The 72,089-nt window shown below is 38.4% G+C and overlaps 1 protein-coding gene across 1 annotated transcript; it reads left to right on the top strand.

Annotated features, from left to right (window-relative positions):
• The first annotated feature begins 2,766 nt into the window (after positions 1–2,766).
• TDRD15 (tudor domain containing 15) lies at positions 2,767–10,105 on the top strand. The gene is given in 2 exon segments (XM_033053809.2): positions 2,767–8,631; positions 8,633–10,105. Coding segments are annotated over 2 exon segments (6,006 nt in total). The 5' UTR covers positions 2,767–2,778; the 3' UTR covers positions 8,786–10,105.
• Positions 10,106–72,089: the final 61,984 nt, after the last annotated feature.

Raw genomic sequence — 72,089 nt, forward strand, 5'->3', positions numbered from 1 at the left:
GGCCGTGCTCGCCTGCCCATGCCCGGCTCCTCTCAGGTGAGTGCGGTGTCACACAGCGCCGCTCAGAGCGCCTGCTTTGGAGTGCGGGCAGCTCAGCCTCTGTCTTGTGTCCTGCATTTACTTGCATTTAAAAGTCCTTTTGTTGGGGCGTGAGTTTGCTGCAAGTTAGTGGTGCATGGTAGAAGTATGCATTCTGGAAGCAGGTATATGTGACCACTGCTGCTTAGAAAGTAGATGGTACATGCTTTTGTGGTGTTCTCTGACTGCTTTGGTTGTTTGGCTTCAGTGGAGAAGGAATAGCCAGGAGGATGGCTTCGGTTTTGTAGGTTTTTTTTTTCTTTGTAATTTTAAGGTTGTAATTTGGCTAAGTATGAGGAACCTTCTGGGGTGTGTTTATCAGGCAGGAGGAGGATTTAGAGAATCACAGAATGGGTTGTGTTGGAAGGAACTTTAAAGTTCATCCAGTTTCAATCCCCCACCTACTGCACCGGGTGCTCGGAATCCCGTCCAGCCTGGCCTTGAACACTGCCAGGGGTGGGGTGTCCACAGCTTCTCTGAGCAACCTTCACCACCTTCACAATAAAATATTCCTTTGTAATATCTAATGTGAACCTACTCCCTCTCAGTTTAAAGACATTCCCCCTTTTCCTGTTCCTTACCCCTGCAGGTATTGTAAGGTGCTGGAAGGTCTCTATGGAACTGTCCCTTTTTCAGGCTGAACAACCCTGCTCCCTTAGCCTGTCTTTATAGGAGAGCTGCTCTGGCCCTTCCAGCACTTTTGTGGGCTCTTCTGAACTCACTCCAACAGGTCCATGTTTTTCCTGTGCTGGATGCAGCCCTGCAGCTGGGGTCGCAGAGGGGCAGGATCCCCTCCCTCACCTGCTGCCCCAGCTGCTTTTGATGCAGCCCTGGTTGTGTTTGGTTTCCTGGACTGTGAATGGGCAGTGCTGGCTCATGTTGAGCTTCTTGTCAACAAACACACCAAAGATTTTTATCCCCTGTGCTGCTCTCAGTAAGAGAAATAGTACAAGAATTTAGTTTGTTTCTTTTTCTAATGATTTTTCTACCATCTTTCCTCACACAGATTTACCGAGTTACTAATTACTGAGCTGTATTTCCTTTGGAAGACGTGCTGCGAATGAAGGTGGAAAGGTGAGCAAACAGCAAAAGGCCATTTTGTAAACTGTAGAAACGTGGCTGTGTCAGTGAGATGCTGTTACTCAGGCTGTGATAGCAGACAGGTGTTAATGCACAAATTGTTATAGTTTACTATGTCTTGGTGCAAATAGGGCATAGTTTCAGTGAAGAAGGAAAAAAAGGGAGCAGAGTTTCAGTCAGGCCCCTTATGAAGTTTAAGTCTCTGTAGTGATTAAATGTTTTTTCCAGGCAGACAGAACCCATTCCTTAAGGCTGTTTTCTTTCATTAGAAGCACCTAGATTTTCACTTTCTGTCACAAGGGAAGGTGGAAAAAAGAGACCTTGTTCAAGAAGGAATTTGTTAGATCTGAGTTGGATACTGCTTTTACTGGAGGGGGGTTTGTTGTTTTGTTCTTTTGGGTTTTTTGAGGTTTTTTTTGTGTCCAGTGTTTTGGTTTTTTGTTGATTTTCAAAATTACGTATCCTTCATCGTTCTGCCCTACTGCTTTACAGTAGAGGTGCTCATTTATTTATTAGAGGTTGAGGGTTTTTTTTGGTTGGTTGGTTTTTTGTTTGACTTTTTAATTTTTTTTTAAATTTTATTTTTGGGAACTAAAATGATAGGGATCAATATTTTTTCTGAAGACAGGTTTTGTATTCACTAGCTGCATCATGTATGCTTGTGATGGAAACTATCATGACAATTTCACTGAAGATTTTTTGCAGGCTAAGTGGGATCTTGCGCTATAACTTTGTAGTTGTAACTGAAAGTTTAAATTCCAGCTTTACATAAAAATTCATAAATCTAAGTTACCTTTGTCCAGACTATCCTTGAGTATTTTTCCAGTGTCTTTGCATTTGGTGTTGTCTACCTCTAATTATTTTGTTAGAACTGCAGTTCATTTAATGGAATTGCTTGATTAAATTATGGTCATAAACAGCCTTTTTAAACAATGTGAAGTCACAGCTTCACTGAACTGAAGCTTCAAGACTGGATTATAGATCAGAAAAGTACCTGAATGTTTTGAAGATATTTAAATTGTCAGAATTGGACTGTTGAGACCATACAAAACATAGCTGGCATGGTTGTTACTTGATGAGCAGTGCAGAAATGTTGTACATACATGATAATCTCAGTATTTTGTTGCAATTATGAGAGCCTTATATGTGCTGTTGGTACAATTGGTATGGACAGCCGGAGTAAACAAACAGAGTGTGGAGCTATAAATTGTCAGTGATTTGGAGAAGTGATGTAGACAGAAGAAGCAGGGTGAGTAGGGGATGAGTTCTTGGGGCCCTTCATATTAAAAGGAAAGGGAAACAGACTGGAATACCTTGGTATTATTGTGGGAGCAACATTTTGCTTAAAAATTAATCTCAAGTGATAAAACCAATAGTCACCTGAGTGAATCCAGAGGTACTTTTTTCGTGTTACCTGAGCATGTCTTTGCTAAGAGAATTGTTTGGAGTGTATCCCGGTTGCCTAAAATGTGGCATTCTTAAGTGTTTAGTGTATGTTTTAGCCAGAATTTTAACATGCTGTTAAACCATTTAAAAACAAATGTCATGTAAGGAATTAGTTGTAAAGAAAAAGTACAGAAAATTATCAAGATGATTGTACTCCTTTTCTTTGCAGACAGGATGGAATCTCTGACTCCTTCACTGGACTCAGTAGATAAGAAATTGAAGATAACTCATGTAGAATGTCATCCTGAGTGCTTGGTTATAGTGTTCCAGGCTCAATGCAACGTAGGATGTGAGCTTGACTATTTCATACTACAAAATGAAATACAGCGTGTGTTCAAAGTAAAAGATGATGTCTGTGTTGGTGGATCTTGCTTGGTGGAAGACACAGAAGGAGAATGGCACAGAGGAAGAGTTCTAAGAAAAAATGGGAATATCTTTGAGGCTTTTCTTATAGACACTGGACACGTTTTGGCTGTTGAGGAAACGCATCTTGCTGCTGCTTGTGATAAATTGTTTCAGCTGCCTCCAAAGGTGGTTTTGGGTGTTTTTGCAAGCATACTTCCTCTTGGAGAAAAATGGGATCCAAAAGCCATTAACTATTTTTCATCTCTGGTGGGATTACAGATCACAGGTCATGTAAAAGCTGTTACACCATATCAACTGTTTATTCTAGAAGTGCCTAAGATTATTACTGATGTTCTTGAACTGCAGCTAGGTAAATTTATTGATGGAGATTCATTTTGTCTTGTTGTAGAAACTTTAAGAGCGTTGCCCCAAGGAATGCTTTGTAAGAGAATGCCACAACTGTTGAAACAGAAGTATCCATTCAGGGAGTTACTTACCTTAAATAACTCTGAGAAACCAACAGATTTTTGTAATGTTCCAGATCAACTCTTTCCACGTCTACCTGTTGGCAGTAAAGAAAATGTAAAAATAACTGGTGCGGTAAGCCCAAGTAAATTTTATTGTCAGATACAGAAATGTCAGAAAGAGCTGGAATGTTTGACAGAAGCTATGTGTTTGTACTATGAAGCTCTTGTTGGAGAAAATACCACATCTTGTGATAGTTTAGGACTGCTCTGTGCTGCCAAGAGGCAAAACGGACAGTGGCATAGAGGAGTGATAAAACAACTTCTCTCTGACCATGTGGAGGTCTGGTTTATGGATTTGGGCATTATTGAAGCTGTGCCTCCTAGTTGTATTCAGAAACTGAAAGCTGATTTCATGCTATTACCAATGATTTCATTTCCATGTACGCTGTCTTGTTTTGGTAGTCAGGATGAAACAGTAATAAAACTTCAGCTCAAGGAACTTACACAAGCTTTAATAGGACAAACCCCTGTGTGTGTCCATGTTGATTTATACAATAACTCTGAACGCTTATACTATATAACACTGCAGAAAGAAAATCTTGGAAGTAAAACTGAGCATCCAGAAAACCAGAAAGAGACAGCTGAACCATGTGTCTCACTTTCAGAAACAAAAAACAGAAGTATTGCACAAAACCCCAAACCAAGTCCTGAGAAAAACAATTCATCTAAGAATTGCTCTGGAAACAAAGATAAGAAAACCTGCTTATCTGAATGGGATATTTCTTTCTCCAACTACTGCAAGAGAGAAGAGATGCAAATGAACTCTTTTTATGGAGCTTTTGTAGTATATGTCGTAAATCCATCTGACTTTTGGATTCAAACATGTAGATACCAGAATGAGTTTCAGACCTTGATGAAAAACATTGCTTGCACGTACAGTCACTGTAGAGATGATGAGATGGTCCTTAAAAATCCAGAACCGGGGTTGCTGTGCTGTGCCCTGTATAGCAAGGATGGGTGTTACTACCGGGCTATTGTTGCAAAAGTGTTTCGTGTTAGCATTATGGTTTACTTCTTGGATTTTGGAAATACAGATACTGTACCTTGTCACAATGTGAAAACGTTGCTTCCCGAGTTTTCTGCTTTGCCAGCTTTAGCTATGTGTTGTTCCCTTGCTTGCACGTTTCCTGTTGATGGTGTGTGGGTTAAAAAAGAAACTGATTTCTTTAAAAATGTGGTGTTAAACAAACCACTACTGCTTCATGTCGTTGGAAAGCAAAACAACAAGTACATTGTGAATGTGCAGTGTCATACTGGTTTCCTGCAAGGGAATGTTGCCACGTGTATGATTCAAGCTGGTTATGCTGAATACCGGCTAAAGCCACCAGATCCTCTTCGAAGGACAGCAAAAAAGTGGCACAATGGGAATCACCTCAAATGTAAAAAAGAAAAAAACAATGTAGAGAAAACCAGTAATACTTGCAAAAATAAGGTAACTGGAAATGGAGACATACTTGAGAAGGAAAAATCATTAAATAATGTGTCGCCAGTGCCTAGAGAATCTGTTGTGCCATCCCATTTAGGAGAAGATGCTATCTCTGAAATGCATAATTCAGTATGTGAGAAAAAACTAGTTTATAAAGAGCTTGTGTTTAAACCAGGAGCTGTTTATGAAGTGGTGTGTTCTTGCATTTTTTCCCCAGCAGATTTTTCATGTCAGCTGCAAAGTAAACTGCCAGAGCTAAATAACTTAATGAGTCAAATTCAGACTTACTATAAAGATCATACCAATCCCTACAAAACTGGACAGGTTGCCTGTGTTGTTAAGTGTCCCAGAGATGGAAAATGGTACAGAGCAGCTGTTGTGCAGCAGGTATCCACAAATGAAGTTGATGTGGTATTTGTAGATTATGGTTATCGGGAGAGAGTTTCACTTAAAGATGTTCAGGGTGTTCTTCCAGATTTCCTAACTCTAGAGAGTCAAGCATTTCGATGTGGACTTAAAAATGTAGTCTTCCAGACTGACTCACTTAATTGGTCTGAAGAAGTGCACAGACAATTTGAAGACTTCATTTCTTCTTCTAGAGGACCACTGACTTGCACCATTTATGCTCTTGTTCTTGTGAGCCCCAACTGTTTATGCAATGTGGTTGATCTACGTACTCCCCTTACTAGTGTAGAGGAATTCCTCAGAGAATGTGGTCTCACCCAGTCTGAATGTGTTGGACTGAGAAACCTTTCATCTTTAGGTTCTCTGTACAGTTTTTGCTATTCATCTTTTAATATAAGGACTGGAAGTGAGGAGGAGGTTTATATAACTCACATAAATAGTCCTTCAAAATTTTATTGTCAGCTGAATCGGAACACTGAAACTCTTGAGGCATTGATGAGGAAGGTTAGTGACGTAAGTAAAATGTCAAGTAATGCAAATTATCATAGTAATACACGACTATGTATAGCCAGACATGTGGAAGATGGTCTCTTTTATAGAGCCTTGGCTTTTCCTGTGGAATCGGCATCCTTTCTGTGGGTTGATTATGTAGATTTTGGAAGTAGGCGTATGGTGGAGAAAGACCAGTTGATGCCTATTCCAGATTCTGCCACTGACCTACTATTCACACCCATGCAAGCTATTAAATTCTATCTGTCAGATCTTAAGGAGGCAGAATTTCCAGCAAGAATTACTACATGGTTTGTGAACACATTCCTTGGTAAACTGCTGAAGGCTGTTATTTTATCCAGAGAATCAGATGGGAAGATTGTTGTGGAGTTGTATGATGGACAGCTCAAAGTAAGTCAGAAAATTAAAGAAAAGGTATTGGAAGAGTTGGCACAGAAAAGCCTTATGGAACAATTTAGAAGTAATGAAGGAGAGATATGTCACAGGGAAGATGACCAAGAAATTAATAAAGTAAGTGTTAAAGATCCTGAAATACTTAAATTGAAAACTGAAGTGAAATGCCAAGTCTATGATGAGTATTACCAGGCAGATACTGGTGAGAATTTTGGAGAGGAAGAGCAAACTGCATGTAGCTCATCAAAGCTATGTGGTGGATTCTCAAAACAGCAAACTTTACAGGACAGCAAAAGTACTTTCAGTGCTCTTCCAGAGAATGGAGAGGAACCTTGGATTGGACAACCTGCTTCTCACTCACTCTCTTATTCTGCTTTACATTCAAAGAAAGTAATTGTAAGTGCTGTCTCTGAATCTCAGAATGAAAGACCAAATTGTACAGGTCAACAGGAAAGAAGTAATAATAATATACCTAGATTAATCAGTCTTCCTCAGCGTGATATCCAGGTGAATACCGAAGTAGCGGGTTATATTTCTCATGTGAATAGTCCATCAAGTTTCTATGTTCACTTTGCAGAGGATGAAGACTTAATAATAAAACTAGCAGATGATTTAAATGAAAGCTTGGAGAATAGAGGTCGGGAAAATCGCTTAAATGAGCTCATGGTAGGGGATCTCATTGTTGCAGAGCACGATGCTGATTGTTTTTACTATAGAGCAGTTATTAAAACTCTGAAATCAGGAAACTCCTATGAGGTAGAATTTATTGACTATGGTAATGCTGCAGTTGTAAGTTCATCAAAAATCTGCAGGATTCCAGAAAAGTTCTTAACTCTGCCAAGGTTTAGTATTCATTGTTTCCTTAGCAGTGTAAAAAGTGTTCCTGGTGAAAGCTGGACTAAAGAAAGTGCTGCTTATTTTGCAAGAATGGTACGTGACAAGCCAGTAGCTTGCAAGTTCTTACAGCAACATGGAAAAAAATGGGAAATAGATGTCATTTGTGATGGAGAGTCTTTGTCTAACAGCCTTTTGCGTAAAATAGGCAGCACAAAGTGCAAAGGCACATGGGTAAATGCTTTGGAAAATAAGCCTAAGCAAAATGGTACTCCTCGAAAGTCTAAGAATAGTTTAGGTGGCCAAAATAAAACCAAGGCTGCTGGGATGAAAAATATTTCTGTAAAATCTTTAAATCTCGTTCATCAAGTTCTAAGTTCTGGACAAGTAGAAGCAGCAGAAGTAGTTAACATTTCAAAGAGTGGAGAGTTTTATGTACAGTTACTTAAAAATGTTCAAATACTACATGAGATAAATGTAATGCTTGACAAAGAAGCACAAAGAAGTGATTTGCTTAGAGTGGATGACATTGAACAGGGACTGGAATGCATTACACAATCTGGAAAGAACTTAAAATGGTATCGATCAAAAGTGATAAAGAAATTTGTCAGGGAAAAGTTAATGCTAGTTTTTTTCATGGATTATGGCATGTGTGAGATGGTGTCCTTAACTAATGCAAAGATGCTCAGTGACAAGATTAAAAGTATTCCTAAACAGGCTGTTTTTTGTAGGTGGATTTGTTTTAAAAACATGAAGAAAATTCACTTAGACCATTTAGTAAATGCACTCCTAGATTGTGAAATAAGGATATTGTTTTTGAGATATTTGAAATCATCTGATATCTGGGAGGTAGATATTCTAGTAGGACAAGTTACGCTTCAGGAGTATTTGAACCAGCTCTTAAGTCATTGTTGGACAATTGTTGGACCAGAAGAATGTAGTAATACAAACTGTAAGGAGTTTGATATGTCATTCAGGGTAAATTTAGTCATGTGGATGCTGCTGCGTAGTGGCAGAACATACCCTGGGTGTGCAACTGCAGTTACTGATCCTTCAAACTTCAGTGTCCAGTTTGAGATCTTCTTTGATTGCATGCAAAACTTGTCCTTGCTGCTCTCTCACCTTCCTGACAACTTGCCAGCTCTGCCAGAAGAGCTCGTGACACCTGGTGCTAGCTGCTTGATTGAATTTGGGCAGGAAGCTGAGTGGTACAGGGCAGAAATTAGTGAAGTAACAAGTCAGTCTGTTGTTCTTACATTTATTGATTATGGCTTTCTGAGGACCATCCCTTATTCTGATATCCATAAACTTAAAGTTGTTCCAGAAAGTCTCTCGTACTTCCCACGCTTGGCACACTCTTGCTCTTTGCACGACACAGTTCCTGGCAAGGGGGAACACTGGAGTGAGGAAGCTATACTTCTGTTTCAGAAGCTTCTTTATAAGCCAGGTCTGGTATTTCATTTTATCCACTATGGCTCTGAAATGAAGTTAGAGGTGGATGTTTTGTGTGAGGATAGCAGTCTGTCTGATGCCTTAATTGCTGCAGGCCACGCAGTCCGCTCTCGCAGTCGGTGCTGTCCCATTCCAGTTGACAGCTTCTAATCAGAAGAAAGAATTGCAAGTGAAGTGGCCAGACTCTAGTTACTATGCTTCTCTTCGTGAACAAGAATATAATTATGATGAAAATTCTGATTTTGCTGACAGAAGTCAGGCAAAGAAGAGAAACAAAAAAGCTTTTTGAAGCACTGCATTAGCTATAAAAAAGTTTCAAAGAAGGGAATGTGGTAAAGTGACTGCTGGAATACCATTAACAAAGGATCTGAGTTTACAACACTGAAAGAAAACCTACAAAAGATGGACAGTACTGTGAGGATGTTGGAATTTTTTCAGCATTATGATGACAAGAAGAGTAAAGTTGGCATAACACAGAGTAAATCTGCTACCAGAAACACTGGCTGAGACTTGTGATGCTGATGTTCTGCAGTCTGGAAAGACTATGTGTGAAGCTGCTGTCAAATAATTAGTTGAATAATTGGTAGGCTGCAGTTAGAAAAACACTACTTCAAAGCAAAATAAGCCAAACCACCTTTTTGTTGAAATGCTGTCAAAGTTTTTGTATGTATATATATAATCTTTATTTGCAATAACATCTGGTTTACAGTGGTGGTGTCTCCATGTTTTGGATTTTCAGAAAACGAAGATGCCAAACATATTCTTTTCTTTGTTTCTGATTCCAGAGTTTCCATGTGAGAAAAGTTTTAGTGTTTACTACGAGTAAGCCAAAAATCTGGATTACCATTTCTGAGAGAGACATACATTAAGTTGTTTTCAATTAGTTTTTGATGTACAGATGCTATTGCCCCTTAAGATTCTCTTGGTATCTAAGTTGCATCATTTTGGGATTTTTCAGTCTGCTAAGTGTGTGTGTTCCACTGATACTTCTCCATCTTCCTCCACATCTGCCAGAATGAAGAGAGGGAGTTCTCCAGGTGCTTAGTCAGTACACTGTAAAGTAAAAATATTGTTTGTATCTTAAAGGGAAACATTCTGAACTTTTTTTTTTTCCTCCTTTGTGGGAGGAGGAAATTTCAGAACTGAAAAGTGATGGTAATACTGTGTATCTTGGAAGGGTGCTTTTTTCAGTATCTAGTCTGAAATTGTCATCAATTTTTCTGATTTACTCATTTATTTATTATTTTTATCCTCACCTCCTTCCTCAGTTGTTTGGACAGAGATAAAGTATGAAGAGTCCTGAAGCACTGAGTGGTTTGCTTTGTATGCTCTGTCATTGTTTGAATTTCAGTGAGGAAATGAATACACCCCTAATGATATACAACATATCTGATCCATCTCTAGAAGAAAACAAGATTTAACAACGCACGTCCCCTTTTCTCCCTGCCTCCTCCATCCTCCATATCACAGTTTAATTAATGTGAAAACCTGAAAGCTTTATCTGGAAAAGATTTTTTTTTTCTCAGTAAGAGAGACATGTTTGGGAAAAGTCAAATAAGAGGTGAGACAATTGCAGCTGATCATTACAAGGCTCACTCTGCTGATGAATTACTCTTAAAGCATATAATATTTTCATTGTACAAATGAAAAATACTTGTTACTAACAATTCAGAAAATGTGTAAGATAAAAGCTCTCAAATAATATTTAAAATATCAGTAGTGTTATGTTAATATAGTAATTAGGAAAAAGGGGTGGGAGTAGTAACCATTTGTATTTAATTATTTTCTTTATATTGCAATGTTTTTTTCTTATTTCAGAATTTCAGGTTTTTCCTGCTTAAAATTGTAAGCTTACCTGGTGCATTCTTTGTCAATAGTTGGACATACTGCTGGCTGTTAGTATAAAACACGAAGGTTGTATTGTGTAACATTACTCATGTTGAGTGATGACTTTATACTTGCTGTGCTGGTTCATTGTAGTGCCACGTAGAGGCACTGACACTTACGTGTTAATTAGCACCAGTTCTAACTTCTGGCTGACTTTCAGTTGGAAAAGTAGGATATTGGGCATCTGTTCTTTTTAAAAATCATTTGGATACCCTAAATGAAGACATGTTGTGTACAGTAATATGCAACTTGCATGTTTTAAATAGATTTTTTTTTTTGCTAATGTATATTGTGCTTTAACTTGTATGTAGCTGTGGAATATTACTTCTCTAATGTTACAAAATGGAGCCTAGAAATGATGTATGAATAAGAAAAAAATAAACAGCTGTGTGTACTATTTTTATGTTCCACAAATTGCAAGTGTTAGATTTATTTGCAAGAATGTGTGTTGTATTTTCAACTTGTAATGAGTCTAGCTTGTGATAGTAATTCCTTTACTGAAGGTCTGATACTCAAAATGCTTCAAGTAGCAATCAGATAATTGAAAGTATTTCAGGATTATACTGCATCTGTAAATACAAAGAATGTCTTGTTGCCACTGCTGATGCAGATTCTCAGAAGTGCATTACAAGGATGTATTACAATTGTTAGATGAAGTTGCTGGGAGGTCTGGCTGTGTTTTGTTGTTTTGGTTTTTTTTTTCCCAATCTTCTTTCTCGGGAGTGTACCTCTGCTGTTAAAACATTTTTCATGTAAGAAAAGGGAGTCTCAGAACCTAGTTGGAAGAAGTTTTCAGTTATATAGAATGTAATAATTTAGGTGTATTTTCCTAGTTTTAGGTTGTCTTAAAGCAAGCATAATGCTGAGCAAATGCAGTACTTTGTGTAGTAGTAATTTTTTTTGCTAAAATTTAATTTGAAAGTATTGTTTCTTTCATTTTCTTGGTATTTTTGTATTTATTTAAACTGTATGATTGACTGTGATTGTTTTTAATCCACAAAAGTGGTAGTGAACCAGTTTCACTTTTTTTGAAATTCAAAATGTTCATGTATATATGTTCATGTATACTGTCTTTTTGTCATCAATAAAATAAAAGTAATACTAAAAATAATAAAATGCTTATCCCCTCTGTGTAACTTGCCCTGCCTAAGACATTCTCAAGTTTTCTGAGACCTTTGCTGTTGGTGAATGCATTGGAAAATATCTGAAGCTACATCAGTATGTGTTCTGTGGAACTTCCAGGAAGAAGTACCTCCTGCTGAATTTGCTGAACATTTTTGGCTGATCTAGGAGTAACTTTGCACTACCTCTGCAGGAAATGTGGTCAGACTTGAGCCACCAGAAATGGTGGGTCTGAGAGCTGGAGATTAGGTCACTGAGGATTCATGTAGGAAGAGAGGCAAAGAAGGAAAAGGCTGTGTGGGGGTAGGAAATGGGTGTTCAGCTTTGAAAGGGCTGATGAGTTTATTGAGTGTTTGTGTGGGTCAGGCACCATAGAACTGTAAGCTTGCAGGCAGAAACTGAGGCTTCAGTGCTAAACTAGTGTGTTAAGGTTAGTTTTCAGTAAAAAGTTAGGAAATAAAAGTGGGAGTGTAGTGTTTGAAGAAGAGCTCCTACAAACTAACAAATTATCATCTGTTTCATAAAGGCAGATTCAGGGATGGAAAAGACCTTCCCCCTTTGACAGTGCTTTTAATTACCTGTAAAGCCTGCAGAGGACTGTGTGTGTGTGTGCTTGAGGGTGTTGTGTTAGCTGCAGGCCAAGGTCAGGGGACAAGTTTCACTCTTCCATGGACAGATGCACTTCCTGCCCTTGTGTCTTTGCTACCTTTGTGCTCTATCTTTGCCCACACTCCTCCCAAATAAACAGCCCATCCCAAATGTAATGGATGCATCCGAGTTCCACAGACAGCACAAATAGCCAAGGGCTAATCTGAGCCCTAGTGCTGGTTAAGGATGGACTCAAACCAGGTTTGGAAGAAGCTAACTGCTGTCATTGCTATTGACAATGAGTCAATTATCTCACTCCAGAAGTAGGGGAAAGCCCCAGGACCTGTTGAGGCTGTGTGCGGGGTCTCCTCGAGTAGGAATGCTTCTCATAGTTACTCCTTGAGGCTGCGAGCACTAAGTGAACAGCCTGTTAAACTAAAGAATCTTGGCTGTGTGATACAAAGAGTTGGTTGTGCACACACAATCCTTCAGACATAAACCATTGACCAAGGTTGAGATTAAGGATGGATCCAGCTACTGCCAAACTCCTTTCTGAGAGAGAGTTGGAGAGCAGGGGGGGTCCTTTCATAGGCTCATGATTCAACAGGAGGGTCTCTTGTCAGTTTTGTGCAGTAAATAATCAAGTGTATCTTCCCATCAGATTTTGTTAAACCTCTCTTAAGTTATTAAATGTTTTTTATCAGTAAACATTTTGCTGCTTCTTTCGTACAAGTGACGTGCATCACTCTATTTGTGATAAGGAAGCAATGGACTATTTCCTCATGAAGTTTTCACATTATGCAAAGTAAGAACCAGCTGATATCCCTTAAGGACAGCAGACAGCAATCTAGAGGGTGAGGCTGGTGAAACAGGTCTGTAGAAACACAATTAAATGTAACAGGAACAAATGGCTATAAATTAAAGTGAAATATCCAGGCTGGAAAGCATGATCTTTTCAGAATGAGGACAGTCAAGTGTTGCAGCAGTTTGCCCAGAGAGATAGGACAGCCTCCATCCTTTGTACGTAACATCACCCAACTGGATAAATTTCTGAGAAACCTGGTCTGATCACATAGCTGGCCCAGTTCAGAGTAGGAGGCTAACTCGAGGTGCCTCTTCACTTGAATTTCTCTGTTTCTGCTGCAGCTATTCTTTGTACCTCAGGACCATCCAAAGTCTTGCTTTGACTGCTCAAAAGGGATCGGGGAGCTTCTTTCCTGGCAGATTGTGTTGTCTCCCATTTAGAGACAACTCCTGTGTAGACACTGCAGAGTGTATATGCTACATGGAGGTACAAGAGGAGGGCTGAAAAGACTTCTTCCTCAGAAAGCCAAGGAGTTGTCTCCTGATCCCTTCTGAGTAGTCCTGGTGAATAGGGATTCCCAAAAAAACCCAGCTCTGATAATGTAAAAAGCTTTACTGGCTGATTTGAGAGTGGGAATAGCAGAGACTGGGAAAGCCACTCCAGTTACAGCTGGGAATGCTTTTTACCATCCATTGTAAGCTGGGCAGCAGTAAACACTTAGTATGAGAGAAGTTTGTGATATCACCTTGACTGCTGTCCTGACTGCCCTGGGAGGTGTGTGTACATTGGCAGTGTCCTTAAAGGCATACAGGAATGTGCTCCTGCCTGTGTGTAGGAGACAGATTGTTCTGATGGATTCTGGAAGCTGCTCTGGCACCTGCTGGCACTGTGCACTTAGGGGTTGCACCTGGTGAACCAGCAGAGACCACCCTGGCCTTAAATGTCCTGTGAGTGAAGATCTCTGCTTATGTTCTGAGTAAAAGTGAAACCTGGAGTGGGGCATCCAGCTCTCCACTCTTCAGCACAGGAAAGATACAGGCCAGTAGGAGCAGGTCCAGAGGAGGCCATGAAGATGCTCAGAGGGCACTAACACCTCTCCAGACAGACTAAGAGAGCTGGGGTTCAGTGTGGATAAGGAAAGGCAAAATGGGAACTTTCTAGCAGCGTTCCAGTACGTAAAGAATAAAAATAATGGAGCTGGGGAGAAGCATTTTAGCAGGGCCTGTTGCAATAGGGCAAGTTTTAAACTAAAAGAAGGTAGACTTAGAGTAGATGCAAAAAAAAGGGTTGCATAAGGGTGGTGAAACACTGGCACAGTTTGCTCAGAGAGGTGGTAGATGCCCCATCCCTGGAAACATTTGAGAGCAGTTTAGACGTGGCTCTGAGCAACCTAAACTAGTTGGAGATGTTCCTGCAGGGGGATCAGACTAGATGAGCCTTAAGGGTCTCATGATGACTAGGCAGAGTAGGAGAAAAAGGTTGGAGATGCTATTTTAGGGGACACCTGATAAAAGAAACTGGTGGCAAATTCCTATTATCTGCAGAGAAATAGATGCTGTATTTGCTGGCTGGTTATTCAAAAGCACCTAAAATGCACATTTCCATTAATGCTCACTAAATTTCTCAGTTATTTACACACAGTTTAAAATCTTGTCTTCTTTTTATTTCTCTTCAAGAATCAATTTTTCCATCATAATAAACATTGTAAAACAAAATAATGGAAATATTTAGGCAGCTATGAGCTGACTTTAGGGACAGCTATCTTGATTCCTGCAGTTTTAATAAGAAAGTTTCTAGGGCTACTGTGTCTGGAGCTGCATAATGAAGGAATTAAAACGGTGATTGCAGTATAATGTTTAGTGAGCAGTAAACATTAGGAATCCTACTGGGTGACCCTGAAATATAATTAGGCCTAGTTCTGTGAAATTATTTTCCTGCGAATATAAAGAAATGGAATAAAAGTGGGGTTTAAATGGGTTTAATATTCTTTTTATTTTTTGTACTTTAAAGGAATACCAAGGTGTTAAGAGGGAAAACACTATTTGATAGACTTTGATTAATTCTTTAGTGTTTAATCACCTTGATTTCATAGGAGTTTGAACTTAACGCTTAGTATATGATCAAGCCCTTTAATTATGTTCATTTTCTTTTAAACCATGGAGCCATTGATCTCTAATCTGACATTCCATATAACATGGAATTTCACTTACTTTTGCATTAAGCCAGTATTCCCCCTTCTGTCTCCAAGGGTTCAAGCCTTCATCTCTCATTTCCCACCTTCAAACTAAAAGCTTGGTACTCACCCCCTTGGAGCTGTTTGACTGTACTAGAAAGTATTAAAGAGCTGTGATATGTCTTTCTAGCCACAGGAGTCAAGCCTCCTAACTAGAAAATTTCTTGAGCAGGGGAAAAACCTATGCTTCAGTTTTTCCTCAAAGGAATTCTTAAGCATTTTTATATGAAAAACTCGTTGATGAAACAACTCTGGGAGCAGATATTAGGAGTTTCATAATCCTGTCATGTTCACTGCATTTTCCATCCTTTATTTCCTGTATTTAGTCTTGAATCCTTTTCAGCAAAGCAGGAGACCTTCAGCAAGAGAGAGCAAATGGCTGATAGCTCTTGGATTAAACCACACACCTGAAAGAAATTAAAAACAAAAGTAAGAAAAGGGAAATACCAACTTTGGTCTGAAGTAGAGAATTAACTTTGCATTTTCTTCACTTGGATTGACTGTACCAGCCTACTTCATGGTAGAATATATTCTCATTTTCTGTTTTATAGGATAAAGAGGAGTAGAGTATGAAGCAAATTAAGCTTTGCTTTTATGAGGATCTACAGGGCTGTGAATGAGAGGGTGGAAGAACCTCCCTGCAGCATAAGTTGGCTAAAGAAGGGTGGCCTCTCAGGTGCCTCTAGGCAGTGTTTCTGTTTGGCTGATTGAAGCATTAATCTCTTCGGACTCACCCAAAACATCTGCCCTGTGCCATGGGCTGTGGAATCTGCTCTGATAGCCAGATGGAGGAATGAAACTTAGCAGGCCTTATTTTGTGCCTAATGAGATGGAATGCCTTAAAAAAGTTTATGGCACCAGATCCAGCAAAGGGCTTGTAGAGTATCTAACATTTGGGTTTTGTGTCCCAGCCACAGAATCCTTTTGGGAATGTGAAGGCTTCCTGTACTCTGTATGGGGGACAGTCTGATCTCTCAATGTGGAATTTAAAACAGTCTGCTTATTGGTCATAGAAAAACATGAGGATGAGAATGTATTTTAAGTTTTACACCCTTCCAGAACAAGGTGCTTTGTGTGGAATGTCTGTGCAGTCGTTGCACATCTGAAAATAGCTCATGCAACACAATGAACAGTTGTTCATAAAACACATCCAGCAGTTAAGAAGATAATGCTCATTTTTCATACGGTGTGTGCTCTTTACATCACTTCCTCAGCTGTTGAGAGTTCCAAGTACAAGTCCCTACTAAACCCATAAATCCATACTAAACCCGGGGAAAGCACCTACAGACTAACATTTTGAAAAAGGACAGTTTCCCTTCTTTCTGAAGCTGTGCAGCAGTGCAGCAAGGCATTTGAAATTCCTTGTGCAAAAGAGGAAAGGGTGTGATTTGGTAGCCTAGCTGCTAGGGTGCAGAATTAGAGATATTAAGGTATGTGCTCTAAATGCTTGCTTCTCTGACCTATTCATTACTTTGCCTACAGTAGAGCAGTTTCAAGGGGAGTGAATGAAAATGTTACTTGTGCCTTTGTGGCTTGGTGATGGAAGGCATGTTTTTGGACACTGTCAAGCTGAAAACATCCTTTGTTTTCTAGGTGAATGATTTAACTGTTAAACTGCTGATTAGTGTTTGCTACCCTCCTCTCTGTCAACTCTTAAAAATAAAAAAATAGATTAGGAGCACTAGCCCGTGTTTTGTGCAAAGTGGTGTCTCAGAGAAGCCTTTTCATAACCAGGGAGCCCTGAGGGGCAGAAAGAACATCTGCTTTTTGGTGCCTGCCCCTAAAGGATGTCAGGTGAAAAAAGCCCGTGGTTGGATTCCAGCTGGGTGTATGTGGGAGCACTGAGCTGGTGAGACTGAAGTAGTTCAGGGCATGCTTGGGAGTATAGTTCCTGGTGCCTTCGGAATTGCAAAATCAGATAGGGAGGCGACTTGTAATTTCAGGTGCCTGTAGGTGCAGCAGCTGTTGAACAAGTTGTTTTGAGTTTGAACCTGGACAATACAATTCTGCTTAATGCTTGCTATAAGGTTTCATTATATTTAGTCCATGCAACATAATGCATACAGTTATTTTTTTCAGAAATGTTTTAGTGTATTTTAAAAATAAAACTTACTGGTGATGGGATTTCTTTCCACCAAAAATTGATACTTTATCATATCTGAGGATGGATTAGGAAGATTGAGCTAGGGACCATTTTTGAGCAAAGTGGACACACACAGGGCCAAGGGAGGGGACACTTGCAGTGTATGAAAAGCAGAAATCCTTTTGGTTTCATAAAAACACCATAAAAACAGTTCAAGCTGGGAACTGGCTTGCTGGAAAGGAGCTTTGCAGCAAAAAGGGAGGTGTATCCAAAATCAGATGTTTGTGCTTCTGATGGATGATGGATTGACTTGTGCTGTGTGGTGAGGACATCTACACATAGACTGGGCTGGGTTTAATCACTCTTCATCTACCTAAACTGAAGATACAGAGAAAACAACCAGAATTTTCTCAGAGGTGTGCAGTAGAACAATAGAACCAACTCGGAGCAAGGAAAATTTCAGACATGCAAGAAAAACAAATATTCCCAATGAGACCAGATAAGCACTGATGCAGTTGGCCTGCAGATATTTCTTGGAGATACAAACACTTGACTGAACGTGGTCCTGGACAGCCTGTTGTCCAGGCTTGGTTACTCTTTGATAACTACTATTTTCTTGGATTAGGCACAGTGTCTTGTACACAGACCTGAACTACTTTTAGGTGATTCAGTTTGGGAACAGATGGTTTCTCTGTGGTAACTAAGCTTGGTCCCATTTGGGCAACTGGATTATTACCAGACTTTATATTGTATTCAGCCAGCTGCTTCACATTCAGGGATGGTGATACAGCACACAGGTAGCACAGACATACCCAGTTGCCTTCCATGCCACTGTCCAGATACAAACATCCTTTACCAGAACTCTCAATAACAGGATACCATCATTATGTGTTTGAACAATGTCAGACAATGTGCTGCAGTACCAAAAAGCCCTTTTCCTAACTTGTTTCTTTCAAATTTACACATCTTCTGGTGTAATGGCTTTTTCCCAGCATGTGCCTTCTATAGATCTATATGATTAAGAAAGTAAATAAAGCTGAGCTAGGAAGGGTTTATTAATGAACAACTGTTCCATCCAGACAGTAAGAATTTATACTGAGTTTCTTTTTCCCTTCTCTGCTATTCTTACACTCCAAGTATTTTTCAACAAGGAGGTTTTCAGTTTAAGGGAATGGACACTCACCTAATGTATGTCCTTGATACTAATAACCCTAATTTTTGAGTAGGTCATGTTTGTAGGATACCTTACAACATTATTATATTTTATATATATCTATAAACAATGAAATCTTTTTAGTCAGTTTTCACTTTGTAACCTTTCAAGAGAATTAAATTAGTTTGAAAAAGAAAACCTTGTTGAAGTTAGTAAGCTTATTAATGATGGTAAGGGTTAGATTTTTGCAAAGAAAAATTACTGTTTACTGTATTTCAAAAAGGTTTTACTGTATGAAGAATAATATGATATATATAACTGGAAGTAATGGGAGGAAATTAAAAATAATTTAAACTTCCTGAAAACGAGTTCTATTAGACTGTAGAATAAGTTCCCAGGGGAAGCCGTAGAAGGCTCATTATATGGCTTATTTAAAACTAGATTAGATGAAATGCCTGAAGGGAGCAAGCTTGGGCTGTTTCCTGTAAGGCTCAAGGAGATTACCTCAGAGGTATTTTTTCCTTCTGAAATATTTTATTCTGTGATGTGGTCTTGGTAAGTCTTTTAGATTTGTGTATGGGAATGTTTTGTGGGTACTCCTCTTTCTACAATGCTTCTGTGTGATTTTAAAATTTAACTTTTCTTTTCCTGTTCTAGCAGTTTATAGTCTTTGTACTGATACATATCACACCGATGGTGAGTAAAAACAATTTTTTAAAAATACAATATCAGGAATAACTTGACAAAGATAGAATTGTATGGATACTTCCTTAATTTTTCTTTTAGAGTTAGAAATTTGCTGTTAAGGTGGTTGTCTTTATAACCTTGACTCTGCATATCCATGAGTGATCTGAAAGTTGTTGTGATCATGGTGCTGTCTCCTGTCCACAGGGATGCAAGCCCTGGTGTTTGTTTTGTGTGCTGGGGGTAACCTCAGGCCATCGCCAGGGCTGTGCCACAGTTCCCATGGGTACATGAGGGAGGTTACTGTGAAGCTGCTCTGTAAAAGCCCAGATATATCTGTTTCATCATTCTCTGTGTCAGTGACGGTGTAGCTATTCCATTCCGAGTGGGATAGCCCCAGAGTGAAAGGATGTGGAAGAATGGCTGCATAGGCATTACTGAGTGTCTGTCTGGTTTTCTCACCTGCTCTTCTGGTAAGAGCAGGACTGTACAGTTTCAAAGATGTTCTCTGTCCAGTTCTTCAGTATTTATTTTTTTTAAATTCCTAACTTACCCTCCATTATAAACTCATAAGTCATTTATGATTGGGACTTTCTTTATTTGTAGTTTTACTTACACAAAAAGAGGTAGTTTCTTCTACAGTGCATTAGAAAAGATTTTGTACTAAACAAAAGGATTTGCTGGTCTTTATAGTATTCTATTTGATTTTTTTTTTGGCAAGTACTCAATCAGGGTGGACACTCTCAAAATAACTAAAGAACCAGTGGCCTATAAATTTACAATTCTACTGTGTGGATCCGCAGTGTCTGCTCCAACAAGTTATGATTTGATAGCTGATGCCAAAGGGAGTGTAGACATTCATTTAATTTTGGATCATTAGATCCAAAGCTGTCCTGGTGGTTATGGCACGCTATTATTTTTGTCCCTGTCAAAACCAATGAACAGTTGTACCAGTGATTGGCTTAGCTGACCAGAGATGCTCAAAACAGAAGATTAATGATGAAGAGCTGGACCATGCACAGAATGTTTCAAGGGGAAATTAAGTTTTAGTTTGAAATATATTCATGTAGAATTTGCATTAATTTTACAATATAATTGCAATACTTTCATGAAGAAAAAACACCTGAAGTTTATAGTACATCTAAACAATTCATAGATTATCTTTTTTTTTTTTACTTGGAATGATGTCATCGCCTTCAGTCATGATGCATGGCACATGCACAAACAGGTTTCCTTAAAATTGTGATTAAATCTCACCACTTCCAGTGATACTGCTAGATTAACTTTCTGATTATATTGGGTTTGCGTGGCAAGGTTTTGGTAGTGGGTGGACTACAAGGGTGGCTTCTGTGAGAAGAGTCCAGAAATTCCCCCATGCCCAGCAGAGCCAATGTCAGCCAGCTCCAAAAAGAACTTGCTGGCCAAGGCTGGGCCAGTCAGGGATTGTGGCAGTGCCTCTGACAGAGTTAAGGGGAAAAAGTTATTGCACAGGAGAGAGGAGTGAGAATATGTGGGAGTGGCAACCCTGCAGACCCCAAGGTCAGGGCAGGAGGAACAGGAGGTGCTGCAGGTGCTGGAGCAGAGATTCCTCTGCATCTCTGGTGCAGTTCTGGTGCAGCTGTGCCCCTGCAGCCCAGGGAGGCACAGAGGAGAGCAGAGACCCACCTGCAGCCCAGGGAGGCACACAGGGGAGCAGAGATCCACCTGCAGCCAGGGAGGAGCACACAGGGGAGCAGAGATCCACCTGCAGCCCAGGGAGGCACACAGGGGAGCAGAGATCCACCTGCAGCCAGGGAGGAGCACACAGGGGAGCAGAGATCCACCTGCAGCCAGGGAGGAGCACACAGGGGAGCAGAGATCCACCTGCAGCCCAAGGAGGCACACAGGGGAGCAGAGATCCACTGGCAGCCAGGGAGGCACACAGGGGAGCAGAGATCCACCTGCAGCCAGGGAGGAGCACACAGGGGAGCAGAGATCCACCTGCAGCCCGTAGAGGATCCCACAGAAGAGCAGGGGCATGCCCAAAGGAGGCTGAGACCCTGTGCTGGAGCAGGCTTCTGGCAGGACCTGTGACTGTGGGGAACCCTTGCTGGAACAGCCTGTCCCTCAAGGACTGCATCCAATTGGAGGGACAGACCCATGCTGGAACAGCTTGTGCAGAATGCAGTCCATGGGAAGGACTCATGCTGGAGAAGTCCATAAAGGCTCTGTCCTGTGCAAGGGACCCCAGACTGGAGCAGGGGAGGACTGTGAGGAGTCCTCCCCGTGAGGAGAAGGAGCAGCAGAGACAACGTGTGATGAAAAGACCCCAGCCCCCATTCCCCATCCTCCTGGGTGGAGTAGAGGGAAAGTGTTTAAAGGCTTGATTTGATTTCTGATTATCCTTCTCTGATTTGATTTGTAATAAATTTTCCCAAGTCAAGTCTTTTTGCCTGTGATGGTCACTGCTGGGGGATCTCTCCCTGCCCTTGTCCCAGCCCATGAGTCTCGTTATAATTTCTCTCCCCAGCCCAGAACACAGAGGATCTTTGGTGGGAGCAAGGCACCCCACCAGAGTCAACCCACCACACTGAGCTTTATTTGAGCAACTCTCCTTCTTCTAATTACTGGTTTCTTTTATTTTTTTCTTTTAGCTCAGAGGTTGTCTCATTCCTTGTATCAAAATTCGCTATAAATTTTTTGGTTTCTGACAGGAGATACTTGCAGAGTTTTTCAGTTTAAATTTCCTCACTACCCTGCTAAACCCTTCTCCACATTTTATCTAGCTACTTGGACTACTTTGGTGCTGTATGTATTAAAACTGTGTGATCATAACATGCCACTGGCAAAAATGGGGTGTAAATCTGTGCAAAATTACAAACCTGGAGGTACAGACAAATAGTGTTGTATACTCACTGTATTAGGGATATTGTTTCTACAACCTGTTTTTGCCTAGTATTTAATGGTAACAACCACATTTGAAGCAATGGCTTGAATGAGTAGGAAAGAGATTAAAATACGTTGACCAGGCAGCAAAATGTTTCTATTTCATTAAGATACATCTGGCCACCAGGTGGAGACTTTGCTTTAACTTTTCCTAAACCAAAGCTGCAAAAGAAGATATCAGCCTAAGAAGCCATTTGCACAAAAATAAAATAATCCCATTTATTTTCCAGGTCTTCTTGTAGATAATTCTTGCAATGCAAAGTTTCCCAAGCTGATCTGAGGAGGCTAAGCCTTAATTCTTTGAAAAGAAGAGAGAAACATAAAGTATAAGATTTAGCAATATATTGCTGAATTGTTCTATGAAATAATGGAATTTACTTAAGTTAAATATGTTCTATCTGCTTGATTCTTCTTTTTAAGTGGCAGGGAATTGACCAATCTCAAATTATTGTCATTAAAAATGACCTAGTTATAAAAACTCTTTGGCCTTTAGAATTTGCAGCAGGTTTAAATAACATTTATCTTTGTGTAGCGTAGTTAATAGCAAAGACATAATTGCATGCTTTTCTGTAAGTGGAAGTCCCTAAATGCAAATAATAATAGACAGTGTCATCTATAACAATCTGAAATTTTATGGAGGAAATTGGTTTTCCAGGCTAGCTTTTTATTAATATGGAGGAGAGTAATATTAAATTGGAGCTCCACTATATTTCTTTACATTTTTATACAATGAAGAGGCTTCAGAAAGAGGTGAGGACCCCTTGCCCTCTAACTAATCAGTCTGCAGAGTTTCAGTAATAGGCCAGGAACATAAAGCATTTTTTCCTTTCTGATTACCAATAATAACATTTTTCAGCTCCAGACTAGTTGGAATAGGGGGATGTGTGAGTAAATCTGGGGGCTGAGTTGTAAGTGAATAAAGGAAATAAAAGGCTAATAACATGAATCAGATGATTTGGTGCAGGAGTGTGTGCAGAAAAGAAAGAAAAGATGAGTTGATCTTGGATAGGTAAAAAAATCCATATAGATGGGGTTTTAAAGGTTTAAAAGGGTGCACATGGCAGTACTGAGTGACAGAGCAATGAAAGCTGCAGTCAGGTGAGGAATGAGGCTGGTGGCAAGTAGAGAGGTCTCAGGGATTCCAGCACTATTCTGCTACTCTTCACTTGGTGTGTTTAGTTTATTCCCTGGTTTTTATCCTGAAGACTTTTGGGCAAAAGAAGAGATGCCAATCCTGTTGCTGTTTTTGACATATTCCATCAGCAGATACATCTTAAAAATTCTGATTTGAAAGAAAGAACAAGTGGAATTAAAGCCTAGGCCAGGGCTGGTGGCTTTGGGCCTGGGGATAAACATAATATTTGTCTGAAACAGTGAGAGGGAGTCATGGAATGGAAAAGAGATGCTCTGGTAGAAAAAAATGGTTACTAATTTTAAAAAAAGGAAAATAATGTTTAAATAAATAAATAAATAAATACTAGAAAAACCATTTTAAAGATCCCAAAGGACTTTTAGCATTAGGCATGGGAGTTGGACAGTTCAGGAATTTTCTAAAGGTTTTGATTTGCTCTAGATTTGATATGAAACCTACAGGTACTTAAAAAGCTGTGAGGGTACCCAGTGAGTTCTGCTGAGGTTACTGCTGCATCTAAATGTGCTTCTAGGCCACACTCATCCCTTGTGTGCTGTGGAAAAGATTCAATGTGCCTTAGGCAAGCTGTTCTGGATGGGCTTTTAGTTTTCAGCACAGAACTATTTTTTTCTCCTATTATCCACATCTATCTTCTGTTTTTTTCTCTTGAGATAGAGAACAAATTTTGGAGAGGTGTTTCGTCTTAATTTGAAGTCATCACATTAATTCATTCATCATGGCTAATTGACCATTTGTCATTAGAAATGTGGAACTTTAGTTTTACTATGAATTTGCCTTTTTTATCTTCCAGACATTGGTGGTGATAGGTGCTCCTCAGTTTGGCTTTCTAGGGAGTTCATTATGAATCATTAGAAAAATTATTCACAAAGACTAAAAAAAAGGAGCCCCATAATTAATGATAAAAGTGTACTTTAGTGCTGTGTGTACATGAGGGATGTGTGGCACTCTGAGGGCAGGCTCTCCTGGTGCGGATCATTTGTTCCATATGGACACATAGCTCCTTGTGGTTGGAAGGAGGAGAATCTACACTCAAAGTAAGGTCTGGAAACTGCCTGATGTCCCTCATTTGTAGACAGGCAGTTCATTGGGTGCCACTGTTAAAATGAAAGATAAAGTAGGGGAAAGCTTGTGTTCACATCTGTAAGGTTCATCCTCATTAGATCTTCTATGATGGTGCAATCCACAGTTCTTCAAGGTAAGATTTTTATTGTATTACTGAGATTTGATTTATAAAGGAGGATTGTTACATAACCTGCAGGTTTAAATGTATCTCTTAATATTTTCCTTTCTTTTTGAATTTATAACATTTTTTTCTATGTATTTCGGAGCAAAAGACTTTCGTCAGGTTCTTTAAAGGGCAGTGAGGTTGGTAGAGCCTATTTAGTGATTGGCCATTATGCATAAGCCAATGAATAGCATTAATTGCAGCAAAATATTAAGCCCCTTATTGAGATTTTTTTAATACAGCTTTGAGATTTGTTGAAATAAATCAGACTAGCATAGACTGTCATGGACATTATTTGCATTTGATCAATTCATGTGCTGGCCTAAGCTGCTGAACTATTCAGGCTGAAGGTTTTCACTATTGTCCTTGTTCCTGTAGATATCACAGAGTAGAAGATTAAGAGCATTATAACTTTAATATAAAACTCAGAAGTAATATAATAGGAAAAGATAGTCTACATACAACAAAAGGAAAATTTGCACGGGCTTACTTTTATCCAAACATTTGACCTCCAGCTTAGATGGCTTAAAAAGGAGGAAGAAAAACTTGTACCCATTTGTCCTGGTGCAGTAATCTGAAAGTTAACACATTGTGAAATATTTCTCCCTAACTCTGAACTGGATGTGCTTTTTTTTTTTAAATTAAAATCTGCATTTCTCATTTCAACCCCATGATGGCCAGCCTGCTATCCTGTTGGAAAGTGATAATGTTCTGCATTTATTCAGCATTCCTCATTGAAATATCTGAAAACCTGCTTTTCTGATGTATCAGTTGTTTCATTGTTCAGATCTTCCACTGGCTCTTTCTGTAAGCAGCACTGAGTTTGAACTGTCTTCAGAGCACTTGACAGCTTGGTCTGGTTGTATCTTGGATTCTGTGTTCTGTCAAGTCCCCTTGACCTGGCTTTTTAAACCTCCCTGAGGTTCAAACATTCGCTTTGCTGGTAACATCCTCACAGTGGTTTATGATTTTATCACACCATCCTTCAGCAGGAGAACATTTAGAATTTCAGTTTTTGACATTTATACTAGATCTGAGTTTATAGCTTATATATATATATGTATAATATTATCTATATGAGCTCAATATAAAGTAAACTAAAGGAATTCTTAAATCTGAATCCCTCTAAAAGTCTCAAAGCACAGACATATGCCATTTCAAGTTGATAGAATTTAGCCTTATCTGGTTGTGATGAATTTCTCAGTGCTGAATACAGGATTGATGGTTGTGGAAATCACTTTTGGCTGGGCAGATCTTGGCACTGGAAGGTTAGAGGCACCTAAGGAAAAAGGGGGATTGAAGGCATCATTTTTTTGGGCATTTATTGTCTTCAGTATTGTTAAAGAAAAGTTTCAGTTCCAAAAGGATGGTTTACAATTTTATGTAAATTCTTATATTCAAATAATGGTACTGCTTGATTCACGAAGGATTGAATTAAGTGAAGAAAGTTCTGCAGGAGTCTAGCAAAAAGTACTCAAGTGGCAACTTTCCAGTCATCCTCCCTACCCACAAAATTGGATCTGCGGGGATTTGAATGTGCTCACCTCATTTCAATCTCTGTTTATTTGAATCAATTATGTGTTTTATATTTCTTTTTCTGACAAAACAGTCAAACAGAATGGGAATGACATATTTAAGGCTGGTTATAGTAGCGTTTAAGGTGGTATTAAAAAAAATGAGTTGGTCAGGCTACTAAATCATTCTAATAAAGAACAGCATTGCTTATTTTTATTTTATAGTCTCCTGAACAATAACAACTAGCTTCTCCACTATTTTCATTTTTAGTGAAAGGAAATGTTCTGGAGAATAAGATGGGAAAAACATCAGATGTATTGAAAAAATTATGCTAATATTCAAAACAATGATTTGCATGTCACTGCTATATAAAAAATGCTTCCTTCTTTTTCTGATTTTTTTTTTTAAGATACAAAACATCTATCAAGTAAACAGGAAAGGAAAACTGTCTCTTTTTCTGAGTGGTTTAATTTCCAGTGTTTCTTCAGCTTCCCCTCAAGGGTCAGACTCAATAAACAGCTGTGCACTATGTGTGAACAAAATCAATGTTGCAGAACTGCATAGCACACCAACAGAAAAGGGTTTTAATTCTTTTCTTTTTGAGTGTAACTGGGACACTTATGAGTTTAACTTTTCTCATTCCAGTATTTACTCTTGGTGCTTGCACCAAGGAAGAATTCAAAACAAGAAACAGCTGGAGCCTTTTCTTTACACTTCACCTGCTATTCACATCAATAACCCTTCAAAACACAAATGTGCTGGCAAGTCACACACAATTTTCACTGCACCCACTTTTATGTGGAGAACAAAAGTAGTTTCATCATCTCACTCAGGATAATAAGTATTAGAAATCTGCATGACACCATTTTCAGGGAAAACTTATTTCCTGTACTGCAGGACAAAACCTGACTAACACATAAAGGATATTCTGATTTATATTTAAAAAAAGATACATATATATTCTTCAATTGTATGCATTTTTTTTTTCTTCTTGGATCATGAAGAACAAGATACCCCTTTTAACAGGTAGGAAACACAAACAACAGCATTTATGTATGCAGAGAGTATATTGTTTATGAGTCTCTTCTTCCTCAGTAGCTGTAAAACATCTGAAGAGAGGTGCTTGACTGCACCACCTTTGTCTGACATGGTCTGCAGTGAACAATCATTCAGGAGAACTTGGGTCTGTGGCAAGTTTTACTAGCAGATGCAATAAAAATATTGGCTGTATAGCAGTCCATATAGGCTCCAGCATTGCTTCCCAGGTAGTTGCCTGAGGAGGCCTTGCTGATGGGGGCAAAGGCACAGAGCTGGATGGGCAATGGAATGTTACAAATCCTCACAGATTTACACTGGGAGACTTCAGAGTTTCAGAGGAGATTTCACGTTTCATTTTGTGCCAGGCTAGCCTGCAAACATGGACTGAATGAGTCTTCCTAGGTTATCAAATTAATCTTCCAGCTGTTATAAGTCATCCAGAGAAATGGGAACAATTTTGCACTGATCTTGCTGATGTACTCACAATGGCACAAGAAAACTTTTCTTCCTGTTCCAATAGGATCTAATATAACTGAAAGCAAGATTGTTTTTAAAGTCCTTGGAAGCTTTGCAGGGTTTTTCTGCAAGTAAAACAATAGTATTTTCTTTATGCACAAATCCAAGTATTCCACATGGAATAAGGTTTTCTCAATTACTTGTCTCAGAAATGCAAACTGGGATACTGGTGGTTTCATTTTTCGTGGTTGGGATTTGTAAATAGAACATTCATGCTTTCATACATATAATGATGTGTGGTATAATATTACTTGTCATACACACGTGAGGTGAGTCATTCTGGCATAAGATAATTTTGAAAACTGAGCTGCAAGACAGAGTTTCAACTTCCAGTAGAGATCTTGATTTGGGTGTGGTGGAGGGTACAAAGGGGACAGAACCACAGCATCACCATTCAGGTGTTGATTAAATAAATGTGTTCATATAGGAAAATACTTGTTGCCTGTCCATGTCAGAAAACTCTCATGAGATGGAATCTCAGGAATGCCTGCATTTCTCTTAGGGTGACATACTTTGAGAAATACAGAACTTAATTGGCAACTGAGCAAACCACAGGCTGTTTCTTTTGGTTCACATTAAAAAAATAAATAACCAGACACAGATATATTAATAGGCAAATAGGAACTTTGCTAATATCCATAATGGTCCATTCAGTGCAAGTAAGTGTCATCTTTTTTACAGTACTGTGTTTCTGTATTAACTTATGCAGCTTGATATATGAAAATGCAAAGTGGGAAATGGGCTAAGCCAGCTATGATGACTTTCACCTCCCTGAAACAGGCATGTTCAAAAGCTATCTGTATGTTATCTTATGTGTAAGCTTCAGCCAGGGGAGACAAATAAACAAATCTAGGGAAGTGCTTCATCTCATGGAAGAGGTGTCCTGGGAGGTGCTTTAACCTTCTTGCTTTTTGTGTATTGACTAAAGAGGTAGCTTAGAGACAGAAAACCTCCTTGGATGCTGCAGTTAGGGTGACTATGTCCTATCTCTAGCATACAGAGTTGGGCAGGACCATTAGTCAGCTGTGCCCTGCTCCATAGGGCTCCACACTGGAGTGCAGGGCTCCCTCAGGAGCAGCTCTACATTAAGAGCCTAGGATGACTAACTCAGATTTTCTGAACCATAACACTAAATCTTGGCATGTCATTTTTAGCTTTAGGTTGTTTGAGTCTGACCTCCAGCCTTTATAGTGAGAAAACTATATCCAATTTTATTCATTTATTTATTTAATCCAAACTGGAAATTAGTTTTCTCATAGCTTGAGCCTTGAAGGAGGCAGGAACCTTAGTGTGAATTGTCAGTGGATCATGATAAAGTAGCAGCACTCTCACTGCCAGATCTGTCTGTGCATTAACAGAGTATGCTCAGGGACAATTTCTTCTGCACACTTGATGGTTTGACAGACATGATTTTTTTCCTTAGAAGAAACAAAAAGATTTTTTACAATTCCTAAAGATGCTGATTCCCAAAGCTCTGTATTGAGTTTTTTATTAAAGCATTCCAGTGTCACAGCATCCAGACTCATGCTGTCCTAGTTGATAGTCAGGGGGGATGTTTGCAGGACTGACTGCACACTGACCTCAGGTTTCCAGCAGCAGCAAAAACGCCTCAGGGAAACTCAAGAGATTTATCATAATGCTGTTTGTTTATAGGAACTTTCAGGTACAACAGAGACTGACAAGTACTGTACCACACAGCTTAAACAGTAAAGAACTTAGCAATAACAATACAGAAAGACAGGCAGTCCAATATTTACATCATATACAAAATTTTTCTCTGCTCAGTGATGTTGAGAATTCCCAAGAGCTGCTTTCCTTGATGTGCTGATGTTTCTGGGCCTACAGTTCAACACACTGTACTGGGTATAAATTCACAGGGCTTTTTTTCTCCCTCTCCTATTCCTTAAGACCAGTCAAACTTTGCATAAAGTTTAATGTTTTAAGGAGGATTTGGCTTCATAGATCCATGTGACTTTTCAGAGGCACCACCCTGACCTTGTGATACAGAGGTGGAATAAGATCATGAAAATTTGCTGGCTGCAGTTTGGCTTTTCTGTTTAGGTTGTGAAAGGGAAGGGTAAAGCCCTCACTGGTGAACTGAAGAGCTCATTAGCTGTAAGGCAGGTTCCAATTAGAGACTCTCAGTTTTCCTTTGATGTAAAGACTCACTTAGGTACCTACATTGCCCATTGCTGCGAAATCTGAGTAAGTCACAGAAATCTGTTTTTCTCCGAAATGTGCCTTGTGGAAGAAAGAGATATGTGCTCTGAGACTAATGTCCCAGTCCGAAACTTTTGTGCAAAAGTTGAATTTTAGGAGATTGAAATGAAACACTGAATTCCAAGTACAGATTAATTACAAGTTTTAATACCCCAGGCCTTGCAGCAGGGTGTCCAGTGAAGAGTTGGAATCCCCATCCCTGGAAATTTTCAAAGTGTTCAGGTGTGGATGTGGCACCTGGAGACATGGTTCAGTAGTGAACACAGTGATGTTGTGTTGATGGTTGGGCTCAATGTTCTTGAAAGGCTTTTCCAACCTTAAAAATTCTATGATCCTAAATATACAGGCTTTTAATTTGAATGTTTGCTCAGGTCTTAGGGTGGGATGAATTGCTCCCTGCACACAAACAGAGCATCAGCTTCCAGATTAGAGTAGGCACCTGCTGTGGGTGGCTCTGAAGATGCACAGGATTAATTTAGGTCTGAACCCCTGGGCATCAGTCCCACCTGGGTGTTTGCTGCTGGCTTTTCAGGCAGCTCTGGGCTCAGCACCCATCCTTGGCACAGCCACTGATGCTGCCAGGGCTGTAAGCACCTAAAAGTCTGGCAAGTAATTGAATGTAGGTCACATACCATAAGGTTCCTCAATTCAAGATAGGAAATTATTGGAATATTTTCCTTTCCAGTAATTTCCAAAAATGTTTGGAGAACTTGTTTCAAAATATTATGCAATTATTAGGTAATTTTTTTCCCTTTTTACTTTTAACACTCAGGGCGACTCAGATTTCAGCTCAGATTTCATCTTCACAAGTATTTCCCTCAGGTTTAGTTACCTTTTTTTTTTTAGAAAAATAGATTTATTTACTGCTTTTGCAGTTGTTTTTGCACTTTTGTTGTTGTTTTTTATTTGTTTTTGGGTGGTTTTATTGTTTTTTGGGGTTTTTTTTGGGGGTGTGTGTGTTTTTTTTTTAAATATATATTATGTCTTTACCTGCAGGTGATACCACCTTTTTTAATTATGTAAGTTGAATAATGTTATACCTATGCAAGTTACTACTGTTCATGAAAAATAAAATAGAACTGTACATGAACTGAACACTTCAGAGTTTATGCTCTCCCAAGAAAGGAAAGTAATTTAATTTACAGGGTGGATGATAGGAGTATAGAGAATAATAAAATAAATAAATACACCCCCCCCCAAAAAAAAACAAAAAACAAAAAAGCCAAAAACAAACGTCAAAAAACCCAAACCATAAGCAAAACACAAAACCTGGAATTCAAAAGTCAAGATTTTCAGGATTTTTTATATATATAAATATATATATGCACACATGAGTATGAAAAACTAATGCATAGTCTTCTGATCTACTACCCCTGAAATAAACCATGAGCAAAAAGGGCACAGTAATGACACTTATGGCAGCTTATAATACTCTCCAAAATCACTACCCTACTATTGGTCTTACAAATTGGTGGTTGATTGAAGTCTAGACTCCAAACCACAGTGGATTGTGCAGCTCTCAAACCACACAAGAATGGAAAATATTATAGCAGCTGTTACCATGGACGTTGACAGAAATCTGAAAAGTGCAAAGGATAAACATAACAAAAAAATAAAACCTTTCCAGATGGCTGTACAGCTCCCTCAAAATATACACTGCCACTGAAGGCTGGCTGGATTGAAAAGATATATTGTCTAAAATAAAAAAGCAGTAGAATCTGCTATATGTTTAAAAAAAAAAGTAGGAAAAAATACTGCAAAATGTTGGTAAGTGATTTTTTTTCTCCAGTCTCTGCAGAACTTAACTATGCAATATAAAGCTGCCTATGGGAGATACAACTAATATTAGTGCATAGATAATAATGTAAGAACATTCTCAGGAGCATGGATGGATAGTGAAAAGGTAAATGCTATTTGGCTACATTTTGATAAAACAATTTTATTAGAGTAAGAAAAGCAGCTAATCCCAGTGTTGACAGGTCTGCCTGCTTCTTTTTTATCCAAGTCTCACCACGCATGTCCATGGCAGTGTCACCTCAAGATTAGACTAACATGACTGATTTATAAGAGTCTGGTTTTGGTATGTGGTCCCCAGCAAGTAAAAGAAATGAAGCTGGAACTCATGCATGAGAGCTTGTCAGTGTCTGCAAATTGTACTTCCCCTGAATAACTGCCTGCTGTTTAAGATGAATGGCAATTCCATATATCATGACACATAGTGAACACCATTAGCAGATTTATTTCTGGGTGTCAAAGTGCACCTGATTACCTTCTACTTTCAAAAACTTTTGCCAGTTTGGCTGAAAGTTCCCTCACCCATTTTTTCTGCAGGAGAAAAGATAAAAAGGAGTTAATCATCCCAACTCCTCCCTTTTCAAACTTAAAGACATAGGGCTGCATTTAATGTGATTTAAAATTAGAAGCCAGTCAGTGTTTTGCAGTGTGTAGTGTCAAATTATTTGTGTCAGATTTTTACTGTAATATTCTCATACCAACTTTATTCTTCATATATAAATAGTTATTCCTTTCTTTTTGTTGCATCATCTTGGATATATTTCTAATCAGCTTCTACTCACATTTCATTTGACCAAACAAACCAACCAGCCCTCCTTCACTTACCTCTCATAAAGTCTGTTCTCCTTTTCTTGATCAGCCTCCCCTGCCTTTCTCCCAGTTTGATCAGCAGACAGAACTGTGGGTGTGACATTCTGGTGCTGGTCATGCACTGGGAAACAAGGGAGCAAAACAACAGCCTGACACCTTAACTTAAGAATTGTCATTTTTGAGCATTTAAATGTGATGCCTTAACATTAACTAAACATTTTTGGTAGCATAGAGGCACATGTAGAGCACAGAGTGAAACAACTATCTTAATTTCCACTGTCAGTATAATTCCACACTCTATTGCTAATTTTAATCTAAATTGCTTCCTTTCAGGCCTAACCCCATGCAATCTAAATAATATATTAAACATGAAGGATCCAAATGAAGCCTGGCAGTCAGTCAGGGTGAGATTACAGGCTGTTTAAAATGAGCATGTGCTATTTTAGAGGCAGGTGTCTCAAAGGTAATTGCCATCATCTTCTCCTCTGGATTATTCCAGAAATCATCAGGAAGATTGTGTACTTCCATTAGCCTCGACAGCTGGTTCTGCTGACGCCAGGATGTCATAAAAAGTGTGGTTAGAGTGATGCATTTCTCGTGGAGAGCACATGGCTACATGTAAGAAAGGCTGCTCTGAACCAAGTATTTTTCTGAGTGACTCCTTCCTCCTGCAGGACAGAAAAATCACAAATTATTAAACTTGAAAGAAAAAATGCCATCTGAGATTCTGCCCCAGCTTTTATAAAGTGCCTTGGATGCAACCTCCAGATATAATTTCTTGCTGTACAGTCCCTCACAGGAAAATGGTACAACAGAAATCTCTTTGCAGGTGATAGGCTCTGCTTTCCTAACCACATTTCCTAGCCAAGCAACAGAGTAATAATTTAAAAGAATTATTTAAAACATGCCTATGATTTTATGAACCTATGGACATTTTCTACATTCTGCACTCTCTATATCATTCCACAGCTAAATTAGGAAGTTACATCCTGACTTGGTAAAGTACTCACATAAAGAACAATTATTTGCACTATTTATCATGGTTCCTTAGGTGTTCCCTAGCTGTTTTGATTAATTAAGCCTCCAGAAAGCCTCTCTCCCCAACTTTAGCAATTTTTGTTTATTAAAACCATTACAATCCTTTCTCAGGATCTTCCTGTTGAGCTATAATTTCATTATCTCAGTGACTGGCTCCACTGGGGTGCTTCTGTTAGAATGCAAGAAGATTAGAAGGTTAACCCTTTGTTTTGTGCATTGTACGTGGTTTCTGATACAATTATAAATCAGTCATTGTAACTGCTCTACATGCAGTAGCTCTAAGCAAAGCAGGAGCAGAAGAACAGCTCTGAGAAGCAAAGATTAGATTGCTAAGTGTGACAAAATCCAGATAATCTCCATTCTAGACTGCTGAAGGAGTCTAGTGCAGGAAATGCTAAGTCCAGCAGTAAGGGTTTTTAGTTGACTTTAAGGATTGTATGATTAAAGAGTATCAAAAACAACAACAATTTTTAAAAAATAAATCTACCTTCTCCCCCACAACCTTTGCTTTCTTGCCTCTTGTCAGGGCCAACTCAGGGCTTGTTAGGTGAAATTTTTCCACTGCATGGGTGAGCATCAGGGATGTTTATTTCTTCTTGTTCTGGGGTGACATTTCATTTTTGTCATGGAGGAAAGAAGGATTTTGGGAAGACAGAAGGCTTGAAGGAACTTTTAAAATTTTAGTGAAGTAGAGGCAAATGGGAGAGACTGATCTGAGGAGCTTTTCCCCTGTCCCTACCCTGCCAGCCAAATCTCCGGTGTCTTCCAGAGAGAGCCTTCACCCACAGAAAGGATGCTGGCCCAGGCTCAGCATGGGACAGTGCTCAGGACACAGATCCCACCTTGCTTGGGAAGTAAGAACTGCAGCTCCCAGGCGTGGCAGCTCTCCAGAGCTGCTTTTTATTCCATGGAGCCCATTCATAAAAAAAATTATTTCTGTGTCTCTACCATGTTTCTTCCTTCCTTCCTTCCTTCCTTCCTTCCTTCCTTCCTTCCTTCCTTCCTTCCTTCCTTCCTGTAACCCTTTATCCTCCAACTTAAGATTTATTTCCATAGGATGTCCTTCTTCTGGCTCAGTTCCTCCTTCTCCAGTCCATAACAGGAAAAGACAGCATCTCCTACACCACCCCTAAAATCACCTTCTTGTTCTTTTCATCATGTCAGGAGGAGGATCTGCACCAGTGTCCACACTGGAACCCTCACAGGTTTCACCCTGTTCCCAGTCTTCCCATTCTCCTTTATTCTTTCCTCTACTTCCACCCATCAACTGGGATTGAGAGCTGGTCAGACAGGGAAGGGAAGGGCTGGAAGTGACTCATTTTTCTTCTCCTTTCACTCAGCTCCTGCTCCCAGTAAAGGAAGTTGCCAGGGAAGCAGAAAAAAGAGAAAGTAAGGACAAAGGAAGCAGGCACCAAAGCTGCCCTTGGCAGCTGCCTCACAAGATTGTGCTTGAAACCAATCCTGCTACTAGTCAAACTATTAAAAGGTATCATGAAGGAAAATAGATTCTTTATATAACACCACCTGTTATCAAAGGTAATTTTTTGGGTCAACCTATTATTCCTAGTTTAGTTTAGTTTAGTTTAGTTTAGTTTAGTTTAGTTTTTTTGTGTAAAGTGACAGAGTGGCTTTATCCCTTCAAATTTTAGAAAAAACACTTTCTACAATCCTGCATAGAAATTTGGTCCTGCAGGTGGAGATGATGGCAATTAATAGAGAATGTGGGGTGGAATGAAGAGCTGTTAGAAGGGGAGAATGTGCAAAAGGGGATACTGGGACAAAGAAAGGCTACTCTTCATATCCTCAAGGGATCAACCTGTGACAGATCCTGTTTAATGTATTTATTAATTAAATATAGAGAACTAAATATGGGATTCTGAAATTCAGAACTGATCATAAAGCTGGGATGTAAGGCAGAAACGGGGCTGGAGAGGGAAGCATCCATTAAAAGAAGGCAGGGTGCATCAGATGACTCAGGTTGAAATGAAAAGCGTGAGTTGAAACTTGGGAGTTTCAAATTACAATATTTGGCACTCAAATTCCAATAGTACATGTATATTTTTTCTTTACAGAAAAGAATTTCTAAATTGGAGAACAAGAAAGGTCATTCATTAGATGGAGGGTGGCTATGAGCTGCCAAGGAATTTACTTGGCTTCAGGTGTTTTTCCTTATAAAAAGTGTTATTTAAACCTTAGTTGACAGATTAAAAGATTTTGCCTTTTTAACCTAATCAACTGAGTGTCAAAAGGGATAGCTTTCTGCAAATACTTTTGGAGAAAAAATATCAGACAGGAAAAAAGTTCTGAAACTATAAACAAATTAAATTTGGTCTTCATGAAGTGCAGGGTAAAAAAAAAAGCAAAATGGTGAATTACTGGAATGATGTTCCAAATAGCCAGCTGGAGGAGGAATCAAAATTGTTTTGAGATGATGTTTGGTAAGCTACTGAGAGGGATTCCATATTAAAATAAGGGAGTTTAAAGTTGTTGTGGATGAACATGTCCTTGGATGTTTGATGCTTTTCAGACAAGAGTATATCTTGATCACTTTATGTATTAATAACCTCTTTCTGGGATGGAGGTTGCTTGCAGGAAGAGGGTGGATTTTTCCCTGTTGATCCATAGAGGACTAGTGGGGATTTGTGTGGGGAGAGTTGTCTTCCCACGACTTTTGTGCAAAAAAAAGAAATATCCACCTCCAGTTTTTCTGGAGCCATTACATGTTCAAGAGACTGAAACAGCTCAGGCAGGTTTTAATTTTGACCCACCCTCCCCCACTATAGGATGTGGTTGGCTTTGTCAGTTCGTGTGGCTTGTCTGAGTTTACACAAAATTTGAGTTAATTTGAGGGCAGGTAGACAGAGAAGGTTGAACCTGAGTCACGGTAAATCTTTATTTAATAAATGCAAAGGAACAATAGTGCTATAGGGCATTGATAGCAGCACTCCATTTCATCAGCTGCATTCAATAGCTCAGGTGATCCCTTCCAGTCCCATGTTCCTATTAAAAATTGGTTGAAACACGAAATCATTAGTCAGGCAAAAATTTTCTTAGAACTGTACTGAAATTTTGGTTCCCTTTAATATTTCTTCTTCTCTAAAGATTCCCTGCTCTCTTAAACATTTCTTTTCCCTAAACAGCAATCCATTCCCATAAAAAAAACCACAGTGTGCCAATAATGTACAAAGTCTCTGAAAATTTACTGAACAAGACACATCTCAAATAATTGTAAAGAAACCTAATGATAAAGAAAGGCACTAAGAGACAAGAATTGATAATTTTACATTCCTTTTATAAAATAACAATAAATAACTTTTTCCCCCAAAAAAGTATTAATCTGTTTTGTTAATATCTGTGTTTTACTTAAAAAAGAATGAATGAGAAATAAAAACCCAGAAATTATAGTAAGAACAGAAGGAAATACTATTGTTCAAAATAAAACACTTTATTTTTTGGTTAAAAAGCAATACTTTTAAATAACTGAAAATTGTAAATGTATTCAAATATATTTCTAGTGAAATATTTTTTCGTTTTGGATTTTTGTTTATTGTTTTGTTTTGTTTTGTTTGTTTTGATGTTGTTTTTATTTTTTCTTAAACCCGTCATTATCTTTATTTAGTTTTAGAAAACTCCTAAAATTAAGTTTGATTCAGTCACAGACTGGACAGGGAAATGGATAATGAGAGCATTCAATACAACTGGTCTGGTAGTATGATTCTAAGTATGACCTTCTCGAATTTTGTGTGAAGAAAAGCAATGCTGTCTAACTGTGATTGCCATGATCACTATTCCTTGTGCAGGTACATCTTGTGTGAATAAACATTTCCTGATACACTTTTTTCTTTGTGAAAACCTGTAATTTTTGAGACCCCTGACAGCAGAAACGAGGAGACAGCTTTTCACTCTGAAGAAATAATTTTGAACTCTGGGATTTACGGTTAGTCTGTCCAAATGCTTGAACAAATCAAGGTCAAGGGACCAGGTGTTGTAATTTGGCCATCTGTGCTGTGGTATGGGACAAGGATTTTGCATGTCCCTGGCCTGAGCTAACCAGTGCTCTTGCAGGCTGCTCCTGGGCATGGTCTAGGGGTGAACTTGTGCTGTGGAACATTCCTTTGGCAGTTAAATGTGTTGGAAAGCAAGGGAGTCTTTTCAGTGTGGGCATGGAGAGGATTCTTGTGGGTTGGTTCATTAATATCACAGAGCCATAGTACCCTGTGCTAGAAAGGTGGAGACAGAGTTTTTCTTAGCTAAGTCACAGAGTGCCTACCCATAGAAACATGTAGGTGTAAAACGTCTGGGTAGCTGAGAGTGCTGTAGAAAACATGACCAGGTCAGGTGTAATGACAAGTTCATATTCACCAAGAATATCAAAGTAGAAAGTGTTTCTGTCAAAAGAAACAAAATAGATGCAGGGCCACAGGAAGTGTGATTGCAGATAAAAATGCCAGGTACATAAAATTTAGGTTATGTGGGAGTCAGGGTGATAGCCTGAATCTTGGGAAGACATTCAGAATTTAAAGATTTTTTTTTTCCAAAGGCAATAGAATTACTGGTGAAAAAGTACAGCAAAGGAAAACCTGCTTACAATGAGTTTGAATAGACCATGAAATAGTTTTTCAGAAAAAGTAGAGAAAGCCATGCCAACCACAGATTGTACTGTTTTTGGCTGGGACTGAGTTAATTTTCCTCATCACAGCTTGTATGGTGCTATGTTTTCGATTCCTGATGAAAACAGGGCTGATAACACAGTTTTAGTTATTAGTGAACAGCCTCAAGGCATTTTCCACTTCTCACTCTGCTCCCCCAGTGAGGAAGCTGAGGGTGCACAAGAGGATGGGAGGGGACACAGCCAGGAAAGCTGAGCTCAAGTGACCAAACAGCACATGAACCATGCTCAGCAGTAAGAGCAGAGTGGGGGGATTTTGTCAGGGCTGCTATTGCGTGGGAACTGGCTGGCACTGGTCTGCTGGAGGAGGGAGACTGGAGTTTTAGCACAGCTTTTTCCTCCTTGATTTTGTTTTTCTTTGCTTCTTTTTTGCCTTTATTTTTAACTTTTCCCATTGAACTGTGTTTATCTCAGCCCACAAGTTTTCTCACTTTTACCCTTGTGATTCTCTCCCACATCCTGCTGCGGGGGAGCGAGCGTGTGGCTGTGTGGGGCTCAGTGCTGGCCAGAGTTAGCCCACAACCACAATAAGCTGAAAAAGATGTAAAAAACTACACTGCCTGGAAAATTCTGCCCTGAGAAGCTTGTCTAGGGCTGCCAAAGACAGTTAGCATGGTGCATTGATAAGATGTGAGAAACACAAAGGTGAATAAGCTGAACCTCAGAAGGTTACCAAACCTGCAAGATTACTACTCCCAGGCATGTTGTCTGGATCACAAGGAAAAAAGTTACTAATATCATTAGGCTGCATATTGAGAGTCATTTGACATTGAGGGATAAACTACTGCAGATTGCTTAGCAAGAGATGAGTGTGTTTATCACTAAGTCATAGAACATTAAAAGAAAAATGATAATGTTATCAAAAGCTAATTACATTCATTTAACAGATATTTTTACCTAGTGTAATCAGCAGATTTCTTTTGCAGTGAGAATTTCGGTGGTTTATAAACAGAGGAGAACTTAGCTCGCTGTTTGTGTTCCTGTGCTGTCCTTGAGACACTGTTTGGACCAGAACCATTCATGCTGGTGTTTCTCAGAATTTTAAGATGCTAGGGTTGTGAAATCCTTGGCAGCTGAGAAGTGCCATCTAATCACTCTTGTAAGCTTAATGGAAAAGCTGTTTGACCACATCAAATACTTCACAAAAACAACAAAATAGAAAGTGATTTAAAATTCCAATGAACGGGAACATGAGCTCAATCTCGAAAGGTGCAAAAAAATGCATTCCTTGCCTTGGAAGAGAATAGGGCAGATCTTGGATGAAAGAAGGAAGCAATTTCTCCAGGGCTTATGCCTAAACGAAGCTGAAAATCTCCTAGGAAGTGTTGAGTGCTCTAGATTGCCACTGAAATCTTATGATTCTGTCCTTCCTTCTCTTAAGGGCTTAAAACAAATATACAGCATTGTGTTTCTAACTCTGGAAGCTGGTTTGGTTTGGGCTTTTTTGTTGTTGTCATAATGAAGTATAGTTTTATTTTCATTTCAAAATACTTGCTTTTAAAAACCATAAAAACTTGTGCTTTATCTGGCAAAATGAAGCTAATAATTTTGTTTGCTGTTAGTATTCTCCAAGCAGTAATGTAAACTGAGGTATCAAATATTTAGTGCTAAGCAACACTAATATGGATATGGTGATTTCTTATTAATACTAAGAACTTCAAAACTAATTTTCATTAGCTTGAAATAATTATTTAGCTGCTTAGGAAGTGATTAAATTCAAACAGAAGTATATAATAGTTTACAAAAAAAAAAAGATTTGGTTGACATTACAAAATCTTAATGACTTTATTCCTTAAAACTTGTTATTGGATAGGTCTATGCATTTAAGGAATATTCTGAAAGCTGTGCACTGCTTTTTGTTTAGTGCACAAATTGCATCCAATTTGAAAAAGCATTTTGGATCTATCAGCTACAAATTAAGCAACAATCACAAAAATAATAAACCCTCAAATAAACCTTAGAATAATGTAATTCAGGTTTTAATGGAAAATAAAATTATTTGCTCATAATTGTTTGACTACGCCTGTTCCTATTTTCCCTCCATATTTATAATGTTGGCATTTAAAGGTTGGAAGTAGAGTAGCATAAAGAAATAACTTCACATATGCAGAGCCCAGAAACTCAACAGTAGGAAAGGTAAGCTGCCTGAAGCAGACATGAATTTTGGGTGGGACAGTGTCTGGGAACTGAGTTTCATCTCACTGAAATTTTGTTGATGGAGAAGCCTTTTGTGCATCTTCAGTTTACTGTCAGGGTTAAAACTATGTGATCAGCAGTAATGAAAAGGATTGAGAAGTGTGAGAATGGAGTGGTGAGAAATGTTCTCTCTGCATTGTAGCTTCCATCCTGGATGGTACACAGGGAGCTTAAGTGAGGAACTCAGGAGCAGATGCATGGATGCTATTAAAACTCATGTGCCAAAGCATTAAAACTAGAACTGTTCCTCTCCATAAAGGACAGGAAAAAAAAAGAGGGCCCTCTAGCCCCAAATTCGCCAGTAAAATGCATGTGCACTGTATCATTTGGCTCAATAAAAAATGCAGCATGTGGCAAAATTTTAGACAGATAAATGTAATTAACACTGAAAGGCAGATGGCAAGGAAAAAGGACAAAGAAAGAAAAAAACCCCATAAGGATGGGATGCAGTCACACACTAACATTGTAAGTGCATTAGGAATTCCATTCTCACAGAGGACAATATTTAAATGCTTTCTTGAACAGAAGAATATGACGTAGATTTTTTTTCCTGAATTAGAGCCTAAATTTTCAAGTGAGGATCAGTGCATATTGATTTATGCATTCGCTGTAGTACATTGTTGTTATCCAAAGTATAAATTTCAAGCATCCTGGTGTTAAGAAATGTGTTTAAGAGCGGCAGTTATACCATTTCTTAGAGGTATGATAAGAAGTGTCAGTGCCCTGCATAACAAATCATGTTTATGTTACAGTAGAAAGTAAACATTTGCATTTCAAACCCACACAAAACATGGGTAATATGTTAAGGTTGCTCTAAGTCAGCCTTGCAAAAAGTTCTGGAGCCTGAGTTCTGAGCAAGACTGTGAATAACTACATGTACTTCATTTCAACTTGAGCAACCTCTGGTTGAAAGTGTCACACAGTGGGGGGTTTCCAGCACTTGGATTTAATGGAGAGATAATGGCAAGGAGAGCATTAAGGGGGAAAAAAAGGGAGGAGTGAGGTGGAATTAAACTGGGATTTTAAAAAATGGAAAATCAAAGTATGAGGTTTCAGGCCTGTCAAAATGTTTAATTCTTCTTGTTCAAGCTGCAGATGGTTTGAGTCATCTTGTGCCAGAATTAACTTGGTGACACAGTAAAATAACCTTTCAGAAATACATTTCCCATATTTTATTCATTGTTGCACTTTAGCTGAACCTATTCTTTGCATGAATAAGGTATTTGAGATCAGATGCCCTCTTCATACTTGCTTGGTGGGAATTAGAATGTGACTTGTTAAGAGCTAAGCCTAATTATGGAATGAAGGCATGAAATGTTGCTTTTGCTTACATTGTGTTGTGCATCTTCATCTGTCTATGCAAAATACTTATGAAGTGTGCTAAAAACTAAATCCTTGTGTCTACATCCTGCAAACAATCTGGAATGCCACCTTCTGTTATATAAAAAATGCAGACTTGTCTACAGAGAAGAAAAATAAGCCACATGTAAAACTTGTACAGACTGATTTACAACAAAAGGGTCTCTTCTACCGTTTGGATGGTTCTTCAGATCCTGAAGCAGCAGACAACAATAAAGTAAAAATTAAGGTGTGGCCATTGGACACTCCCAGAGGTTTAGCAGGGGAAGGTACCAGGGAGTGAAGATCCAGAGTTGCCTGTTTCAGAGATGGAATGCCTTGTCCCTTCCTGCAGGCAGGCAGTTTACAGTTCTGCCAGGGGCAGTGTCCAGCAGAGAGCATTAGAGCAGAACTCTGTGCAAGGTCTGAAAACTGCCCTCAATATCTCACAGACAGATTTTGAACATGTTTTTTACATTGCTTGAATCAATTTTGCATAGTGTACTGCTTCTCTTTGCCGTGGAATCTAGTTTTCTCCTAAGCATGCACTCGAAGAACAGCATCTGCTTTGAACCCTGAGTATTACTGGTTCAAATGACAGCTAATGGAATAACGTGCATATATGTTTTTACAATGCACATATCTCATTATAAAATCAACTAAAAGACGTGCATATTTATTAAAGGCAAACAATGTACATATTTAAGTGGTTTCAATAAAAGAAATATTCTGAATTTTAAATTAATTTTTGATTTTTTTTATTTCTATCACAAAAAGATTTTCTGTGCTTCAAATGAAGGATTTTATTCAAGCAGATGACATCTTTCAAATCAGAAGCAGCATTTTAAGTTCAAGTGCTACATTTTGGTCTGAGGCAGGTGATTACTTTTATAAATCAGCTGTAAAAGGTAATCCTGAAAGCTCTCCATAAATAATAACCAAGACTGAAAATTTCTGTGTAATGTGTGTGTATAATGGGACAAAAATAGAGATGAGGGAAATGGAGTTGACTTTAAATTACTTTCTTCACATAGCTAAATGGGCATTTCTGCCACGGAAATCAGACGAGGGGTATACATATGGAAAGAGGGCAGGATCTCGTACCAGCTTTGCAAATGCCTCAAAAAATTATGCTGAGCAGCCCAGTCTGTTACAGCTTTTGAACAAAATCTGGAGGAGTGTTCATAACAAGTATAGAGCAATTTACATATTTTTCAGTTGTCAGACACTGCGCCACAAACTAACAGGGATGGCTGGGTAGTATGGAAATCTGCTGCTGAAAAATTGTCCAGATAAATTTCAGTTCAGCATGTTCTTCCATTATTGTCTGGGAACATTTGTACAAGTAAAACTTTCTCTGGAGCTGGTGAAATGTAAACATTCACAAAAGGTTTGTTTAATTTATGCTGTAGTTTTGCCAATGTGGGAAATAGTTTAGCACAATTAGGTCACATAGTTAGGAAGCAGTAATTGTATTTATTACATGATATGGATAACTATTCATGAAGCTGCAGTAGTGAAATCTTAGTTTTCAAGCTGATATAGCAGACCATTGCAATTACATACAGATCAAACAGCCTATGGAAGAAATTTCTCTAGATTTTCATGTGATCTACTTCTGAAATTCTAAAGAATGCTTTCATTTTTTCCTGTACCAAAATGATACCAAGTTTTAAATAAAATAATTCAAATATAGTTATTTGGGCTTGGTGTCTTTCAACTGTTTTATTGAGTAAGTATGAATATGGTCATCTTTAATCTTTCTGACCACTTCATTCATGAGCATGAAGGCAGAACTTATTGAATGAATAATTTGCTGAGCAAATATTTCAGTTATTGCTTCTTTGCGATGAAGGTAGTGTTTCTCTTTAAAATTTAAAGGGAAATATGGAAGTGTTGTGTTATCTGTCATAATGTATGCAGTTCAGATTAAATATAAGTGAAATCTTGACATAGCTGTATAAGTATAGACTAAGACCCCTTAGCAAAATCATGGAGAAACTCCTACCACTGTTATTTTCACACCAAACACAGTTCTTTCTCCTTCATTTAAGGTATCAGAATTTTCAGTTTTTCCCTGTCTCTATCTGGACTTCTATTAGTAGAAAGATTCAATAATGATGCAGAATGCACAATTGCATGTTGTAGAGACTAATGAGGAATGAAATGTTTTGGGTTTTTTTTAAACTATGGGATGCTTCTTATTAGGACTGATGAGAAAATGGAAATTATTTCCCCTGAAAAAAATTTGTTAAAAAAAATAACCCCTAATCAAAACAAAAAGGCAAGTCCATAAAGTTTTTGTGGTTAAGAACTGATTGGAAATTTCATTTTAGAAAACTTTAGTGGAATTTTTCAGTTTTTCAACTATGGCCATGGAAACATTTAATTGGGAGAAAGGGAAATGGGCAGGAACATTCCAGAGTGAAATCTAGGGAGTCATCAATTTGTTTTTTCTTGAAGAAACCTATTAGAATTTTTTTTTCCAATTACAAGTTTCAAAAGTGCTTTATTTATTATTATGGCAGTCACAGCTGTCCACTCTCAAAATTCCTCAGTCACACTAAGGGATGGACATGGATGCAGGTTCATTTTCCAAATTGCAATTAGATTTTCTTGGTCTATTATGTGCATGCAGTTTTCCCTGTGTTCTCTCCCTTTTTAACCCTTTAGCCATCTGTTTTTCATTGCTTTTGGTCACCACATTTGTGTAGCTCACCTTTTGTAGGTATTTCAGTTGTGCACTCCATTCTTGTAGCTTTTCTTACCTTGCCAAGGTAACAGTTTCATCATAGCAGCTCAAAAATACGGAAGACGATAATGAAGAATTTTCACTATGGTAAATATAAGTAATTCCACAGTGTTTAAAACAGTGACCAATCTTAAAACTCTTTGTTGTCACAACATAAGTCATTAACTCCTGCGCAAAATGTAAACATTTTTTTGTCAAATTCCAAAACTATCAACAGAGGTTAGTTATTCCTATGCCCCAGAAGGTGGGGTTGTTCAGTTAGCAGTTTTTAAAACCTCAGAGACAAACTACTTGCAAGTTATAAAAGATTTAAGGTAAATTTACATTAATAGATTTAAACATGAGTAAAGAATGTCAAAGTAACATAGACATATCTTAGTAAAATTGGTTTTAAATTATTTTTCTCTCTGGCAGATCATCTTTTTGGTGCATATTGATCAGAGGACTTATTCTGTCCCCATAAGAATGCTGTTTTCTTGTTTAATGTCAGAAATAAAGTTCTAATGGTCCAAATTTATAGTTTCACTGTCAAATCAATGCCTTGTATCTATCAGATGTCAAAATGATGACTAAAAGTATGGCATATTCTCCAATGCAATTATTTTGGCCAGCATCTTACCCTTGCTCTTTAATAGAAGCCACTGGTCATAGATATAGGAATTGAGCACCTAAAAAAATTGGGTGTCTTTCTGAAACATTCATTTAGGAGCTTGCCATTTTTCATGCTGGTATGTATCTGAGAAAATAGTATATTTGAGCAGCGGAGACAATTCTTGAAATGCAATTCCTTCAGCTGTTTTTGACTTATAGGTTTGTGTTGAAAGGACACTTTTGCCATTGTTTAAAAGTATATATAACTACGTTTTTTTTAAGAATTGAACAGAACAGCAGCAAAATGTTCAAAGCTTGAAACTCAGATCTTCTCACATAGATTCTTTTATAGAAGGAATCAGTGGTTTTCTTAGTTTGAGGGAAAAATAAAAATAGAGTCATACATGATTGAAAAGGCATTTTTTGCTTGCCTAGTTTAACACAAAGCTCACAGAAAATGTAAATTTGCTCACTAACATTCAACTTATCGAAAGAAGAACTTCAAAGTCAAACTGGAACATTTAAAAATCAACTTATTATGCAAGGGCTCTTCCCCTCGCTTTTCTTTTTCTTAGCAGGGGAACAAAATACTTGGTAATCTGCTGCCATTAATTTTTAAATTCCCTACCACTGAAATGTTAAAATACAATACAAAAGAAAATTTCTAAAACTGTTCCATCTTCCTTTTTTTTCCAGTCAAGTATGGTAGATTGTTACTGCTTTTAGTGACAAAACATCGCAAGTAGAGCTGTTTTGGGAATCAAATTAAATTTTGATTAATCTTTTATTGGAAACCGGCTTCTTAGGCTCGGAAGGGAGTCTCTCATCAAAAGGAGACACTGACTGCACAGAATAGCCAATAGGTCAGAAACTGGAGAACATGCACTTTCAAGGCTTTGATGTGCTTGGTTCAAGCTCCTGGTGTGGACAGGAACAAGTTCATCCAAGTTAAAGCCCCAATCAATGCTCTTACTGTCTTGCCTGGGTGCATCTGTGTCAGTCTTTTCTCTCTCCCCCTCCCTTCCTCACATAATTTTATCTTGTCCTCATATGGACTCAGAAGATTTAAACATATGGAAATATTCTGTGGCACAGGAAAACAGTTTCCAGCCCAGCACTTAAAAGAAAAAATACACAATATACATGCTATCTGCATTAATGTTGCTTTTAGGACCTTAATATCATATTACCAGCATTTTTTTTCTTTTTGTTTTACTCCCCACGGTTATGTAGAATAGTAAAGATTAAAGCACTTTAGTATTATAAATCTCTTAGGTTTTCCATAGAATTTAATAATCACTGGAAGAATTATGATTGTGTTGAACAATTTTAGTGTCCACAAATGTAAAATTCTCTTTTCTTCACTTATGGTCCTTCATCTCAGGACACTGGGTAGTTCAAGATCTGTCAGTATTATTAAAGACTGAGGCAAAAAACACTTTGCATGCCTCCACTTTTTCTTCATCCATATTATTCAGATGACCATCTTCAGGAGTCAGGTCAATGTTTTTCTTTTGCTATTACCATACTTAAAAAAAGAATTGAAACTTTCTGCTGTTGTGGAACCAGGCTGATGCTGTGAGGGGACACATGATAATATTCTGAATAGGCATGGTACATGCTGGAAAAAAGGCTCTAAAACCATTGTTAGTGCTTGTGTAAACCTTAAAGGACTATGAATCTCCTGAACTTCTCCATGGCATGTGCTGGAAAAATGCAACACACTAAGGAAGAGTACAGTAATTTCATGATTATAAGCCGCACCTGATTATAAACCGCACCTGATTATAAGTCGCATGTTACGATAGTGTGATAAAAGGTATCTATTCTATCACCATCTGTTGAGGGTGGGGACAGTGATCCTTATCTCACCGGCAGATATTCTGCTAATGGGCCATCCATTGAAACCAGGCAGGGCATTGTTCTTTATCTTTTCACAGCCCATCCTTCCTCCAGCCAGTCATTTTCTGCTCATGGCCATTGAGTCCCACTGTGGGACTGATAAAATTACTGCATCCCATTGGGAGTTGCTCCAGCCAGGGGGAAGAGCCCAACATTTCTTACCAAGATAAAAACAGAGGTTTTGGGACACTAAGGGAGCCCCTTTCTCCACTGGACTCCAGAGGAAAACCGGATTTCTCCACATCACCACTGGAGCTCCGGAGGGAAACTGCACCTTGTACAGGAGCACTGCTCCAACTGAGCCACATCTGTCACTGCAGGAGGATGCAGCCACCATGGAATGGGACTGCTGCCAACACCCTGCCTGACGGGGTGTCAGGTTGTACTCTGACTTTGTCAGGGTTTGGAGTTTGTTTCTTTGTAGTACTGTATTTCTATTTTAATTTCCCTAGAAAAGAACTGTTATTCCTAATTCCCATATCTTTGCCTGAGAGGCCCTTGATTTCAAAATTATAATAATTTGGAGGGAGGGGGTTTACATCCTCCATTTCAAAGAGAAGCTCCTGCCTTTCTCAGCAGACACCTGTCATCCAAACTAAAACAGCAACTTTTCGTTCTTTGTCCATATATAAGCCGCACCTGATTATAAGCCGCACTTAGGGTTCAGACCAAAATTTTAGTCAAAATGGTGCGGCTTATAATCGTGAAATTACTGTACTTGAATATATGCATGCAAACTTCATAATTTACCTTTCTCTGGAGTTTATTCTACTGAAATGTGCATGTGAAGTGAATTCTATGTGTGCAACTTCGTATCTGATGCATTGAATATATGTGAAACAAATGTAGTCAGAGTCAAATGCCTACAAAACCTTGACATTGTCCAAAAGCCATTCTTGAGTCTTGCCTCAAGTGTGCTGTGGCAAGTCACTCTCCCTGGGGATTCATACAAGGAATCTGCTGCTTTTTGTGCTGGTAGCCCAAAGACAGACACACGTGCTACTGAACTGACTGTGAGGCACTTGGCCTTTTCTCAGACTGTATCTGCTTATTGCTGTGAGGATAGATACCCTCTGGAAAATAATGAGAAAACAATTAATCTATTGCAGTAAGGACTTAGGGCAGGAGACAGCCAATTGTTGCATATCCACAGAATCACCCAGCCCTAAGAAAGTATGTCTTAATGATTTAATTACTTTTCTCATCTGAGTGGATATTGTAATTCTGATTACAGAAACTGAGGATGAACACGCTTAAACCTAATAAATACAAAGTGCATTCATCTGAAATGAGCATCATCAGCACTCACAATGAAATTTCATTTATGGGCATTGTTTCATTAAATGTAACCTCTAGCTTATTACAGACACATTATTTTTCATTTTTTATGCATGATGTCATTTCTTTATTTAAACAGACCATGGTAAATATTTTATGAAACAATTAAAGGGACAAATAATAAACTTTTGCATTAAAAATGGATCTGTGAAAGTGTCTGGCAACTAAAATGCAAACAAACAAATAAACAAAAGGCTGGAATTAAGTTGCAATCTGTCATAAATTCTCCTGGAGTTTTATCTGTGATTTGCCCACTGTTGCTCTATTTCTCATTCAGTTGGTCTATTATTATGGACTGTATAAAATGGTAGAAATATGTGAGCTACCTTGGGGTAGAATATGATCATCTTGTTCTACCTCAGACTTTAGATGCTAATTGTGTGCTGGGCTTTTTGTTCCCCCAAAGCCTTGTTTCATGTATTTAATTAGAGATTTTTAAGGTATTTGCTGTGCACACTGGCAAGTATTTTTAAGAACCATGTCCTGTGTACTGAGGCAATTGTGCAGATTAGCTAAAAGAGTCATTAAGCATATCTGCTTGCACAAAGCTGTCATAATCCAGTCTCCTAGCAAATTTTTATGGCTGCTGCAAAAGGCAGGGTACAGATGGGGTGTTGAACTTTCAGCTTAGCATTTCCTGTGAATCCCACTGACTTCAGCAACAGCTGAGAAAATTCTTCAATTTGAAATATCTGGCAACACAAAAGATAAAAAAATAATACAATGGCAATCCCCTCATTATTTATGCAGTGGAAACTCCTTCTAAATGTACTGAGAGCTCAATATAGTCTCACTGAAATCAGGAGAAATTCCCCTTGACTTCATGAGGAGCTGGATCAAGTAAAAGTAACTTGTTACTAAAGATGTGACTCTGCAGGAAGAAGAGCCAAATGTTCATCTCCCAAAGGGTACAGTTGTGGTGATGGTAGAAGAAATTCGCTGTACCCAAATACACAGATCTGAGTTTTTGCACTTATGTTTCATTGTCAGGTATTAATTTTCAATTTTCTCCTTTGAGAAGGAGTTGCTTTGTCAAGGTCATGCTGCACATAAATCATTTCTCTGTTTAAGCAAGGTCTTGCTAAAGCATCTGTAATCAGGACCTTCTATAAATGAGGGATTCTTTCTAAGCAATGCATTCTTATTTCAAATGACCCATTGCCATTTTTTTCCCTTTCTTCTTTTGTTTTTAACATCTAAGTGATTTGAAAACTTCTTGCATTTCAAGGACATAATTAAGAATGCTAATTACATTGACATCATTCTGAACTTCAACACTGAAGAATGTGAACAGGAGTGCACTCACTGCTTTTTAAATACTTCTGTTCCCATCCTCTACAAATAAACATAAGTGATAGAACTTGAGAAATAGAAGAGGTCATGGTCCCTCCTCAAAAGGTGCAAGGCTGAGAATGTAGGTCTTTATGTATCAAGAAGAGAATGTAGCTGGTAATGTTTTCCTAAAAAGAAGCAACCTGTGTTTATTACAAGGTTCAGGCTTGATGAGAGTAAAAGGCTGCTTCTCTAATACCATTATTTTTTCAAAGTACACATTAATACATTTTATTTTTAAATGCAAGTCATGTCTCTCATTAATGCTGTTATTATGAATTACTAAGACCTCCATCCATTAGTTTGGTCGCAATGTTCTTAATTAATAGCTGACCTATCATTAACCAGATATCATATTTTACATAGATTGTCTGGTGATAATCTGAGACAAATACCAATGCATAATTAATTTTTTAAAAATTAATTCTCAATATATGATGCTGTATGGATTCAAAACCAGAAAGGTACTAATTAGAATTTTGTTTTAATTAGCCTTGCATATGCTAAGTGTATTCTGCAGTGCTCAGTGCAACAGAATTGGTGATCAGGAGGATGGTTTAAAACTCTTGATCAGGTTAGAAAAACAAGTCAATAGTGATGTGATTTCAGTGCTGTTCGAGAAGGATAACTGGAGATCCATTTTCCGTAGCCTCTTTCCTGTCTCACAACTGTGATTCTAGAGCAGTTTCAAGTTAGCAAAGAGGTTAAGGAGTGGAGATGTCACTGTAGTGGTCTCCATCTGCCAAGGAATCATGGAGAGTGAGTACTGCTTTACAACCATGACCTGACCTTCCACTTGCAGGACACTGCAAGAGTTTCTATGTGTTCCAGTCTGGGAGTTTGCACTGGTGAAGTTCTCTATAAGGAAATTTCCGATCAGCTGAATGCCCCAAGTTCATCTAAACCATTAATTGTGGTCCTGCCTGTGACAGCAATTCGAGGGATTTTTTTCAGAAATTGTGAACAGCCAACCAATGGCAGGTGGCAGAGCACCAAGCATGAATCTGGGTAACACATCAAAGGACCTTTTTGTTTTTTCTCCATGTTCTTGATTTTTTAAATTTTGTTTTCTTTTGTTTTCAAACACTGATAGGAACCTGAATCATTGAAAAATCTCACCTTTTGCTGCTGTGAGGATCCTGGTCTCCCAGCTTCCTTCCTTCTGTTACATTCACAAAGACCCACGAGTGACTCATGCAGTTTTCTGTACTGTTTGGCAAAGGCAGCATTATGGTCTTGAAACCATCAATAAAAGATAGATTTTGACTTGTCCTTTCCTCTTCTTGCACCCTCTTACCCTCTGACTATGCTCTGTAGTCTGGATCTCTGGATCTGTCCACATTCCACAGACCAGAGCAGCCCTTCTTACCCACTCCTGTAGGGAACAAGGTGTTGAACACTGTGAGACTTGGATGCTGGTAATGGAAGCTGTACAAGTATCAGTCTTTCAAAGATCTTTTTTAGAAGTTATTAATGTCTGGCATGTTAAGAGTGGAAAAATCTTTTCAACCAACATAATTCCAAAAATCTGAAGAAACAATGGCTAACTTTTAGATAGAAGTTTCTGGGAGATTTTCAGTATATTTAGATTTTTTTTCTATTTGCATTTTAACTCCCATAGAGCTTCTTCAAGGACTAAAAATCTTAGCAATTATTCCAGCAAAGTGCTCCTAGTGCAGGGTTAGAACTCCTCAGTAGAAAACAAGGAGATCTCATGCTAGCCAATCGACAATAGTGAAGAGCTACATATTTGGAATTAAAGCAAAATGCTTTGTCATTCCTATTGAAGATTTCCATTAAGTTCTGAAGTAAGCTTCTGGAATGAATGGGAAAAGAAAGTTTTACACAGTTGCTCAAATACCAGTATTCTTGATAGGTTTTGCTTTTGTATCTCCTTTCAGAAGGAAAATACATACTTTTTAATTGAAACAATTGATAGTGACTGAGGAATGGAAATATGAAATTTTCCTTTGGGTGATGGCATAAAATGTTAAAACAAAAATTTTAAATTTTATTTGTTTAATGACTATGCTTTGGAATCCCTATTTGAGAAAAAAAATCATTGTTTTGCTGTTTACTCTCAGATTCACTGTTCTTCTGCTAAGTGATGTTGCAGATACTGAGGACAGCATAATATGGGTCTTTCTGTATCTATTAAAATTTATCATATCAGAGTCAATGGAGGAAGGTAGCTTTTTGGCCAAAAAAAAAAAAAAATAAAAAAATCCCATCATGGTCAGGTCCAATTAATAAATCTTACAGTTTCTGCTTGACCTTAAAACAATTCATTGTAATGTTATACCATAGGCCCCAGCAATTCTAAAAACTTTTTAATTGTGGATCAGAAATATCATTACTGGCATCATTTTTTGCTTGTAATGTTCAACAACAGCTTCCAAGGAAAGCAGTGTGTCAGTTCTGGTGCAGAAGGGTTTTTTCTCTCTTTTTGTCTCAGAAAGCCCCATAGTGCCATGGGTTTGAACAGCATTAGGTGATCATAGAAAGGGTTGGTTTGAAAGGGACCTTAAAGATCATCCAGTTCCACCCCCTCCATGGGCAGGGACACCTTCCCCTACACCAGGCTGCTCCAAGCCCCCTCCAGCCTGGCCTTGAACCCTTCCAGGAATGGGGCATCCTCATCTTCTCTGAGAAACCTCTTCAGTGGCTCACCAGTCCCTGTTGGTCTTCCCAACATCGATGCAAACCTTTCCTCTGTAAGTTGTAAAGCTTTCCCCCTGTTCTATCACTGTAACAGGGGTTTTGTCTCCACAGTCATGTTGCTGCTGCTTGTGGAATCCGTTCTGTAGGTAGTCCACCTGCAGAGAGGTGAAGAGAGAAGGCTCTTACCTCTCTATTTGATGTTCTGCGCTGAGCTCCTGCCTTTGGATCAGCAAAGCTTTAAGGACTTGTTTCTTTGCTGCTGTGTGTAGTGGCTGCAGTATAAAGCCCTAAAGATTTCCTCACCTCCTGGTTCAAAAATATGTACATTTTGTCCCCATGGATCTTCTTGCCTGCCCTTGAAGGGGACAGCCACCTCTGTGGCAGGCCAGGAGGTGATAGTCTTTAACTTCACAGGTTCTTTTGTTTCTCTCTACTGTACTCTTCATGAATATGTCTAGGAATGGAGAAAAAGGAGTCCATAATCTGAATTTTGTCTCACCTGAGGCTTTTTAGAGGACATGGCAATGTAACTCTTAAGATTGGCAATATAATGGCTAGCTGATGTCCAAAACATCTAAGTTAGATGTACCAGTGCAGATCTGATCTCAGTTACATAGCCAAAATATAATGAAATGTGATTTTTCAGAGATGTGGAGGAGTCCAGCACCTTATTGCTAACATACATCATGCAGGTTAACAGTGTCTTTTTTGATTATTAGACAGAATTGTACTAGATATAATGATGTTGCAAAGTCCAAACTATTTTTGTTGATTATGCCAATAAAATTTTGTTTTAATCCATCCATTATAGTTGAAAGTAATTAGAAAAATTTAAAATTATGAGTGATTCACCAACAGGAAATAAAATTCAGAATTGAGTGTTGAGTTCGACTATTTGGTAAGCAGAGGAAACTGTCTTTTAGTATAAAATAGCTGTCCTGTTCAAGTGTCACAATAAATTTTTCAGCTCCAATAAAAGGTAGAAAGTATTGTTTTTCTAATATTAGTGAAAGATGATGTCCATTTAAATTAGATTTTTCATTCATTTCTAATTGGCTTAAAATCCAGTTTAGCTACATGTCTTTCATTCATAACTTGTTTAAAGGATTCTAATTCTCATAGATAAATAGGCATCCTGACGTTTTTCATTTTCATCCATCATTAAGTTTCTTATGGCTGAACTTACTGGTTGTGCATTGCCTTTCCACTGTGCTATCAACTTACGAAGTAACTGAGTTCAGATTGGATCCATTTATTTAATTCAGTGCCTTATCTGCCTCTTTCCTCCACTTTTTTGAGCACTGCCGAGGGTCATATTGAAAAACTATCTCCAATTCCAACTGAAATCAACCAGGAAATGGCTTTATTTTGCTTTTAGCTGCGACCAAAATCAAACAGGACTGCATCATTTCATAAAATGGTCATTTACAATGCAGTAGCATGTATGCTATGTTGAAAGCACCCTAAATTTCTTATATATGTCTGTTTTTCATTTCATTCATTTAGAATTGCTTAAGAAATAGAAGTTATTGTGAAAAGTGCTGTTTTTGTCTGAAGTTGACAATTTTCATAGTAGCTGCTCCGGGCTGTTTGGGATTTGTGCTGAAAACAGTGCTGATAGCACAGGGATGTTTTCATTATTGCTGGGCAGGGCTCCACAGAGCCAGAGCCATTCCCGTGCCTCCCCCCACAGCGAGGAGGCTGGGGGTGGGCAGGGGGCTGGGGTGGGACACACCTGACCCCAGGATATCCCAGAGCTCCAGGGGGATGCTCAGCAGGTACAGCTGAGGAGGAGGAGGAGGAAGAGGGGATGTTCAGTGATGACATTTGTCTTGCCAAGTCGCTGTTACAGGTGAGGGGGCCCTGCTCTCCTGGGGATGGCTGAACACCTGCATCCCATGGGAAGGGCTGAATTAATTCCTTGTTTTGCTTTGCCGGTGTGCAGGGGTTTTGCTTTCCTTGTTAAACTGTTTTTATCTCAATCCTTGAGTTTTCTCACTTCTACCCTTCTGATTGTCTCCCCCACCCCACCAGGAAGTAAATAAGGAAGCAGCTATGGGGGAATGAGTTGTAGGTTGGGATTAAACCATGGCAGTCCTACAGAGAAGTAGGGTGCCATTAAAAAATGTGTCTTTTTTGGATAAAAGAGACATTTCTGGATACAGCAAAGAAGGGACTTCAGAAGGTACTTAGTAATAGACTCTGAAGGGCAAAATAAATCAAAAGAACATTCCTTTCAGTTGCACAAGACACTGAACGAGAATGTCAGAGAGTAGAGGCAGAGTGTGTGTTTGGATGCACTAGTTTCAATAAGAGGGAACACTGAATGGGAAATAGTGAATTAGAAATCCCTCATACTTTGCTTCTATTTGCAAATGCATTTTTCCATGGACTGTTTTCAGAGGCAATTTGTAATATGTTGTTATTCTGCTTTAATCCTTACTCATGTTTTCACTGATCCAGGAGAGTAATCAGGTAACTTTTAAAATCTGTGGCTTGTTTTTGAAGACACAGGGCTTGTTCTAGATTTGTAAATACGTAACTTAATGTTATCTTGTACAAGAGTGAAGAGAACAGAGGGATGACTGCAGGATATATGCTCCTGATGCTGTGGGACTGCAGGAGGTTGGGAATTGTTTTTCAGTTTTTCACCTGGTTCTTGTACTCCTTTTTTTTGAACTTCCTGTGGTAGTTATTGCTAAGGACAGCCTAGAAGATACATGTGGGGAAACTGTTGTCATTCTTGAAATTTATGATAATTTATTATAAAATGGGCTAAGCTTTGGCAATGCATTTTTTTTTAAATGAGGCTGATGTTAGGCATAGACATATTAGACATGCTAGATCAGTCTGTTAAAGAAATTAGGAATCAATCAGTTATATTAAAGAAATTAGGAATCAATCAGTTATATTTTATAGCAGTTTCCATACATTGCTTTGTCCCTCACATCTTTATCTTCACTTTTTAATGGACCTAATTTTGTTAAAAGGAGATACTGGGAAATTGCCTCAATTATCTTGCATGAGACATTCAAGATATAGAGATGCTAAAGTGCAAAGTCCTATGTGTAGGTCTGGTAAATTGATAGAAATTGTTTTAATATTTGTGGTAAAGATCAAATTCCTATTATGAAATGTAGAGAGTGAATATTAATTCACTGAGTGTTGTCTCAGGCTGTTTTCTTGTTAACAGTCCACTAAAGAACATGGCATTCCCCATCTGCTCGTGGAATAGTCACCAGGTCTACCTCAGGAGTGACAGCTGGCTCACTGTGCTCTCTGAAATGTGTGTCCTGGATACAAACTGGCTCGGGACTCTCCAATATTTTCATTACTGGCTTTTTGAAAGGTTTTTCATCCTATACTTGCTGTGTTCCTTATACTCTTTCGCTGAGCAGCTGGGGCTGTAAGGATAGAAAGAATGTTGACCTGAATCTCTGCTGCAGTTCATGGCACCCCTCCAGATTTTTGGGCACCTTCTGTGCGTGCCAGCAGGACATAAGCATCATTTCAGTGACAGGGTGCCTTTGGCAAGGGCTGATATCAATATCCTCGTAGCCCTTCTTTAGGGTGTCCAATATGCAGAGCAAACCTAGCAGAGAGCATGCACTCTATGCCATCATATCAAATCCTCAGGATCAGAATGGAGGACCTCCAGGGCTGAAGGCAAGAGGTCTGACAGCATCTGCTGTATCTCAAATAATTCCAAGATGCTCCCAGCTCTCTGTGTGCAACTGTGTGCTGGTGATGATAAAGGAAAGAAGGTGGGGGGAGGGGAATCTGTTTGTCTTTTGTGCACGATTTTCCTTCACTCATCCAATCCTGCCCTTCGTAAGCCATGAATTCACAGACATTTGGCATGAGCTCCTTGACTGGCAAAGGGGTAGCACAGGAAAAGGAAAGATGAACACAACAAAGCTTGGTATTTCATAAGTGGTTTACAGCACATTAAGGGGAATATTTTGTTCCAGTAGATTTTAGAATTCCTTGCAAATAAAGCTGGAACACAACAGCAGTACATTTTAGGTTTTGGAGACTTAGACCCCTTAACTCTTTTTACTGATTTATTTGAATTAATTTCAAATTTTAAATTGCACCTCCTATAATGATTGAATGCACTTTCTGTATACCCAGTATTTATGGTACAGCTGTTGGCAATGTTAATGTGAAAAGCACATCTCCTGAACATTGTCAAGCTCTTATTGTCACCTTTAGTTCCCTGGGAGATGGGGACAGAATTTTATTTCAGATTAAAAGGGAGAAAACTGTTACCTTTCAGGGAAAACATATATTTATGTTTCTGGATGTCTCTAAAGTGACTCAGACAAGGAGACACATATTTGAGTTATTGTTACTAGATTTCATTATGCTTGGTGCCTGGGTGGCTATACTATATTTTATGCTGCAAGGTTTAGAGTTGTTTTGGAAGGAAAGAGAAGGGAAGCATTTTTCGGATCTTGATGAGGATGATAAAATGTAAATTCTAAGGGCAAAATTCAGAGGTGATGCCGTTGAGAATGAAAGTTCAATTTTTCATGCGTGACAGTCATTTAAATTCAGGCTTCATCTTATCTTTTCTCTCCTTTGCACCTATTTCTGCCTTTTTTTCAATGAGTAAATATGTCAAAATTGGTGAAAAGTAGATGCTGGTAGCCTATAGAAGATATGAATTAAAATATGATGATAACAAATCTAGGCTCAAACCCACCGCACACAGGCATCTGACTTCATAATATGTTTTAGATGTCGGTAAGTCTTCCTGAGGTAAATCTTTAAACTTGTGTGGTCAGTAGGCAAAGCAGATGCTTCTGAAGAGCTTTAGTCTAGTGGAAGATGTCCTTGCCCATGGTGAGGGACCAGATATTTTTCAATGACCTTTCCAGCCAAACTTTTCCATGATTCTGTGACTCCAGAGGGAGAATCTGTCAGTCTCAGGTTAGGTACCAAATTATAGAGAATAATTCTCTCCCTGGAAACCCTTTATAATCACCTACCTATCCCCATATTATGAAACTTATTTATGATGATTTGCCTCATTAGGCCTCTGGAATTATAGGAGAGAGTTTGGTGGAAGAAAGAGGGACTTGATCCTACCCTAATTGAGTCTCCCAGGGAGCCGTGGTGAGTACAAGTAGAACACGTAACCAAGAGCCAAGGGCTCCCAAAAAAATGTTTCTCCAAGCTCAGGCTGTGACACTGCAAATAGGGTCACCTGCCCAACAGAAATGCAATTGCTAATTCAGGCTCCCAGCTGAAAACAGGGTCAAAAGCCTAATTATGAAACCTAATTAGACATTGAGAGTATGCAAAGAGAGCTCCTCCTTCCCTTCCATCCAACATAACATTATATACATTTAATGGTACATTAGTACTGTGTAGAAATGCAGCACTTCTAGTTAATAATGGCATAAAGACTTTGTACTTAAAATTGACAGCTTTTGAGGGAAAAATATGACCCTATTTAATTGCAATTATTTGATAACTTTGTAAGTAGCAATAAAAAAAATTATTAAGAAGTTTAACTTGTAACTGCTGCATATACATTGATTTATAATAAATTTAATCTTTTGCTGGAGGGTAGCAAAGGCACAGCAATACAGCAAATTATATGATGATGTTTATAGGACTTGTTTCAACTATGGGTTGGCTCTGCAAATGTACAAACACAAACATGCACACCTGTACATGCACCACACACATCTTAACAACTTCTTGCTCAAAAGGGCAAAATGTTGACCATCAAATAAGGGTAAATAACTACCTGTTAGTAAAGCTGATCCTTGTTTTTAATTAACTGAAGTGAGTTAGCAATGATAGCAGCATGAAAAGGGAGGATAACCCGTGGTTGGTTGGTTGGGTGTGTGTGATAAAGGTCCTCAGGTAGGATTGTATGTGCACTGAGGGAAAAAAGCTCACAAATGTGTCTGGATAGTTGTGAAACATCTTGGTACTGCTGCTCCAGAGTGTGTTCCTGGGTCAGAATCATGTCCAGGGAAGCTCCAAGCTCTTGTGGGTGAGCACAGACTGACCTTGGTACGAGCTTGGAGCCACAAAGGAAATCCTGTCCCTCCTATCGATGCAAGTTTGGCCTTCTTGGTGGCTGAAATCCTTCTCAATGTTTTTTGGCCTTCTGACCAGTCTTTTTCAACAGTGGCAGGTCATTTGTGCAGCAGTGTGTTTTTGGTATTATTGGGAAAAAACTAGAAATATTCTATTTAAAAGTCCTGTGGGTGTGCCTACTGTCAAGGACTCATGCAACACGTGTCTTTCCTTGGCGGAGGAGCTTTTATCCATCAGCCAAAGAGTTACAGTGTGTCTTCATAAACAGCTCTGAAGTAGCTCTAATTACTGAAGGAAAGGTTGTATTAAACTCTTTAAGAACCTTTTTTGGTAGATCTGCAGGGTTTCTGACTCCTGAGCTGGACTTTCTTTCACTGAGCACCACGTTTTAACACGGCTATGGAATGCATCTCATACCTGGATTTAGGTAATCCTTTGCATGGAAAAACATGCCTGAAGCTGAAAAAAAGAAAAAATTGTGAAAATTCTGTCCCCCTAGAAACAACAAAAACATAGAAACAAAGTACCTCTGATAATTTTCTAGCTCAAGTACACTCTGAAGAAGCAGGTCTGTCCTAGAAAAATCGAGGTGTACACGGTGGAAGATTAAGTAGTTATGTAAGCTTTCTCATACTCAATAAACAGGATGATTCATTCGATGATAAATTTCAAAAGTAGACATGGCCTTTACTTTATATTAAAGTGAATTCTCACTTGCTATAATTGGAAATCTTCAAAAAAATTACCGAACACAGACTGTGAGGGAAAAACAGTGGAACAATATCAGCAATATGGTCTTTGAAAACTTCCATTTTAGAAGACCTGAAATCACATCTTGAATTGACTAGACTCAACATCATCATGAAGAAGCTTTCTAGAATTTTGAAAGCCTTTCTTATTTTCCCTAGTGGATTTAAAATCACTTGTGTCCCAACCCAGATATTTAATTTAGATAAACTTCAAACTGGTACAAGTTAATTGAACTTTGTATTGAATAGTGAAGAAATTCATTTAACATTTCTAGAAAGAAGGAAAGAAATAATATAATACACTATAGATTTTTCTACTTATAACAAATTTTCACAATGGCAAGTCTGGTAAGATCTTTCTTTCATTATTAGCATTTTGCTTTTTATTATTTTCCTGTCTCCTGTTTTAACTTCTTATTTTTCTGCCAAAACACCCACAAAATGCACGTGTCCTGGGTTTTCATTTATTACATTATTTCAGGTTATCTCAAGTTTCAGTTTGCATGAGAAATAATGAAAATAGCACATGCCAGTCATTTCCCATGGCAGATGGCTCTCACAGGAGCTTCTATACTACTCAGCTGCATTTATAGGGTAGAAAAAAATATTAAAATGTCACACAATAAGCCAAAAGCTGTTCCATCCAGGGTCAGAAATTATTTATGGACTTAACATTTAGCACTAAAAAGTGTCCTTCAACAGCCATTGTTCAATGTGGAATTTTATTTCCTTGGGCTAGATGGCGCTGGAGTACATAAAATATCCATTCCTGGTTCCCAGCACAGAGCTCACTTCTGTTTTAGAAAGGAACAAGCCTTTCCTACATGCAGTTATTTAGTTCTTTCTTTCTGTACCAAAAAAAAAAAAAAAAAAAAAAAAAAAAAAGAGAGAAATAGACAAATCTTGTTTTATTTTTAAGGTTATTATAAGTTCCCATTTCACTTGGTATATATTCTCTTAGTGAAGTGTGGCAAAGCTGCATTTGCATTTTATGCATAGGGGATTATATGTATGCCAAAAATTGAACATGTGCACGAAACCCACGAACATCTTCTGTGAACATTTGACTTTTTTTGTACCCTGGAGGAGGAGAAAGTGGCATAAAGGAAGAAGTTGTGTTATTCCCTGGGATGGTTTGTGTTTCTAGCACAGGAGAGGAGGATTTTCAGCCTTAAAATCTGGAAGAATTGAGATCTACCAGGGCTGGTAGAACAGCTTTCATGTTCTCTAGTGCTCTGTTATAGCCCATCCTAGTGAAGCAGGACCTTCTTCCTGCTGTGTCAATCCTCTGTACCTCCTCTGCCTTCTCCTCTATGCCCCTCTGTGTGGAATTCCAGCAGTGGTACTCTTTTTCTGCTTCAGAAATTCACGTCAGTTTGTGGTGAAATTTGAAAAGTCTAGTGACATCCTCTATGAATGAGAAATAGTTCCCCTAACAAGACCAAACTGGGTCTCCATTAAGTTAGAGGAAGGATATATGGATGAAAAAGAGAGCCATCAGAACCCATGATCCCTGAAAACCCCATGCTCCCAAGGCTGAGCTGTGTATCTGCCTGCTGCCAGAGGAACTTTCTGTGCTGGTGTTAGCATGAAACAGTTACTGGCCAGGCTTTGGAGATCTGAAAAACAAAGCCCATTCCTCAAAATTTAGAGTTTAATAAGGGAAAATAAGGGACAGATCAATACAGCAGAAGTGCTAGGTGTGTGGCAGCATCCAGAGGTACCCCCAATTATTTAGCAAGCTGTCCTTTATCCTGTTGCAGTTGCATTACTTCTCCAAATGACTTTGCACGTTTCTTGGAGCCTGTTTACCACAACTCCACCCCAGGCTGCCCCAGCATTGCAGAATCCACAGCTGCAGCCCCGAGGGTCCATCAGGGAGGCAGTCTGGGCTGCTCTACTGGTTCCACTTCAGACTTGGTATTGTCCTTTTATTGTACCTCGTTCTGTGCCTGTGTATCTCTGTTACACATTTTGCAAGAGCAGTCATGGCTTGTGATACCTCTTTTGTGAGCACGCTTACATCTTGTGATAGCCTTGCTTCATGCACAACTTTTGTTATACTGCTCACAAAAGCAATTACAGCTTGCACTATATCTAAAATAATAGCTACAATTTATAATAATTGCAAAAACAAGCACATAGTAGTGAAAGCTAACTGTTACATAGCAGATTGTAAACAGAATGAGGGTAAAATGCAGGAGTTAGAGGAAGGTGGCTCCATGGCCTCAAGTGGCCACAGAATGTTTTCTGTAAATTAACTTCCAAGCTTTCAGCATCAGCCAGAGGTGCTCTTCAAATGAGACTAGCCAGAGGTAAGAGAAGAGGTGCACTAGCCTGAAGTGTTTCTGCTGAAGTCCTTCATTTGAGGATACCTGTGTAGTAGCAATAGATACAGACTTGCTCAAACAGCATCTTTAAATTTGTCTTCTGAATACTGTATGTGCTCCTTTGCTTTGGGAATAGAAATGAGTTTCCCTCAGAGTATAAGCAGCTTTCTTTGAAAGCTTGCTGGAGTTAAAACTGTTAAAACAGTTACTTAAAACTGCTTATAAGTTTTTATATATGTGGTCTAAGGTTAATTAGGTTTTGTAAAAACACAGGTATTGATCCTCAGAAAAGAGGTAAAGCAAAGTTCAGAATAAAAAGAGTAGTAAAGTAGGTTGCAATGTATCATGCCTCACTTTATTTTGCTTCTGGTGCCATAGATGTTATTGTTTGGCAGCACAGAAGAACCTCTGAGGTGCAGGCAGAGGTTGCTCTGGCAGCCTTGCCCATCTCAGGCATCCCTTACCTTTCCAAGGAAAGGACAGTCCCTCTCAGCCCTTTCATTTCTGGCTCATGCCTGCACCTGCCCTGTGCTGTTTTGGGGAGCTGACACAGGCTGCTGAAACCCATGATTTGGATTGCTTTCCCACGGGGCTGGACTGAGCTGCCAGAGCCAGATTCAGCATGAGTACTGGTGTTACTGAATGTGGAAGCACAGCTATTACCTGTCTATGGATGTGCTGAAAAAAAAATTCTTTGTGCATTGGCAGGATACTATTATAGATGAAAGAATAAGTACATTTGCCATTTTTGTTAAATTCTCCTCAGGAGCAAAGATCCTTCTCTTTTCCATGTACACACAAAGCTTGGAATCTAGTTGGTAGAGCATTTTTCCCTGTGCTAATCTTTTCTGCCCTTGCAGATTCAGCTTGAGCAGCATTTATTGTGACTCTGGAGAGATGCTGGCTTTCCCCTTCCACACATCCACATGCAGTTGTGTTTAGGACTTTTTCTGCCATTGGCTGGCAGAGGGGCTTAAGCTGACAGCACAGTTAAATTAACACAAATTGGGAGCTGAGTTGTTAGTGGCACTGAATTTGTATATCCTGTCATACTGCTCCATGTAGAACTGCAGGCAGGTTTAGAAATTCTGAACTTGTTTGTTTCTGTTTGTTTGCTTCCTCTAGACTTTCTTAAAGAGGTTTTTAAGTGTCCAGGAACAAAAATATTTTAAGCTAGAATTAAATCGATTTGACTTTTTAGCATAAAATGGAATTTTAAATTTGTTCTGCTGCTGGAAAAAAGATAATATTGCTTACACCTTGGATCTTGCTTACTTTGCTCATGTTGCTCTTCTCCTGGACTGTGTTTCTGTGCAAGGAGTCTAGCATCTCAGTAAATGCATGATACAATACTTACTGGTTTGGATTCTTCAATACTGAAACTTTCTAGAAGATATCCACATTCTTTTGATTTCAGTAGGAAATGAGGACACTTAGACCTAAATGAGTTATTACAAGCTCTCTGGGGAAAAGAAACCATTTCAAAATATCTTATTAAAATCAAAGATTCAGATGATGAGATTGAAAGAACCAATACAATCTACTTCTCCTGTCTAGCAGAATTGCTGTGGGTCTCCAGCTGTTGTTATAGATGCTCTTAAAAAGAATATTAAGAACAGCTGTCACCTATCTTTCTCCATCCAAATATATGAATTTTAAGTAGCTGTTACAGTGAAAGCTTAGGTTGACATTCTAGTTTGGAATGAAGAAATAAATGTTTATATTTCTAAAACAAAGAAGTATAAAAGTAATTTAAATATGTGGTTCAACTAGAAAAATAAGTGTTTTATTTGACTTCTAATAAGTAATTTCAGGTAGGTAGAGTCTGGCAGGATGGTCCCTGATGTTGCATCCAGTGAATGACCTATATAAAAAACATATCACTAACAAGGCATTTCTTTGTGATAAATTGCAGTCATTGTTTGAGACATCTTCCTTCCTAGCATGCCAGGAAACCCCACTTTGAGAAAAATATGAGTAGCCCTAAGTTTAGTAGTTCAGTATGTCAGTGCCTTTTTAATATGGGATCTTCAGCCAGCATCTGGCTTTTATTCTCTCAAGTGAGCTGTTTGCCAGGTTCTCTTGAGTGTGTTTGGGCTTTTTTCCCTTTAACGTCACAACTGCTTCAGACCCTGTCGTGATCACCATAATGTCCCAGTTGTGCATTATGAGACCTGATCTGTCACATTTATTTTGGTTTGATTTTTCAGTCTTCCCTTGGGTTGTACTTGGTACATCCTTATCATTTCAGCAAATCCTTCCACTTTCAGGAAGATTAACTTTTTATGTGTTCTTCCAGCTGTATCTTTCTCACATCATAAGTGAAACGATCTGCACATGGGGACAGCAATACCTAGCATGCAAAATGGTTGGGGTAAATTTAGGAGGCAGATTAATTGGTACAAAAATCTAAAATTCATGTGATCGACCCAATATCACAAAATCTGTCTCTGCAAATGGAATTCTTTCCAGACGCTGTTAGAAATACCTCTTCTGATGTCAGAGGCAAGCTATCTTTAACAATTTACAGCTACTGGAGGAACGACATTGCAAGCAGGCTTGGGCAGAGAGATCTACTAAGTCCTCATCCATTTTTAGATTTTCTAAGTCTCAGGAGTGATACAGCTTTCAGAGCAAGAGTAAAAACTAAAGGAACTTGTTTATTAACACAGGAGACCACTTTGCCTCAAGTGATGCAATAAGAGAGAGAGGGTTGGACTAGGTGACCTCTGGAAGTCACTTCCAACATGAATTATCTATGACTTTATAATTTTTTAATTAGCAGTGGACTGGCTGAATACTTGTTTCTCTTTATACTGTTCTTAAAAATAAGGAAATTTTTTTTGACCCCTGTGATTTGTATGGCTTCATTTACAATTTGTCATTTGTATTTCAGAATCATGTTACAATATCTGCAAAAGCACTCTCACTTATTTTTGTAAAAAGATAATTCAGTTCCATAATGTTTCAATATTGTAGACAGCTCAAGGGGTGATGGGAGAGATGGGAGCCATACAAAACCATTAATAATTTGCCCACATTCATAGAAGAGATCTATGGACAAGCAGGAAACTTTTTTTTTTCCTAACACATGAATACTGTTCTGTATTTTATGTTCACTCTGGATTATTTTGCCTTCAAATAGATTTAGCCCTATGAATATTTGAAGCCAAGGGACTAATTTCACAGCCAAAATCCTGTGCCAGACACTATAGTGTAAGATATCTGATACTGCTGCAGACATAGGAACATTTTAAGGAGAAAATTTTTGTTTGGCAAAGTGATTTGCAATTGCACTGAAGAGAAGCCTAAATCTCTTCTTTCATTTGTGTGATGCAACTGTTGAAGGTAAGATTAGCAAGAGTTTTGATTGTTAGGTTAAGAAAAGAGAAATCAGGCCACTTTAACTTGTCTTCTTGAAGTGGTCTGTGTGTCCAGCACCTGGGCAGATGCAGCAGTTCAGGCAGGACCTACTGGCTGATGTTTCAGCACTGATCTGTAATGGTCCCAGCTGGCATCCCCTGTTTGTGTGTGGTGTCAGCTGTCCCTGTAAAAATGTTTCTCCACTATCTTTGTTACCTGGAGGGTGCCTGTGTGTCTGTGTCTGTGTAGCCAGATGTTGTCACAGACTCCCAGTCCAGACAGCCCATGTTGATACCGTGGTGCCCCTTTCCAGTGGTTTCAGCTATTGCTCTCCCATCTTGCTCATCCATGTCCATATCAACCCTCATTACCCTCAGGACTTGTTAGCTCTGCTGTCTGCAGCTTGTTACACTCAGGCACTCAGCTCTTGATCCAGGCAAGGTTGTAGTGCTCCCATCACACATTTCTTTGTGACAATGAAGGCAAACTGTCCCGGGATCAATTAGCAGGAGCATATCTCGAAGATTAAGGGATGTGATTATGCTGTTTGGGGACTTGTTAGGCCATACCTGACATATTATGTCTAATTGGAGTTTCTCCAGTTCAAGGGAGGCTCCCAAAATTAAAGCTGATCCACTAAACGGCCAACATGAGGATTGGAGGGTTGGTAGATTTGATGTATGAAGAAAGCATCAATAGGGTTTAGCCAAAAAAATGTAAGGCTTCAGGGATATCTAATCATGATTTCCCAGTTCCTGAAATGTAGTTATGTGGAAGGTGGAGGCATTTACATCACAAGAATCCATGTTACAGTACAAAAAGTAACAGGCACACATTGCTTTAAGGGAAATATTTAAAGTGGTGGAATCATCTCTCCTGCTGGAAATTGTTGTTTCTCTGGTTGTTCAAGACTTGGCTTGACAGGGTGCTTGTTAAACCAGGCCTTCAATAGAAAGTTGGGCCAGATCATCTCAAAAGATTCCTGCCCACTCAAGATACTTCTATTGGGTCTCCCTCTCATGGCACAGGATTTAGAATCTTTGAAGTTCATTCCAACCCAAGCCACTCTGTGATTTTGTGGTTCTTTTATTCTCTACGTATTCAACTCAACAAAACCTAAAACCTGCCTGTTGCAGGAAGGGATAAGTTTCAGGATATCACAGATTTATTCTTCACTTAGCTTGATGACACTAGCAACTGCCAAAAACTCTTTTTGATTCTGTGACTCTTATTAATTCTCCAGTAACCTTGAAAAATTTCCCATCGACCCTTTTACTTACTGAAATTTCTTACGTGAACCCCTTGGATTTTACAGAGTTGTTTTTTTTCTTTTTTTACCTAGTACCTTACTATCCAATTAGAAAGATAAATAGATAGTGGAAAAATCAATTAAAGCAGAAAAGTTATAATGTGTTAAACTAGAATTAGTTATAACCTGGAAGAATTGGGTCATTATTTGAATATTCCCAAGTCTTGGAATTGTTTTCATCCTGTGGTTGAGCTCTGGTTCCACTGAACTTCCTAAGAAAGTTAATCTAAATTTTTCTCTAAAGCAGGAGTTCTGAAGAGTTCAGAGGTTTCTATACTTACATCATCAAACAATTTAGATGCAAAATGAATGATTCTATGCCTCTATTCAGGCTTGTGAAATTACGAGGTCGTGGAAAAAGAGGGGTTCTATTGTTAATTATTTCCATAATTAACATTCTTTTGGCTACTTAAGGTTTTGCATGCTATTTCATTAAAATAACGCAATTGCAGATGGAGAAAAAAAAGTTTTTAATGTCTAATTGGTTTTCATTGTCAATATAACTTAAAATCCCATTAGCCACAAAATTTCAGCATTGTTTTCCTAATGACTTGCATAATTGGATCATCAGATTTCTCTCCTTTAAAAAAAAAAATAAAAGAGAGAAAAAGTCTCACATGATGGCTTTAAAGGTTATTATTTGCATGAATTTTCCCCCCTCAGTATTACATTTGCACTTTTATTTCTACCAGTGCTGAAAGGTCAGAGACCTAGCAAGTTAAATGAAATCATGTCAAGAGCAACTAGAGCCCTTACTTCCCCTTTCCTCTCTTTTTTTTCTTTTTAGATACTGACAGCTGCTGGCAAATGCATCTATGCAACCAGCCTGATTTGGGATCCTTGACCATCTCAGCCTATTAAGGCAATTTAGAGCACTTCTCTGGGTCTTCCATGGTGCTGTTCTCCCTTTCACATGTGCCTGTGGCAAGTTTTGTCACTTTATTTCAGGAATTCCAATGCACTGGACTGAACTGGACTTAAACGGAGACTGGTTTGGACATATTGTAAAATAAAGAGTGTTTACACATAGAAGTATAGATATTCCCATTAATAAATATTTTCCAGAGGTCTTATATTCATTCATACAAGTGAACTAGATGTGCCATACATATTACTAGAAAAACTCCCTTCTCATTTTTCATGTTTCTCTGTTATTACAGGAGTCAAACATATTAAAAATTGTAGAAAAATTACATTTCTGGAAGAGATCTTGAGATTTTATCCAGTATGTCTTTTTCCTGCAGGGCAGGTTCACCTCTTCCTAAACCTGACAGATTTTTACCTTACCAATTCTTCAAAATCCCCAGTATTGAAAAATCTGTATTTTCTCCAGGCAATTTATTCAAGTCCTTAAGAACAATTGACATTCTTTCCTCTAATATATAACTTGTTGCAGCATTTTAGGCTGATTTCTAGCTTTCCTATTTGAATCTGCTGTTTATGCAGTAATGTTTCGAAATACTTGAAGACAATGAATGTACTCTTCAGATGCCACTCACCTGCACTAAACAACTCAACCCATCTTGGTTGTCCTCAAAGGTTGTGTTTTATTCTTATTATTTGATTATTCTTATCTCTAGTTGGCCAGCATTTCTCCTGCAGGTATCCTATGTCTAGACAAAACAGTTGAGAGAAAAAAACAGAAGATTTTTTTTTTACTTTTTCTTCTATATGGTGCTCTTCCAGGATGAAGCTTCCATTTTGTCTTTGAAATAGCCTTGGATAGCTGACTCAAGTCCAATTTATGATCCACAATTGTACGTGCATCCTTTTTCAGATGAACTGTTATTACTCATCCTATAATTTTGCAGACGGTTACTCTTACCTAAGTGGAGAACTTTTGATTTTTTTGACCTTATTAAGTTGCATCCCAGCCACTTCAGACAATTTCCCCAATTTATAATAATCAGTTTGAATTCTAACCTCGTCATCACCTGTCCCAGCTTTGAATCATCTGGAAATAGAGCAACTATATTCCCTACTCCATCATGCAGTTTTTATTACAGGAAGTTTTCCATAGACCTAGACTCAAATTAGTCCCCAGCAGACCTCTCTCTTACATCCTTCCAGCTGAACAGTTTGTCTTTATGCACAGTATCCCAATCAGTTGTGTCCCTACCATATGGCAGTTTCAGGAAGACCCTGGATTGCAGAGAAAAATGTCATAAAAGACACTGTCAGAAACTTTTCTAAAGTAAAGGTATTTTCCTTTTCAATACACAGCCCTGTCACCATGTCATAGGAAAAATCTTGGTTTCTTGACGTGATTTGTTCTTGACAAATCAGCTTTGGCTGATTCATATCCCTTTGTTCCTGTCCAGATGTTTGAATACTTGAAGCAGTATTTTTTTTTCCTTGGTAATTGAAATGAGATTCACTGATCTACACCTCTTTTCATTTTTTTAAAGGTAAGAACTGTGATTGGTTTTTTTTCTGTTTTCTGAAATTTTACCTATCCTCATTCTGTTCTCAAAACAATTGCCCTGGGCTGTGAGATCACTTCAGTCCAGTTCTCTACATACTCTCAGGTGAATTTCATCAGGACCAGCCAGTTTAAAAAACACCCAGCTTCTCAAAGTAGAATTAAATCTCTGCTTTGTCTTTTCCATCCCAAGTTTTACCCTTTTTTCGTTGATGCTAATTGTGTTAGACATCTAATCACAGCTGCTGTATCGAGTGAAGACTGAAGGAACAAACCTACTTTCTCATCTTTGGCCATCTGTGCACCACTGAGGCCTCTCGTACTTAGGAACCTGTGAAATGTTTTGATAATCTCTGCTTTGTGAGGTGATAGAATAAGGAAAGAGAAAGATTGAGGTGCTTATATTTAAACTAATTTCTGACCTCACAGGGAAATTAAGAGTCTAATGTGGACCAGGCACATATGTGAGGCTCATCACACCCATTTGGTCAGTAAAAATGCTAATATCTAATTTAAGCATACTCTTAAGTGTCCCTTTGTAGTCAATGGGAGATAGAAAGTGACTTCAAGGATCAGCTTTTTTCTCTTTTTCCAGATACCTTTGTTAGATGAAACCTAAACTGTCAAGAACAGCACGTGATGATGATGATACCAGTGCAAGCAGACAGGAATGACAGCTTGGTCAGTACTTGGTGCTTGGAAAGTCTTTATTACTTTTGAGAACAAGTACATCACCAAAAGCAAATGCCCAGGTGTTAATATAAGTTTTAAGAGTGCATTGCCTTAACCCCTTCTGTGCAAGAAAGGGAATTACCATAAACTGGCTACAGCCCACTTCTTCTTCTGTCTTCCATAAATGCCTTTCAAGTTTAGGGAAAGGTTGTATTTTAGTAATTTTTAAAATGGCTTCCTAAAGATGATTTTTGAAATAGTTTTTCTTATAGCATGACATTAATTTAAACAGCTTGTTTTACTAGCATGTAACCAGAGTGGTGACCTAGCTGAAGTCCAAGTCTCTTTGAAAGGGCTAAATCTATTTTTTTATTATTATTTTTTGCTTTCCTTTTATTACCAATGTAGCCAAATAGCTCAAATTCTGCTTAAGTTTCCCCACCTTATTCAGTCTCCATTCCTTTAAAGACCATTTCTTCCTTTATGTGCCCCTAAATTCTGCACACTGAATTGTGAATCACTGTCATATATTTGCTTCATGGTGGAAGCCAAGAAAACTAAGTCATGTTGGTCAGAACACGCAGTAATTCTTCAGTTATCTTCAACTGTTCAGTACTGCTTGAGTTTCCTTCAGTTTTTTGGGTTTTTTTTCTGATGTGACATCATGAACTTCTTCATATTTTGAGAATCTAAATCTTCCTTTCCTTTCTTTTCCTGCACCTGACTAGAATTTGATGTGCACACTGTGCTTTATGCAAACCTCTGCTCAGCTCAGCTCCAATATAATGTGTGTGTTTGTGTGTGTGTGTGCACAGGGACACAGGTGAGAGATTCCTGGAAAAACAAAATCAAAGCAGGTTTTCCTGGTATGCCAATTTGATTGATTGTCCTTCACTTGATGAAGTCTCGCACATACCTTGTTGTTTGATATGAACTGTCACAATAACCTGGCTATAATGCAGATTCCTGACCCAGCTTCCAGAGGTTTGTGATATGTCTCCTTGTTCCATTAGCACTTTGTCATCTGCTCCCCTGATGCCACTGTCATGTGGAGAAGAGGTTTAGGGTGAGGTTCTTGATAGTGTTGAAAAGTCTCTTTGTATTTTACTCACTCTGTATCTCTCCACTCTCATTTTGCACAATACCTATTTATGTGTTTCTGCTTATCTCACCAACTGGTGTATCTCACACACAACTTGCAGAGCTTTATTGTGGAGGCTTATGAATTTAAATATTTGGAGTTTATTTTGAACACGATATAGTATAATAAGAAGGCTGTCAAATGTTCCTTCTATGTAATTCCTTATCAGTGGTTCATAAGAGGGCACTTTTCCTCTGACATGACAGTAAGAATTGGCTGAACTGCTTTCTGGAATGTCAGTAAAGAAGGGATCTTAGCCACATACTTCCTTTGGGGCTGGTGAGCTCACTTCTGTAGTGTTGGGGTTTTGTTGTTGCTTTTTGTTCGTTTAGTTGGGTTTTTTTTTTTGTTTGTTTGTGTTTTGTTTTAATTGCCTCTTTTTTTTAGTGTGATTTGTAGCAAATTCCATCTGTTTCAGCTTGTCCCTACAAAGAAAGCAACATAATAGGAGTAACTGAATAGATGAATTAAAAATAAAAAAAAAAAAAAATAAAAAAGCCAGAAAGGATTTCCAATATTTACATATTTTGGTTCAAATAATTTTAAAGATATTCAAAATGCTCTGGTAGTGAACTTAAATGCCTTCATTAAGCAGACATATGTAATCAGTTTATGTTAATATTTTATCTTAATGACGACATCATATAAATATAATTTGCATTAGTGATATAAAATGGCTGAATGAGTGAGTATATAGTAAATAAAATTAATAAGTATATAGTTTTAACTTTATATGCAGTAATGATGCTGCACATAAGGATGATGTAATATTTTTATACTTATAATTCAGATAAAGTAGATTAGAAATGTTTTGCCAAAGCACAGGAAGAGAGGCCAGAAAAGCATTGCTTAAAATTTCTGTTCTCTATAGCTTAGTGAAAATAACTTAACTGCTCTACAGCAATTTTTCTGAGCTCTGAAATTGGAATAGTAGTTGAGTGCTAGTCCTTGGTGAATGACTTACACAAGACTACATTTCAATGACTGAAATATAGGATATATTTAGGGATTTTTTTTCTGTTGAATTTCTCCTTTCATTTTCCACATAATTTATTTCATTTTCCTAAGTAACTGCTTGGCTGTCAGCCCACAAGTTTACATTGAATTATTTTTATTTTCCTGATTGTATTTGAACTGGAATCCTTTTAAAGACAGGAAGAAAGTTCTCCTTCATATTGTAACATAGTTGTGAATTTGTGTATGGCTTTGTGTTAGTGCACAATATTCAATATCTTTATTTTTGGAGGTGTTAAGAGCAAGTTGGAAGAATCACCTTGATTTAAGATTAGTTTTTAAGGTTTTTTTGCTGCAACTACTGTAACACACAAAATTGAGTGCTCTGCTTTCTACCCCATATTCTGTTACTATAAGGCCTGCTTCAGATGGGATGATGGGTGGCTTCCTGAACAGGAAATGACATTTACAAAACTGGAATAAATTCACTGATCCTTCTGATAACAGTCAAGGCTAACTTTAATCACAAATTGCTTTTTGGCTCAGTTCTATGGGGTCAGAATTTAATTTCTGACAACTGAATATTCTGAATATATTCTGAATAACTGTCAATTTTTCTGCGTTCATTAGACGAAGCACAGATACATGGCAAAGCTCTGAAACATTGAACATTTTACACCAATGCACACCTGCCTTAACTGATTAATTTTCAGCTGCAGCCCACAACTTTGCCTAGATATATTCTGTGTAGAATAGTTACAACCATGGAATAACCAATGTAGAAATTGTCCCTTGTTGGAAAAGGGGATGGGCAAGGTCGATGCTCAGAGGCAGAGGTGGTGGCAGACATTTATGGTCCATATTTCTACTATGGCAGACTTGGTACCAGTGGAAGCTCAGCAGGGCTGAGTTGTGTTGGGTTTCCTGTTAGTTCATGAGAGAATCACAGCCTCAGACTCTGCTGGCATGGTCACACAATGGCAGCTGTCACTTTAGTTGAGATTTGAGATTTAGTCCAGGAACAT

The sequence above is a fragment of the Catharus ustulatus genome, chromosome 3 (assembly GCF_009819885.2).
Source record: "Catharus ustulatus isolate bCatUst1 chromosome 3, bCatUst1.pri.v2, whole genome shotgun sequence".
In the NCBI taxonomy this organism is placed as follows: Eukaryota; Metazoa; Chordata; class Aves; order Passeriformes; family Turdidae; genus Catharus; species Catharus ustulatus.